Source organism: Notamacropus eugenii, chromosome X, assembly GCF_028372415.1.
Source record: "Notamacropus eugenii isolate mMacEug1 chromosome X, mMacEug1.pri_v2, whole genome shotgun sequence".
NCBI classification, from domain to species: Eukaryota; Metazoa; Chordata; class Mammalia; order Diprotodontia; family Macropodidae; genus Notamacropus; species Notamacropus eugenii.
This window is the reverse complement of record NC_092879.1, coordinates 20886212-20958300: the sequence shown is the minus strand read 5'-3', so window position 1 is coordinate 20958300 and position 72089 is coordinate 20886212. Positions and strand designations below refer to the sequence as shown.

At 39.3% G+C, this 72089-nt stretch overlaps 1 protein-coding gene across 13 annotated transcripts; it reads right to left on the bottom strand.

Moving 5' to 3' along the window:
- Positions 1 to 21797: 21797 nt before the first annotated feature.
- LOC140515876 (uncharacterized) lies at positions 21798 to 54727 on the bottom strand. 13 transcript variants are annotated; one of them, XM_072626692.1, is made up of 6 exons: positions 54423 to 54584; positions 53336 to 53505; positions 53040 to 53120; positions 50202 to 50301; positions 36819 to 36905; positions 21798 to 24559 (listed from the first exon to the last, which is right to left on the bottom strand). In XM_072626692.1, the coding sequence occupies exons 4-6, from the start codon at positions 50289 to 50291 to the stop codon at positions 24071 to 24073; spliced, it is 666 nt and encodes a 221-aa protein (XP_072482793.1). In that variant the 5' UTR covers positions 50292 to 50301; positions 53040 to 53120; positions 53336 to 53505; positions 54423 to 54584; the 3' UTR covers positions 21798 to 24070. The 13 variants fall into 13 exon arrangements, with proteins under 13 accessions (XP_072482793.1, XP_072482792.1, XP_072482796.1 ...); XM_072626691.1 differs by lacking the exon at positions 53040 to 53120 and adding an exon at positions 51427 to 51545; XM_072626695.1 differs by lacking the exon at positions 53040 to 53120 and adding an exon at positions 51427 to 51545 and having other exon boundaries at positions 54436 to 54518.
- Positions 54728 to 72089: the final 17362 nt, after the last annotated feature.

The following is a 72089-nucleotide window of genomic DNA, read 5'->3' as shown; positions in this document are numbered from 1 at the left end:
CATGCACAAAAAATGAACTGCTTCAGAATCCTCTTTGGGGAAAAATATAATCATAAAACCCACGGGAGAAGGTCATATACATATGCAATTATCTTATTATGTGAGGGTAAAACACCTTTAGTTTTCCAATTTCAATTAATCCTCATAGTTACCTTGTGGAATAGCCAATAATGGAGCAGAAGTGCATCTTATTCCAAAGGTAAAGTCCAGAACCAACTAGGTGGAAAATATTCTGGGTCACAAACGCAGGAATGGGGAAAGTAAGTCAGGAGGCTCCTGCCATTACCTTCCTAAAGTTGTCTTTGCAAACTGCCCAGTCTTTGAAATTCACTGCCTTCAGTTTGGAACGGGGGTCAGTAGTGGTTTTCCCTCTTGCAATAACAATGGATTTACAAAAAACAAGAGAAGATCACAAAAGATCTATACAACATCTTTATCACTTCTCATATCCAATTTCCAAATTTCTGTCATTTTGGTTTTCTACTTTAAATACATCCTAATGTAAAAATCAATTAAGAAGAAATAAGGAAAATATTCACATCATAGAGACTTATACATATAGTGAACACATAATAGCTTTACTGAAAACCCAGAAAAAGGAAATAAACAATCGTCATTATTGTTCTTGATGTCTTAAAGTATTGTACAATAACCTCTAGAATCAAAACGAAAACCCATTGAAATTGGAGTCTGTTGATACGAAGGAGGCTATGAGTTTTCCTTTGGAAGTAAGGGCTTTATCCCTATGTGACATCATGGCCCAAATCACTTCGAGTCTCAGGGGAGATTTTACAAAGCACTCAATGTCACATTAAATCAAGGGAATCCTTCTTTCAGAGAGTTGAAAAGGATTTATGGTCCCTACCAAGGTGAAAAATCCAAACAATGAGATTTCTCAAGCCAAACACTTAATTTTGACAATATGGAATATACTCATTTCAGTATTAAAAACAATGTTCAAATCAAAGTTTCTAGTAAGGAACAGTTCGAAGTTATTAAATAAGAGAATTCAATTAAAAAACTGCATCAAACTCAATGTATCATATTTCAAAGTGAGAACCTTTCCAATACGATAGCTTCCCAAACTGGCAATACAAGAAATATTACCATAAATATTACTCCCATAAAAAAGTATCTTGATTTAAAACTGGGACGCCAACCAAAATGTTTTGTCACTGAAATGACTTTAATCCAGAAAAATGTTGGCCTGAATTGCTTTCAAATAAAAAAATTTCATTTACCTATCAATTCAGACATTCTGTGTAAGTCACATTGAGAGACTAGGACAGAATACCAATTATCTACAAACATTTAAGTGCAGTTTTGGTGTTCGGTCTTTTTTTGGTTGCATGTGATTCTGTGTGAGCTCATATGGGGTTTCCTCACAACGATAATGAAGTGGTGTGTTTGTCATTTCCTTCTCCAGCTCACCTTTCAGATGGGGAAACTGAGGCAAACAAGGTTAAGTGACTTGCCAAGAATCAGAAAACTGGCCATATGTCTGTCAATCTCCTTAGACAAGCTTGTTTAGACAATATCAATTAATTGAAAAAACTTCAGCTGGTCTCTAATAACCTGTCTCTGATGAGCTCATAACATCTCTTCTCATAACCATGCTGCAAACTCATGTTTGAACTAGTAACTATTCCCTCAGCTTCCACTACCTTCTGACTAGAAGACAGGAGGACAAAGCCCCAAACTGCTCCTAATGTCTTTCTGTATGGAGTGCAAAAAATGGACTCTCTGCTCAGCACTTTGCATAACCTCAGCACGGGACCTGCTGGTGTTGCCCCCATCCACAATTTATTGTCTAAATTTAAATGCCATCTCTCCCTGTATATTGGATATTCCATGAAGTCTAAGACTATGATTTCATTAACTATGAAAATAAAAGTCTTGTATGAACTAACCTGTGGGCATTCATGACCATTCTCCAGTGCATAAGTAATCCTGACTTTTGAATTTGTCTCTGTTCCAGGACTCCACTCAACTAGGCCTTGGGATGGAAAGACTTGGGTAAAAACTGGAGAATTGGTGTTGTCAATTAGAAAATGGTAACACATATTCTAATGAAATTGGATCACTCTTGGTTTGGGGAAATTTTGAAAGAATTATTAACAAAGATGAAAATAACATGTTGAATATATTTCAGGAGAAACTAAACTGAATGAAATACATAATCTTAGAAATGGGCCTCCAAAACTACATACACAGGTCACAGTAACACATGGGTTTTTGTTGGAAATTGACCACATCAATTTAGAGCACAGAGATCCTGCAAATAAATATAAATACCAACAAATACTTATGAAATTCTTTATAGACAATTAAGTTATTAAAATAGTAAATGGCTCTGATAGCACCAACAAAAAACACAGAATCAAGAAGCAATTTAACTGTAATATCTGACATTATGAGTACTTCAAAGAGTAAATTAAAAGATGATAATTTTTCTTTCAAATGATGATAATGATGATGAGGAAGATGATACAAATAGGACAATTTTGGGAGGCAGAGAAAGTAGGGCTAACAAGGAAAAAACATAATGACAGAAATACATTAACAACATAAAAACAGAGGAATAATGAACTAAACAGTCACTAAAAGTGCTACAAAGTCAACAAATAATGAAGACTAAAATAAACACAAAGACACTAGAAAATTGAGGAGAAATAGAGAAAAAGAAAACAAACAAAAACCTCCACAGAAATGATATCTAAAACTAAAGGCTGATTCTTTGAAAAACTAATGAAATTGACAGACCTTTAGTTTATCTGATTTGAAAAAAGAGGTGAGAAAATCCAATTAATATAATACCAAATGAGCAAAATGAAATATCAACAAAAGGAGAAGGAAATATTGGCATATGATGCCAAGTTCTGTTAACAAAATGGAGGAATCTTGGTCCTGGTATATTCACAGGAGAATTTTATTATTTCTTCAAAAAGGATTCAATATTACACAATTTTTTTTCAAACACACATGCAAAAGGAACTGTACCAGAATCCTCTTTGCTGAAAAATATAATCATAAAGCCATGGGAGAGACAGGTCAGATAAGTATGCAACTATTATATTGTTCGAGGGGAAAAAACTCTTAGTTGTCTAATTTTGGTTAACCCTCAAAGCTACCTTGTGGAACAGCAAATAAAGAAAGAAAATTCCATCTTTTTCAAAAGGTCAAATCCAAAACCAACAAGGTGGAAAATATTCCAGGTCAAAAATGCAGTAATGGGGACACTAAGTCAAGAGGCTCTTGCCATTACTTTCCTAAAGCTATCTTTGCACACTGCCCAGTCTTTGAAATTCAGTGCCTTCAGTATGGAGCAGGGGACAGTAGTGGTTTTCCCTCTTGAAATAATAATTTTTTTTCCCTTAAAAAATAGATGATCACAAAAGGTCTATCCAACATCTGTATCACTTCTCATATCCAATTTCCAAAACTATCATTTTACTTCTCCACTTTAAACATTTTCTAATGTAAAAACCAATTAAGAAGCAAAAAGGAAAGTATTCAGATCATAGAGACTTATACCTAACGTGAATACCTAACATTTTTACTCATAACCCAGAAAAAAGAAATAAACAATCCTCATTATTGCACTGGATGTCTTAAATTATTGAATTGTAACCCTGAGATTCAAAAAAAAACCTATTGAAATTGGAGTCTGTTGATACTAAGGACTCTTTATCCCTATGTGACGTCATGTCCCGAATCACTTCAAGTCTCAGGGGAGATTTTACAAAGCACTCAATGTCATACTAAATCAAGTGGATCCTTCTTTCATAGAGTTGAAAAGGATTTATGGTCCTTACCAAGGTGAAAAATCCAACCACTGAGATTTCTCAAGCAACACAGATAATTTTGACAAAACACAATACATCCATTTCAATATTAAAATCAGATTCTAATAAGGCATAGGTGAAAGTTATGAAATGAGAGAAATTAAATTTAAAAAAATGCTTCACACATGAGGTTTCATATTTCAAAGTGAGAACATTTCCAACATGATGGCTTCCCAAACCAGTAATACAAGAAATTTTAAGCATAAACATTACTCAAATAAAACAGTATCTAGAATTAAAACAGAGATGCCAGTCAAAATGTATTGTCAATGAAATGACATTAATCCAGAAGAATGTTGTTGTGAATTACCTCTGAAATAAAAATATTTCACCTACCAATTCAAACAGTCTATTCTAGTTGGATAGAGAGACTAGTACAGGGTAACAATGATCTATTAACACTTAAGAGCAATTTAGGTGGACAGTATCTTTTTGGTTGCATGTGATTCTGTGTGAGCCCATATGGGGTTTCCTCACAATGATAATGAAGTGGTTTGTTTGTGATTTCCTTCCCCAGTTCAACTTACAGGTGGGGAAACTGAGTCAAACAAGGTTAAGTGACTTGCAAAGAATCAGAAATCTGGCTATTTGTCTGTCAATCTCCTTAGAATAAGTTTGGTTAGACAATACCAATGAACTGAAAACACTTCAGCTGGTCTTTGATGTCCTGTCTGCCATGAGCTCATCACCTCTCTTCTCATAACCATGCTGCAAACTCATGTTTGGACTGGTACTGATTCCCTCAGCCTCCACTACCTTCTGACTAGAGGAGAGGAGGGCAAAGAGGTAAACTGCTCCTAAAGTCTTTCTGTATACAGTGCAAAAAAATGAACTTTCTACTCAGCGCTTCGCATCTAATGTCCTCCCTTTTGCAAGTATCAAGAAAAAGATGACCTCATCGGGTGAACTGCTGGTGTTGCTCCTACCAATAATTTATTGTCTAAATTTAAATATCAGCAATCAGAAGTAAACACTCTTGGGGAGTGACAAGGTCAAAAGAGAGAATAGAAGAAATGGGGGCATGATAGGATGGAGGGAAATATAGTTAGTCTTATACAACATGACTATTATGAAAGTCATTTGCAAAAGTACACATATATAGCCTATATTGAATTGCTTGTCTTTTCAGTGGGGATGGGTGGGGAGGGAGGAAGGAAAGGAAGTTGGAACTCAAACTTTTAGGAACAAATGTTGAGAAAAATTTTTGCATGCAACTGGGAAATAAGAAATACAGGTATTGGGTATAGAAATTTATCTTGCCCTATAAGACAAGAGAAGATGGAGATAAGGGAAGGGAGGGGGGTTAGAAAGGAGGGCAGATTGGTGGAAGGAGTAATCAGAATGCTTGGAATTTTCGGGTGGGGGGAGGGGAGAGATGAGGATAAAATTTTGAACTCAAAATTTTGTGGAAATGAATGTTGAAAACTAAAAATAAACATTTAAAAAAAAACTAAAAATAAATAAATAAATATAAATATCATCTGTCCCTGTATATTGTGAATTCCGTGAGGCATGAGACTATTGTTTCATTAACTATGAAAATATAAGCAGTGAGTGAACTACCTGTGGGCATTCATGACCATTCTCCAGTGCACAAGTGATCCTGACTTTTGAATTCTTCTCTGTTCCAGGACTCCACTCAACTAGGCCTTGGGATGGAAAGACTTGGGAAGAATTTGGAGAATTGGTATTTTCAGTTAGAAAATGGTAACAGATATTCTAATGAAATCTGATCATTTTGGAAGAATTATTAACAAAGAGGGAAATAACTTATGGAACAGATTGCTGGAGAAACTAAACTGAATGAAATACATAATCTTAGAAATGGGCCTCCAAAACTACATATACAGGTCAAAGTAGCATATGAATATTTTTTGGAAACTGATCATATCAATTTAGAGCACAGAGATATTGCAAATAAATACAAATACAAACAAATACTTATGAAATTCTTTACAGACAATTAAGTTATTAAAATAGTAAATGGCTCTGATAACACCAACAAGAAACACAGAATCAAATGGCAATTTAACTGTAATATCTGAAATTATGAGTACTTCAAAGAATAAATTAAAAAAAATAATTTTTCTTTCAAACAATGATGAAGATGATCCAAACAGAAGAATTTCTGGGATGAAGAGAAAGCAGGGCTAAGGATGACAAAAAAGTAAGGACAAAAATACATTAACAACATAAAAAGAGAGGAATAATGAACTAAATAGTCACCAAAAGTACTACAAAGCCAACAATAGAGAAGAAAATAAACACAAAGACATTAGAAAACAGAGGAGAAATAGATAAAGAGAAAAACAAAAACCGCCACAGAAATATCTACAACTAAAGGTTGTTTCTTTGAAAAACTAATGAAACTGATAGACCTTAGGTTATCTGACTTATAAAAAGAGGTGAGAAAATAGAATTAATAGATAACGAGCAAAATGAAATATCAACAAAAATAGAAGGAAATATTAGCATGTGATGCCAAGATCTATGTTAACAAAATGGAGGAAGCCTGGTCCTGGCATATTCACAAGAGAATTTTATCATTTCTTCAAAGAACATTCAATATTACGTAATTTTTTTCAAACACACACACAAAAAAGAACTGTACCAGAATCCTCTTTGGGGAAAAATATAATCATAAACCAAGGAAGAGAAAGGTCAGATACATAGGCAACTATCATATTATGCAAGGGGAAAACACCCTTAGTTGTCTAATTTCAATTACTCCTCATATCTACCTTGTAGAACAGATAATTAAGAAACAGAATTCCATCTTATTCCAAAGGACAACTTCAGAACCAACTAGGTAGAAAATATTCTCTGTCAAAATAACAGTAATGGAGAAACTAAGTCAAGAGGCTCCTGCCATACCTTCCTAAAGCTGTCTTTGCAAACTACCCAGTCTTTAAAATTCACTGCCTTCAGTTTGGAACAGGAGTCAGTAGTGGTTTTCCCTCTTGCCATAACAATGGATTTACAATAAACAAGAGAAGATCACAAAAGGTCTGTACAACATCTTTATCACTTCTCGTATCCAATTCCCAAATTTCTGTCATTTTGGTTTTCTACGTTAAACATATACTAATGTAAAAATCAATTAAGAAGAAATAAGGAAAATATTCACATCATAGAGACTTATACATATAGTGAACACATAATAGCTTTACTGAAAACCCAGAAAAAGGAAATAAACAATCATCATTATTGTCCTGGATGTCTTAAGGTATTGTACAGTAACCTCTTGAATCAAAGCAAAAACCACTGAAACTGGAGTCTGTTGATACGAAGGAGGCTATGAGTTTTCCTTTGGAAGTAAGGGCTTTATCCCTATGTGACATCATGGCCCAAATCACTGAGTCTTTGGGAGATTTTACAAAGCCCTCAACATCATATTAAATCAAGGGGATCCTTCTTTCAGAGAGCTGAAAAGGATTTATGGTCCTTACCAAGGTGAAAAATCCAAACCATGAGATTTCTCAAGCAAGACAGTTAATTTTGACAATACAGAATATACTCATTTCAATATTAAAAACAATGTTCACATCAAACTTTCTAATAAGGAATAGTTCAAAGTTATTAGATAAGAGAATTCAAATAAAAAAAATGCATCTCACACGAGGTACCATATTTCAAAGTGAAAGCCTTTCCAACATGATGGCTTCCCAAACCAGCAAAACAAGAAATATTAGCATAAATAAAAATGATGAGGTTTAGGGATGCTGGAGACCCCAAAATACCAACACACCAGATCCTGCTCTAATGAATTCGCCTCAAGCCTTCTTAAAACCAAAGAAAGACAAAGTTTATTAAAGATTCGCCTTACTGGGTTGACTCTTAAGGAACCTAAGCATTTTTAATGCTTGTCTTCACAAGCGGGCCAGATAGAATTCCAGTTAGAGTCTGAGCTGGATTGAATCTGGGTACCTTCATGGAGGCAAGATGGACCTTAAATACAGAAAAGACTGTAGGAGGGATCTTGGGGTGGTCTGGTACTCTAGGGTGATGGGAGGAGGGTTTAGGGAGGGTCTTGAGGAGAAGTCCAAGGAGGGAGTGACTGGTCAAGTGTTGGAAACAGCTGGAGGCAATCAGGAGATATCAGACAATGGAGGACCTGGGCCAGAAGCAGGTGGTGCCAGGTAGTCTGGGGTCCCAGGGATGCTTTCCATAGATCAAACCCACAGAGGGTCCTGATGGGAGTGGCTGGTAATAGGATCAAAGGGAGGAATATCAAAAGAATGCTAAATAGAAGATGGGGAGTATCTGGCCTGAGAGAAATGGAAGGGGAACCCAAGGATCCCCTCCCCCCACTCCCACCAAGGGCCAGACTTTCTGGGGGCCCTTCAGACTAATGGGTCTAAAGCCCTCCTGATCCAAGGGAAAAGGTCTTGGCTTGGGCCTGTACCCCGTTATTCCCCCCTCAAACAGGTTGGACTCAAATTCTTTTGGCGTAAAGGGCGAAGGTCTCAGCTTCTGAAACTGTTTCCCGCTGGACAGGGGTGTAGAGCTGTCCCTGCCTCGATGGGTCCTATTCAAGGGGTCAGACTTCAGAACCTGGGCAGTGCCAGGTTCAGTGGGCTGGAGACCTCGAATTCAGTTGGAAGTTGGTATATAGCCTGGGCTGTCATCTGGAAGTTGATGGCTTGCACTCTGGAAAAGACAAATCTGACAAGGAATTTAAGAAAGAAATAAGAATAGGGGCAAGCATAGAAAGAAGCCAGGATTCCCATGAAGAAGATGATTTGGGGGCACTTAGTTATTATAGTCTGAGTTTGGGTGCCCCAAGGATCAGAATGGTTGCACATTAAGCTCCCAGTTGAGAGGGGTATCTTTAAGAGATCAATAAGAATACTGTAACTAGAAGGAGCTGTGGCATTGTGCCTTAAACCTACTAGGAGAGTAGGCAGAATGATTGGGTCAAAGGTGCAAGTAGTAGAAAAATTGGTACAGCAGGCCAATGTAAAGTTCTGGATACACTTGTAAGCAAGGTGTTGAGATACAAAGAGTAGCCCACAGAGGGGTGGCTAACATAAAAGGGGTGGCATAGACCTCTGAGGAAGTCATGTTGGAGAAGGGAACTTTCACAAAAGTCGACTTCCCCCCTGCCTAAATTGTTTCCCAGTTTGACCAAGGCGTTATCCTCCCACTTTGGGAGGCAAAGTATTTAAAGTATCAGCGGGGAGGAGAAAAAGGGTTAACACTAGCATTGCCACTTCAAAAAGAAACATTTTCACAAGAGAGAGAGAAGTAAAAAGAAAAAAAATATTTTCCTTGGAGGGAACTAAAGAAAACTATGGCAAGGCCAAAACATAGAAGGGCATGTTTGATAGGGGAGTTTTTTTCTGTCAGAAATCCTCTTTCTTTCCAGATTGCTCCAGATTGTAGAACAAGGAAAACATATTTTGAGTAAATAAAAACATCAACTGGCCTGGGGTCAGGTCCTAAGGAATGGGTTAAGACTCCCAAAGCCTGTCCTCTCCTTTCATAAACGTACAGAGGGTAAGGTTTTCCCAGATTGGGCAGGGCTAGTGCTGGGGTGGTGGTCAAATTAGTGTTCAGAGTCTCAAAAGCTTTAGCCTGGTCTGAGTCAGTGACCTGAGTAGGGTCATAAAGGGGTTTAGCAATAGAACCAAAAGTAGGAATCCAGAGTCTACAAAATCCACCCATGCCTAAAAACACTCCAACTTGTTTCTTGGTGGTTGGAACAGGGATGGACAGGATTGTCCTTTGTCTCTCAGAGGTTAAGGAGTGAGAGGTGGGCATGAGTTCATGGCCCAGACACTTTATGGACTGGCATGCTATCTGGACTTTATTCAGAGACCCTATAGTCCCGAGTGCCTAAGAAATTAAAGGCTTCTGTAGCAGTAGCAAAGAACCCGCCTGAGTGGGATTACAAATAAGAATATCGTGCACGTACTGAATCAAGCTACTACCTGCTAGTTTCAGGTCCTTTAAATCCCTTCCCAAAGCCTGGCTAAATAAATGAGGGTTATCTCGAAACCCTTGGGGCAAGACTGTCCATGTTAGCTGACATGGACTTGATTCCCCAGGAAGAGTACATTCAAAAGCAAAAATTGTGAGTATTCCCCAACAGCCATTTTTGCAGGAAGGCTTGCAGTGTTGCATGGAGATGAACAAGGGACAAGGATTTTATACTTAAGGAATTTTTCAGTTAAAAGTTGTAGTCCTTCCCAGGCCTCAGGCTTAATCAGATGCTGGCCCAGATGGGGAAACATTTTAGGGTCTGGGAGGCTAACAACGGCTGGGGTGGCAGAAGTAGCTTGCCCTGGAATTCCTGGATCCCAAGCAAATGGCTCGACTGTTTCCCCACACTCTCAAGTGAACGTTGGGAGATTTAGTGAAGAGAGGGAAAAGGGAGATGGGAGGATTAACTAGAGAAAATTGTCTCCCCAAATTCACCACCAGGTCCCTTTCCAGCAAGGGGGCAGGGCTAGGGGAGGGCATAAGGAAGGAGTGTTTAAACAACAGATCCTCAAGTAGGCTGGGGAGGGAGTATGTCTGGAGACATTTCTTAGTTTCCCCTTCAATGCCTATGACTGGAAGCATCAAGGGGTGGGTAGGGCTAGAGTAACTGGTTAAAGCAGAGAACTTAATTATGTTAAAATGGGTAATCTTACCTTCAGCCTTCGTTTTTGCCCAGGGCTTGGCGAAAAAGGTGGAGAAAGTGGGAGCACTGCCAGCACCCAGACTTCCCTGTTGTTCCAAGTCTTGAGAAGACTGGAGGACAGGGTACTGGGGGATGGCTCCACCACTTTTCCAACCTGAGGGACAATCTTTCCTCCTTCCTGGTCATATGGGCACAGTTCCACAGGAGTTGGTTCCTGGAGCTCCCTCTGGGGGGTGCGGGGGGGGGGGTGCCCTGGAGTGGCACTTCTTGGACCAGTGACTCTCCTTGTGGTACTGGATGCAGGTTTCCCCACTGTCCAAGTAGCCAGCTTTCCTCCAAGGGGACTCCCTGGAAGGGTGTTCTCTGGGTCTTTTCCTGGCCATGGCAACAGCCAAGAATTGAGCATGTTCTCTGTCTCTGGCCCTGTTTCTGAGCTCCTTTTCCTCTGCTTTGACTTGGTCTCTGCTGTTAAAGACTCCAAAGGCCATCTCCAGTAATTGGGCCTGAGGTGTTTGGGGTCCCATTGCCAATTTCTGCAGTTTCCTCCTAATATCTGGGGCAGACTGATTAATAAAATACACGCTAAGGATTGCTGCCCCTTCTAGGGAGTCAGGATCCAAATTTGTATGCTTTTTAATAGCTTCTACTAGCTGGTCTTGAAAAAGGGCAGGGTTTTTCTCTTCTCCCTGAGTAATTTCCCTAACTTTTTGAAAATTTACTTGTTTTTGAAATGCAATGTTAGGCCTTGTAACAGGCAAATTACCATATGGTCTCTCTTTCCTCTGTCCTCACTCTTTGATAATCCCATCCTGGGTCAAGAGTGGGAACAGCCGCTGTTTCTGGGGGGTATTTTATGGGATCATTGCGAGCCATAAGATCCCCAAACTTTTCGGCATGTTCCCAAATTCTCCCCTTCTCCTCAATGGTACAACAGGCAGAGAAAAGAATATGCAGATACTTCCAAGAAAGTTCAGATTGTAGGGATATGTCCCTAAAACCCTCAGTAAACTTAGTGAGGTCTTTCGAGTATCTCCCCAGTTTCTCTTTAACCTGAATAAGATAGGGAGCATGCACTTCCTTCAAGGGAAAAAGTCTTGAAGGCGCTGTGAGGGCAGGGGCTTGGTTAGAGAGATAGGAAGTCCCACTTTTCATGAGGGAGGGACTGGGGAATGCTGACTCAACTGGTTTGGGCTGCAAGACCAGGGCATCTGGCTGGCAAGAGGAAAGATCAGCTGGCACCTGAGGAAGGGAAGGGGTCAGAGAGGAAGATACCCCAGAAAGTGCGGTGGGAGCAGGGACTGAGGGCAGAGTGGATGTTGTCCCAGGGAGAGGGGCTGCAGAGAGAGGCACCTCAGCAAGACCCATTGCTGGGACCTGAGCAGGGGTCGCCCAGGGTGGAGGGGCCATGGGAGGAGATACAGGATAGGAGACATGGAAGGTAAATGAGACAGGAATCAAGGGGGGTTGGGGTAGAGGTAAAGGGAAGGGAAACCAATGCGGGATGGCCACGATTGGGGGAGATAAGAGAGCAACGGGAGGGGCTGGGGGAGATTGGGGTGGGGATAGGAATTGGGATGGTGGGAATGACGATATCAGACAATGGAAGGCCTGGGCCAGAAGCAGGTGTTGCCAGGTAGTCTGGGGTCCCAGGGAAGGTCTCCATAGAGCAAACCCACAGAGGGTCCTGATGGGAGTGGCTGGAAATAGGATCAAAGGGAGGAATATCAAAAGAATGCTAAATAGAAGATGGGGAGTATCTGGCCTGGGAGAAATGGAAGGGGAATCCAAGGAGTTCCCACCCCCAAAGGCCAGATTTTCTGAGGGCCCTTCAGACTAATGGGACAAAAACCCTCCCTATCCAAGGGGAATGGTCTTGGCTTGGGCTTGTACCCCATCACAAAAGTATCTTGATTTGAAACTGGGACCCCAAACGAAATGTATTGTCACTGAAATGACTTCAATCCAGAAAAATGTGATTCTACGTTACTTTCAAATAAAAAAATTTCATATACCTATCAGTTCAGACATTCTGTGCAACTCGCATTGAGACACTAGAACAGAATGACATACAAACATTTAAGTGTAGTTTTGGTGTTCAGTCTTTTCTTGGTTGCATGTGATTCTGTGTGAGTCAATATGGGGTTTCCTCACAGCACTAATGAAGTGGTTTGTTTGTCATTTTCTTCTCCAGCTCACCTTTCAGATGGGGAAACTGAGGCAAACAAGGTTAAGTGACTTGCCAAGAATCAGAAAACTGGCCATATGTCTGTCAATCTCCTTAGACAAGTTTGCTTAGACAATACCAAGTAACTGAAAAAACTTCAGCTGGTCTCTATGTCGGCTAAGAGCTCATCACGTCTCTTCTCATAACCATGCCGCAGACTCATGTTAGGACTGGTACCTATTCCCTCAGCCTCCACTAACTTCTGACTAGAGGACAGGAAGGGCAAAGCCCCAAACTGCTCCTAATGTCTTTCTGTATAGAATGCAAAAAATGGACTCTCTGCTCAGCATTTTGCATCTCATGTCCTACCAGTTGCAACTATGAAGAACATGATAACCTCACCAAGGTATCTGTTGGTGTTGACACCAAACACAATTTATTGTCTAAATTTAAATGTCATCTGTCCCCATACATCGTAAATTCCCTGAGAAGTGAGACTATCCTTTCATTAACTGTGAAAATTACAGCAGTGTGTGAACTACCTGGGGGCATTCATGACCATTCTCCAGTGCATAAGTGATCCTGACACTTGAATTTGTCTCCATTCCAAATATCATTTTGCTTTTCCATTTAAACATATTCTAATGTGTAAATCAATTCAGATAAAATCAGGACAATATTCACATCACAGAGACTTATACATAAAGTAAATACATAATAGTTTTAGTCATAATCCAGAAAAAGGAAATAAACAATCATCATTATTATCATAGATATCTTAAAATATTATATAGTAATCAGTTAATTCAAAAGAAAAACCCATCGAAACTGGAGTCTATTGATACTAAGTAGTCTATGAGTGTTCCTCTGGAAGGAAGGACTTTATCCATCTGTGAGATCACATCCCAAAGCACTTCGAGTCTCAGGAGAGATTTTACAAAGCACTCAAGGTCATATCAATTCCTGCGATTCCCTCTTTTAAAGAGTTGAAAAAGATTTATAGTCCTTAACAGGCTGGAAAATCCAAACAATGAGATTTCTCAAGCAAACCAGGTAATTTGGACAGAACAAACATGCAAATTTCAATATTCAGAATCATTTTCAACCCAAAGTATGTAATAAGGAACAGTTGAAAGTTATGAAATAAGAGCATTCAAATAAAAAAAAATGTATCACACTCTAGGTATATTTCAAACTGACAGCATTTCTCATGACAGTAATACAAGGAATTATAATGATAATAACATAAAACAATATCTCACTTTAAAATAGAGACACAAAACAAAATGTATTGTCAGTTATAGGACATTAATCCAGTAGAATGTTGTTCTGAATTACTTTCAAAGAAAATAATTTCATTCATCTATCAATTTAGACATTCTATGCCTGTTGCATTCAGAGACTGGTATCCGTACTAGTAACAGCGATCTAATAATGTTTAAGAGTTTTTCAGTTGTTCAGTCATTTTCTGGTTGCATCTGATTCTTTGTGATTCCATTTGGGGTTTTCCTCACAAAGATACTGAAGTGTTTTGTTTGTTATTTCCATCTGCAGCTCAGCTTACGGATGGGGAAACTGAGGCAAACAAGGTTAAGTGACTTGCCAAGAATCACACACTATTGTGTGTCCATCTGTCTCCTTAGAACATACTTGCTTAGACAATACCAATTAAGTGAAAAACGTCAGCTGGTCTCTGATGCTCTGTCTTGCATCAGTTCATCACCCTTAATCTCACAACCATGCTGCAAACTCAAGTTTTAACTGGTACCTACTCCCTCAGCCTCCACTACTTTCTGACTAGATATGTGTTCAACCTTCATTGCTGAAGAAGACCATGCCATCAGAGAAATAATGACATGACTTGCACTTGACTTTGTTTTGAGTGAGGGAGGGCTGTGCAGGTCACCAGCCTCATTTCTCCTCCAGTGCCATCTGAATCCAGTGACCAGATATTCATCAGGATGATTGGAGATGGCCCAGGATGAGGCAATTGAGGTTAAGTGACTTGCCCAATGTCACACAGCTAGTGAGTGTCAGGGGCAGCTAGGTGGTGCAGTAGAGCACCAGCGCAGGAGTCAGGAGGACCTGAGTTCTGACTAGAGGAGAGGAGGGCAAAGTCCCAAACTCCTCCTAATATGTTCCTTTACAGAGTGCAGAAAATGGACGCTGCTCACCACTTTGTATCGAATGCCCTCCCTGTTGCAACTATGAAAAACAAGATAACCTCTCTTGGGTACCTGCTGTTGCTGCCTCGCACCCACTTTTCCCGGTCAAATTTTGTGGGTCATCTCTTCTATATTTTAAGCTTCTTGGGGGGGGGGGTATAGTATCATTTCATTAATTGTATCCTTTGGCTTTGGTGGGTGGAGGGGGAAGCAGATAGGGTGACAAGCCAGGATGGAACAGGGATGGAAATTGAGCTTAATGGAGGCAAAAACAAGCAGAGAAAATTGCTAGAATGGAAATGAAAATTCTGAGAATTCTAATAGAAAGACTTTGGGGGAGAGAGAAGAGGAAATTGAGGGTACTGAGCATCCACTGAATACAAAAGCCAATACGGTCTCAAGGATGAGATTTCTGGTAATGAATGTATACTGGATGATGAATAATGTAACTAGAGGCCATCCAACAGAATTCCAATCAGACGGACAAGCAAATGAGTGGACTTAGGTGGTGTTCAGCAAGAAAACTATTGAAATCAACATTACGAGAAGTGTGGTGATGAGTGTCTACTGGAGGAGGAAGGATGTTTCTGGAGTCTATAGAAAGAAGAATAGCTGGTGGGTAACGAAGAGCTGGAAATTCTGTCTTCTATAAGGAGTTTATTTATCTACCCTGTAACCCTTCTACAGCTGGTAGAAAAAGAATGAAATGTTTGCCTTTTTGAGTCCTCAAAGAAGAGAGACTAAGAGAGGAATTTCTGCTGCACTCTCCACCCACAAATCAGACTGTGAAATGGACAATATAACACTTTTGCTGAAGCCATACGAATGAATCCAAACATTCAGGAGAACAATTGGGAACTATGACCCCACAGCTATAAAACTGTGCCACCTCTTTGATCCAGCAATAGCAGAACTGTATCTATACACCCCAGAGATCAAATAAAAAAAGAACCTGCGTGTACCAAATCAGAAATAGCAGTTCTTTCTGTGGTGAGAAAGAATTGGAAACTGAAGAATTGCCCATAAATTGAATGGCTCACTAAGCTATCTATAAGAATGTGAGGTAGTACTCCTTTGCCATAAGAAAAGATGAAAGAAAGCCTTTTCAAAAAAACCTGGGAAGAATTACATGAAAATATAAAACAGCAAATGAGCAAAATGAAACATCAACAAAAGTAGAATAAAAAATCAGTATATTATACAAAGTTATATGGTAGCAAAACTGAGAAATCCTTGTCCTGGCAAACTCACAGAATAATTTTATCACTTCTTCAAAGAACAACCAATATTTCACAAATTTTTCTCAACAATAAAGGAAAAAAAAACACTAAACCACAGTCATCATACCTAAACAAGAGAAAGATCAGATACACATATAAATATCATATGTATGTGAGGAGAAAACTCCCTTAGCTGCCTAATTTCAATTAAACCTCATAGCTACCTTTTGGAACAGCCAATAAATCAACAGAATTTCATCTTATTCCAAAGGGGTCTGAGCCAAGTCTAGAACCAACTAGGTGGAAAATATTCCTGTTCAAAAAGGCAGCAATGAGGAATCCTGCTCAAGAGGCTTCTGCCATTACCTTCCTAAAGTTGTCTTTGCAATCCACCCAGTCATTGACATTCACTGCTTACAGTTTTGAAAAGGGTACAGCTGTTGTTTTCCCTCTTGCAATAATCACTGATTTACAATAAATAACATAAACAATCAACTTCATTACATAACAAGAACATGACTTTATCATTTACAATACCTAAATCTTTATCATTTTGCTCTTCTATTTTAAACATATTCTAATGTAAAAATCAATTAAGATAAAATAAGGAGAATATTCACATCATACAGACTTATATAAAAAGTGAACACATAAGAGTTATACTTATAACCCAGAAAAAGGAAATAAACAATCGTCCTTATTATCCTGGATGCCTGAAAATATTACATAGTAACCTGTAGAAAGAAACTCATTGAAACTGGAGTCTGTTGATAGTAAGTAGGCTGTAAGTCTTCCTGTAGAATGAAGGGCTTTATCCCTATGTGAGATCATGTACCAGATCACTTCTTTTCTCAGAGGAGATTTTACAAAGCACTCCATGCCATAATAATTCTTCTGGTTCCTGTTGAAAAGTATTTATGATCCTTACCAAGGTGGACAATCCAAACAATGAGATTTCTCAAGCAAACCAAATAACATTGACAAAACAGAACATACCCATTTCAATATTAAAAAGTCTTCAACCCAAAGACTCTAATAAGGAAGAGTTCAAAATTATGAAATAAAAACATTTAATTTAAAAAAATGCATCATACTCTAGGTATCCTATTTCAAATTGACAGCATTTCTAATATGATTGTTTCCCAACAACAATTATACAAGAAATTATAAGCATACTACTCACATAAAACAATACTTCTATTTAAAACAGAGACCCAAAACAAAATGCATTGTCAAATGACATTAATCCAGGAGAATGCTGTTCTGAATTACCTTACAAATAAAATAATTTCATTCATCTCTCAATTCAGACATTCTGTGGTACTTGCATTGAGAGACCGTAACAATGATCTCATAACACTTAAGAGCTATGCGGTTGTTCAGTCATTTTTTGGTCATGTCTGACTCTTTGTGAGCCCATCTGGGGTTTTCCTGGCGAAGATACTGAAGTGGTTTGTTTGTCATTTCCTTCTTCGGGTGGATGAGGAAACTGAGGCAAACAAGGATAAGTGACTTGCCAAGAATCACATAGTTAGTATGTGTCCAAGGTTGGATTTGAACTCAGGTCTTCCTGACTACAGGCCCAGAATTCTATGTACTGTACCACCTATGTACCTCTGTTAGGGAGAGGACAAAAGATTATAATTCAAGGTACTGGTCGACCATACTACTAATATTAATTTTTCTAATTCACTAATCAAAAACCTGTTGAAAAATTTTTTTAAAAAATGTTTACATTTCAGGTATTCAGTATGTCAGTAATCTCCAGTGATCTCAATATGACTTAATTTTGATGGAAAGCTTTCATTTACATTTTTTGTTTGCAATCATTTTTTCCATAATGAGATATTTTCAGTATGTTTTGCACCAAGATCTGTTTTCCACATAGAGGGTATAATATCATTATTGCCCAAAGAGAACAAAACACAACTGACTTTAAAAAAGACTATTATAATTCTGTTCAGGGCTAATACAATTAAATTCAAACTCAATTTATTCTTAGAAATGGAATCTTATAGAACTCTCAATTTTCACAAGGGTCATTCATTTGCAGAACTTCAAGTTATAGATCCCACTGCCTTCAGTAAGTCTATTGTCAAAGACTGGTTTGGCAGTTCTGCTTTTTCAACTGTCTTTTGGAGTAGATTCTAAGCTCTTCTGAAACATACAATTTGCAAATATGACTGCCACTACATAGTAATGAAGTCACAAATATGTATTACCCACAGAAACATTAGAATATATGCTTCTATTGGTCATTCAAGGACAATAGTTTAGTATGTTATTGTCAAATGTTTGCATGATGCCAAATGTTTCTATATTCTCCATATTGGTAAATGTAATTTAATACAATAGTCAATTTTGAATTGAGCTACATGACTCTAGACCTTTTTCTCTATCAAGTATATCTAAATTGCAAGAATAAAATATCATGAGAAATCACAAAAGTATTCCTAACAAACACTTCTCTAAATAGTGTTCATAAATTTCCAGGTGTAGTAAATGTTTCCATTCTCCTCTTATGGGCATTAGATCCATTATTTCCTGAGTTTCTCTTTTCTTTTTTGGAGGGACTGCTTCAAGTTGGGCACAATACAAAATTGCAGCTCCTTCTGTACTAAACACTTTATTTACCTTCACTACTTTTTCCATCTTTGTGTTTCTTAACCATATCCAAAGATCTTTCTCAGAAGTTTTCTTCATTCTCCTGTCTATCTCCTTAGAACAAGTTTGCTCATACAATGCCAATTAATTGCAAAACTTCAACTGATCTCTGATGCCCTGTCTACATGAATTCATCACCTCTATTCTCATAACCATGCTGCAAACTCATGTTTTGACTGGTACCTACTCCCTCAGCCTCCACTACTTTCTGACTAGAGGACAAGAGGTCAAAGTCCCAAAGTCCTCCTAATGTGTTCCTTTACAGAGTGCTGAAAATGGACTCTCTGCTCACCATTTTGCATCTAATGCCCTCCCTGTTGCAACTATAAAGAACGATGGGCAGCTAGGTGGTGCAATGGATGGAGCACCAGTGCAGGAATCAGGAGGATCTGAGTTCAAATTTCACCTCAGACACTTGACACTCACTAGCTGTGTGACCTTGGGCAAGTCACTTAACCCCAATTGCCTCATCCTGGATCATCTCCAGTCATTCTGATGAATATCTGGTCACTGGATTCATATGGCTCTGGAGGAGAAGTGAGGCTGGTGACCTGCGCAGCCCACCTTCACTCAAAACAAAGTCAAGTGCAAGTCATGTCATTACTTCTTTGATTGGCATGGTCTTCTTCGGCAACGAAGGGCAAACACACACACATAAAGAACAAACTCCCCTGGGTACCTCCCGTTGTTGCCCCCTCCCACATTTCCCTGTCCCATTTTGTGTGTCATCTCTCCTTGTAAGCCCCTTGAGGGGTGACACTGTCATTTCATTACTCGTATCCTTAATCTTTGGGGTAGGGAGAGGGAAGAGGAAATTGAGGGTACTGAGCATATAGTAAATATAAAGCTGATATAATCTCAATGATGAGCTTTCTGATAAGGAATGTATACTGGAGGATAAATAATGTTACTAGAGGCCACCTGACAGAATTAGAATTAGATGGACAAGCAAATGAGGGGACTTAGGTGGTGTTCAGTAAGGAAACCATTGAAATCAACATAACGAGACATGTGGTGATGAGTGTCTACTGGTGGAGGAAGGATGTTCCTGGAGTCCATACCAACGAGAATAACTGTTGGGTAATGAAGAGTTGGAAATTCTGTCTTCCATGAGTTTATTTATTTACCCTGCACCCCTCCAAGCAGAAGGGAAAGACAGCAAGTCAAGGGAGTGGGGTGAATACTAAAGCTGAAGCAATCTCCATCATGATGAGATTTCTGATGGGCTGATCATGGGGGAAGTTTAATGTGCCTGGATTCTTAACCTGGTAAAAAAGGAAATGCTGGAAATTCCTATCCCTCTAAAAAAGATAGACTTAGGGAGGAATTTTTTGACCCAATTTGAAGCACTCCAATCAGAGGAGAGAGACAACTGAGGAGGGGGGGAATGTCAAAGCTGAATACAGTCTCCATCAAGATGAAACTTTTGGTGAGCTGGTTGTAGGAGATATTTGATGTTCCTGGAGTCCAAACCAATGAGAACAGCTGGTAGAAAAAGAATGAAGTGTTTGTGACTCTAAGTCCTCAAAGAAGGAAGACCAAGAGAGGAATTTCTACTGCACTCCCCACCCAGAAATCAGATTTGTAAAATGGACGGTAAAACACTTTTGGTGAAGCTATACGTATATGAATGAGTCCAAACATTTTGGAGAACAATTGGGAACTATGACCCAAAGGCTATAAAACTTTGAGCCAGCAATAGCAGAACTAAATCTATACACCAGAGATCAAAGAAAAAGGGACCTGTGTGTAGCGAAAAAGTAATAGCAGTTCTTTCTGTGGTGGCAAAGAATTGGAAACTCAGTAGTTGCCCATAAATTGGAAAATGGCTGACCAGGCGATTGATATAGGAGTGTTAGGTAGTACTCCTTTTGTATAATGAAAGATGAAAGCAATACTGCCACTAAATCTATACCCCAGAGACAATAACAAAAGAGGAAAAGGACCCATGCGTAGACACTCTCATCCAGGCTCTTACGGTAATTCTGCGATTTTCCAGTCTTCACCTACAGGAATCCATCTTCTATTCATCCACTAAAGTGATTTTCCTAGTGCAGAGGTCTATCATGTCCATCCCTAAGCTCTAACTCCCCCAATAAATCCCGGTGACTTTCCATCACCTCCAGGAGAATATACAAATTCCTGTTTGGCACTCAAAGCCATTCATAACCTCTCCACCTCCTACCTTTAGAATCTTATTATATCTCACTTGACACCATGTACTCTCCAGTGACATTGGTCTCCTAAATCTTCCACAAGATTCCACACTCCATCATTGGGCATTTTCTCCAGTTGCACCCCATGCCTGGGACTTGTTTGGACTTCAGCTCTACCTGTTGACTTTCCCTGACTGGCATGTGGTCTCAACTAAAATGCCATCTTCTACAGGAAGATTTTTCCAACCCCTCTTAAATGTAGGGCTTTCATATTTGCTTTGCATGTTGTCTTCCTCATTTGATTATTCACTCCTGGAGGGCAGGGATTTTCTTTTGCCTCTTATTGTATCCTCACTGCTTAACACAGTGCTTGACGTATAGTGGGTACATAATGTTGATTGACTGAGAGGAGACTGCCTATGTGTATACACTCTGAAATGATAACTATTTGTTCTTCTCAAAAACTTTATTTTATTTCAAGAATTGTCTTTATATATAAAGTTCTTTCCACCCTGAAAATCTGGCTGACTGGGCAGGATTCTCAGGTGTTGAAGGAATGGTGAGTGAACTACCAGTGGGGATTCATGACCACTTTCTAGCAGATAGGAGACCCTAATAAGTTTCTGTTCCAGGACTCCACTAACCTATGCTTTGGGAAGTGAAGAGCTGGGAAGTATTTGAAGACCAGGTATTGTAAATGAGAAAATGGTAGCGCATGCTTTTAAAAAGATCCTGTCACTCTTAGCTGTGGGAAATTTTGACAGATATATTAGTAGAGAGGAAAATAATATACTCAACTAATGACAGGAGAAACTAAACTGAATGACTTTTGGCATCTTATAAGTGGGACTGTAAAAGGATATATGATGTCAAAGTACCACATGGACATTTTAGAAAATTGACCATATCAATTTAGGGCACAGAGATATTGGAAATAAATACAAAAACACAGAAATACTTATGAAATTCTTTAGAGATAAATGAAGTAATCAAACAGTAATTGGTTCAGATAGCACAAACAAAAGACACAGAATCAAATAGCAATTTAACAGTAAAATCCTAAATTATGAGTAGTTCAAAGAAAAAATTAAAAAGTAATAATTATTCTTTAAAATGATGATGATACAATATAGAAAAGTATCTGGGATGCAGATAAAGCAGTCCTAATGATGAAAAAACACTATTACAGAAAAAAACATCAATAACATAAAAAAGAGAAGAATGATGAACTAAATACTCATTGAAAAAATTGGAAAAGCAACAAATAATCTTAAAATAAGCACAAAAACATTAAAAATAGAGGAGAAACAGACAAGTAGAAAACAAAGAAACAGAAAAAAAAAACTCCCCAGAAATGATATGTAGCACTAAAGGCTGGTTCTCTGAAAGAAACTAATGAAATTGATAGACCTTTAGTTAATCTTATAAAAAAAAAAGAAGTGAGAAAATCAAATTAATAAAATAGCAAAAGAGGAAAATAAAATACCAACAAAAATAGAATAAAAATTAGCATATTATGCAAAGTTATATGTTAACAAAACTGAGAACTATAGATTACAGCAAATTCACAGCAGAATTTTATCATTTCTTCAAAGAACATCCAATATTTCACAAATTTTTCTCAACAATAAATAAAAAAGCACTATACCAGAATCCTCTTATGAGACAAATATAATCATAATACCTAAACTAGAGAAAGGTAAGATACACATACAACTATCATAGGTATACCAGGAGAAAACTCCCTTAGCTGTCTTACTTCAAATAAACCTCACAGCTACCTTTTGGAACAGCCAACAAAGAAACAGGATGCCATATTAATCCAAAGGTGTGACAGCCAAGTTGAGAACCAACTAGGTGGAAAATATTCCTGTTCCAAAAGGCAGTAATGGAGAAACTTAGTCAAGAGGCTCCTGCCATTACCTTCATAAAGCTGTCTTTTTAAACTACCCAGTCTTTGACATTCACTGCTTACAGTTTAGAACAGGATACAGTTGTTGTTTTTTCTATTGGAATAACAATTGATTTACAACAAATAACAAACATTTATCTTCATCACTTAATAAGAACATACAAGGTCTATCCAATATATTTAGTATTTATCCTATCCAATATCCAAATCTTTATCGTTTTTCTTTTCTAGTTTAAACATATTCTTACGTAAAAATCAATTAAGATGAAATACAGAAAATATTCACATCATAGAGACTTATACATAAGGTGAATACATAATAGTTTTACTCATACCCACAAAAAGGAAATAAACAATTGTCATTCTTATCCTGGATGTCTTAAAGTACTATATAGTAACCCGTAGATTCAAAAGAAACACTCATTGAAACTGGAGTCTGTTGATACTAAGTAGGCTATCAGTGTTCCTGTGGAAGGCAGGGCTTCATCTCTATGTGAGATCATGTCCCAAATCACTTCTAGTCCCAGGGGACATTTCACAAAGTACTCAATGTCATACTAATTCTGTGGTTCCTTCTTTCATAGAGTTGAAAAGGATTTATGATCCTTATCGGGGTGAAAAATCCAAACAATGAGATTTCTCAAGCAAACCAGATAATGTTGACGAAACAGAACATATCCATTGCCATATCAAAAACAATCTTCAACCCAAAGTTTTTTTTTTTTTAATTTTCAACAAGAACTTTACTTAAACAAGATGTTTGACTTGAAGGGAAAACTATCTATGATCAACGATCTATGACAGGCAGAGATTGCTATACATGTAACAACTACGTACAAAAAAGTTATAAAATAATCCTTGGTTTTACAATGATAAAAGAAAAATGCTGAAATTATCCAACAAAACAAGGTAAGCAAGGATTTTTTGTGGGTTTTTTTTTTTGTTTTTTTTGTTGTTGTTAAACAGCGAAAGCCAAATAACTTGCTGGAATATAAAGATAAAAGTTCAATGAGTATGCCACTAATGGAGAAAAGGGATGTTTTCACAGAACTAGTTTGATTCTTCCTCTCCTCATCTCCATTTGATGTTAATTAAAACATACCATCGGCCATTTAGTTAAAAAAATTAAAAAAAAAATATGCATTACACCTGTGCACATACACCAGTTACTTTATGTACAATAAAAGAATGGGGAAAGGGAATCCAAGAAGAGAGAAAACTATACTGCAGTAGTCAGGATGTGGATGAACCAAATCTTGGTTTTCTGACTGTGAGCTTGGGAGTACAGTTCTGGAGTAGAGTTGTAGATTCTCTTTTTAGTAAGCGCCTCCTGTCTGCTGCTGGAATACATCAATTGTATCTTTATCCTCCATTTCCAACTGTGCAGGTGTGTCTGTTTCATTGATCGGTTGCCCATCAAATCGGAATCTGATCTGCTTCATTGAGAAACCCTGTCGTTTGCAATAGGCTTTCATTAATTTACTAAGCGGTGTGTGCCTCTTAATCTTAAACTGCACCACTGAACCATCTTGCCCTGCCGCCTTCAAATTGATGTGGTCGTTGTTGTCATGCTTGACTCCTTCCTTCTGCTTTTCCTCAGCCATGGCATGTCTGGGGGAGGTCTCCTCAGCCGCCGCTTCGCAGAAGAGGCACCAGGATGGTCCGCTCCATGGAAATGGGGGGAGAAGCAGCAGCGGCAGGAGCAGGAGCAGGACGAGGAGAAGGAGGAAGACGATGGTGGTGATGGTGAGGAAGAGGAGGAGAACAAGGAGGAGGAGGAGAAGGAGGAGGAAGAGCCAAAGGTTCTAATAAGGAACAGTTCAAAATTATGAAATAAAAACATGTATCACACTCTAGGAATCATCTTTCAAATTAACAACATTTCTAATTTCCCAGAAAGTAATACCAGAAATTATAAGCTAATACTAATATAAAACAATATCTTGATTTAAAAGAGAGACCCAAAACAAAATGTATTGTCAAATGACATTAGCCCGGGAGAATGCTGTTCTGAATTACCTTACAAACAAAATAATTTCATTCATCTATCAATTCAGACATTCTATGGTACTTGCATTGAGAGACCAGTAGAGAGTAACAATGATCTTAATCATTGATCTTAAGTAACACTTAAGAGCTATGCGGTTGTTCAGTCATTTTTTGGTCATGTCTCTTTGTGAGCCCATCTGAGGCTTTCCTGGCAAAGATACTGAAGTGCTTTGTCATTTCCTTCTCCAGCCCACTTACTGATGAGAAAACTGAGGCAAACAAGGTTAAGTGACTTGCCAAGAATCACATGGTTAGTCTGTGTCTGAGGCTGTAATGAACTCAGGTCTTCCTGACTCCAGGCTCAGCACTCTATCTACTGTACTGCCTACCTGTCCCCTTTAGAGGTACAAGGGAGGACACAAGCATTATCATTCAAGGCACAGGTCAAACACACTATGAATGATAATTTTTCTAATTCACTAATCAAAAACCTGTTGGAGTATTTTTTTTAAAAAAAGTTTACCTTTCAAATATTCAGTATGTCAGCAATCCCCAGTGATCTCAATATGACCTAATTTTGATGGAAAGCTTTCATTTACACTTTTTATTTTTGTAGTCTACAATTTTCCATAATGACAAATTTTCAGTATGCTGTTGCCCAAAGAGAACAAAACACATCTGATTTTAAAGAAGACTATTATAATTCTGTTCAGGGCTAATACAATGAAATCCAAGCTCAATTTCTTCTTACAAGTGGAATCTTAGAGAACTCTCAATTTTCACAAGGACCATTGATTGCCAGAACTTCAAGTTATAGATCCCACTACCTTCAGTAAGTCTATTGTCAAGACTGATTTGGCAGTCCGGCTTTTTCCACTGTGTCTTTTGGAAGAGATTCTAAGCTGCTCTGAAACATGAAACTTGCAAATGTGCTATATTACATAGTAATCAAATCATAAATATGTATTACCCACATAAAGATTAGAATATATGCTTCTACTGGTCTTGCAAGGACAGAAGTTTAGTATGTTCTTGTCAAATGTTTCCATGATGCCAATCTGTTTCTATATTCTCCATATTGGTAAATGTTGTAATCGAATATAATAGTCAATTTTAAATTGAGTTACATGACTCTTGCCCTTTCTCTCTATGAAGGCTATCTAAATTGCTAAAATGAAATATCATGAGAAATCACAGAACTATCCCTAACAAACATTTCTGCAAATAGTGTTCATAAATTTCCAGATGTAGTAAACGTTTCCATTCTCGTCCTATGGGCATAACATTCATTATCTTCCCAAAGTTTCTCATTTCTTCATTCTGGGGACTGATTAAAGTTGGGCACAATGCAAAATTGTAGCTCTTTCTGAATTATTACTAAACACTTTATTTACCTTCACTACTTTCTCCATCTTTATATTTCATAACCATATCCAAAGACCTTTCTCAGAAGTTTTCTTCATTCTCCTGTCTATCTCCTTAGAACAAGTTTGCTCATACAGTGCCAATTAATTGCAAAACTTCAACTGATATCTGATGCCCTGTCTACATGAGCTCATCACCTCTATTCTCATAACCATGCTGCAAACTCATGGTTTGACTGGTACCTACTCCCTCAGCCTCCACTACTTTCTGACTAGAGGACAGGAGAGCAAAGTCCCGAACTCATCCTAATGTGTTCCTTCACACCAGGCAGAAAATGGACTCTTTGCTCACAGTACTTTGCATCTAATCACCTACCTGTATACAAGTACAGAGAGACAGGTAACTTCTGCTAGGTACCTGCTGGTGTTGTCTCCCCAACCATGTTTTCCTATCCAATTTTGTGACTTGCCTCTCCCTTTATATTGTAAGCTCCTTCAGATGGTGAGGTTATTGTTTTAATTAATTGTATCCCCAGTGAGTTTTTTTGAGGGGGGAGGATGACAAGCTAGTGTGTACCTGGGCTGGAAAATAACATTTCTGGAAGCAAAAGCAAGCATGGAAATTTTGAGGAATGGAAAAAGTTGTAAATTCTGAGACCTCAATAGAGACTTTGGACATAGAAGGAAGAGTAAACTTAGTGTATTGAGCAAATAATGAGTACAAAAGCTGATACAATCTCAAGGATGAGATATCTGGTAATGAAGGTATACTAGAGGAGGAATAACATTCTTAAAGGTCACCCTACAGAATTCCAGTCAGAGAGACAAGCGGATGAAAGGACTTCAGTGGTGTTTAGTTTAAAAAAAAAACTATCAAAGTCAACATTATGAGTAGATGTGTGATGATGAGTGCTTACTGGAGGAGGAATGATGTTCCTGGAGTCTATACCAAGGAGAATAGCTGGTGGGTAATGTAGAGTTGGAAATTCTGAGTCTTCTCTGAAAGGAGGATTGAGGAAGAGTTTATTTCTTCACCCTGTGACCCTCCAACCAGAGATTGTTGAAGTGGGGGGAGGAGGCTAAATACCAAGTCCATCAGGATGAGATTTCTGATGACTTGATCGGGGGAAGCTTGATATGCCTGGAGTCCAAATCTGATAGAAAATGAAGTGCTGGAAATTCCAACTCCACTAAAAAGAGAGGTTTAGGGAAGAGTTGGTTTATTTTTTTGACCCAACCTATACCCTCCAGTCAGAATAGAGACACAACTGAGGAGGCTTGATTGTCAAAGATGAAACAATTTCCATCACGATGAGATTTCTGATGAGCTGATCCTAGGAGAAGCTTGATGTTCTCCTAGGTAGAATGGATGTAGAGTCCAAATCAATGTGAACTGATGGAAAATGAAGTGTTTGCAATTCTGTGTCCTCAGAGAAGGGAGGTTAAGGGAAGAATTTTTGCTCTACTCTGACCCTCAAAATCAGATTGGCACTTTATTCAGAACCAAAGAAGAAACAAGTTACATGATGATGAAATCTCTTGTGATAATACAATCCTGAGGGAAGCCTCTGGGAGTTCTTGCCAAGCAAAGTCATTGGCAGGAAATAAAAATTTGGAAATTCTGAGCCTTCTCTGAAGAGAGAATTGGGAAGGAGTTTGTTTTTTGTTTTATTTTGTTTTGTTTTTACTCCACCCTGAAGCCTTCCTACCATAGAGCAGAGGCAACTGAAAAGGAGCTGACCACCAAAGGTGAAATTAGTCTCCATCATGATAAGGTTTATGATGAGGTGATCCTGGGGGAAGATTGTTTTCCTAAGAGTCCAAGACAATGAAAAAAGCTGGTAGAAAATGAAAGAAGATCTTGAAATTCAGATTCCTCTAATAAAGGAGGTTTAGGGAAAAGATTTTGCTCCAGCCTCAGTCCACCAATCAGAGTAGAGAGGCAGATGTCAAGGGTTGAGTACCAGAGCTGAAGTAATCTCCATGATGATGAAATTTCTGGTGATATGGTGATCGTAGGGCAAGCATGATGCTTCTGGAGTACATACACAGCACAACAGGTGGTGGGAAATAAGGTGGAAAAAACTGAGTTTTCTATGAAGCAAGGAACTCAAAGGAGTTTTTTGACCCACTGTGCAGGCTTCCAATCAGAGGGGAGATGTAACAGAGTCAGAAGAAACAGTGGAGGAAGGTTGACTATGAAATCTAAATAAAATTCAAGATGATGAAATCTTTAATGGCTTAAATGAACCTGGAGAATTCATGATGGAGATCCATGGAGATGAAACCAAGCAGTACCAAGAAAAAGAAAAGAAAAATAGGAAAAGAGCATATGGGAACTGAGTCCTCCAAAGAGAAAGACTTTGTGATGATTTTTTTTCCTCCACCTCACACCATTCCAATTCTAATTAGCAACAAGGAAAGAAAGGGGCAAACTAGGAACTGTCAAAAATCAAACATCCATGATGATGAGATTTCTGATGATGAAGGTATCTCCAAAGAAGATGATATTCCTAATGTGGAACCCAAGCACAGAAGCTGGTGGGATAGTAAGAGTGGGAAATTCTGAAACCACTGAAAGAAAACTATAGAAAACAAGGAAAATTATAGATAAGTTACCTAATGAATCCTTATGCAAAAATTACAAATCAAAAACTAGCAAAAAAAGAGTACAACAATATATTACACAAATATTATCTAGTAGGACCAGGTTCTATATAACTCATCAATGTATATGAGGAATTGATACCATGTGGGAGTCATGCAAGAGTTGGTTTAATATTTGGAAAAATTTAATCAGAATTTACCATATCAACAACCACAAAAAACAAAAATTATATAATTATGTCAAGATATGCAGAGAAAAATTTGGGCAACACCCATTCCTATTAAAAATAGAAAGCTCAGGAAGAAATGAAGCTTTATGGGAAGCAGAACCAAGATGGCAGAGAGAAGCCAGGGAGCTGCCTGAGCTCTCCCCAGTTTTCCTCAGAAATAATGTTAAATAAAGCATCTATACAGATTCTGGAGTGACATAACCTACAAAAAATCTGAGTGAAAAAAATTTTTTCAGCTTAAGATAACTTAGAAAGAATTCAAGATAGTTCTGTCTCACTTGGGCAAAAGGGGAGCACATCTCAGTGTAGACAGTGTCCAAGCAAGCCAGGAGGACACTCTCAGCCACAGCACAGATGAGAAACCAAGACCCCTTGGGTCCTGAATCATCAGGCTAGTGGCATAGCAGGCTAGCTGCGAGAACTCCAGCCCCAGTGCACAAGGCAAATTGCAAGCCCCAGAAACCAGGCAACAACAGGTGTGACTAGGCTGGGCCATCCCAGTGCAGTGAACAAGTCACCAGCACCAGAGATTCCAACACACAAAGCCAGCGACCGGGCTGCTGATTCAAAATACAAAAAAAAACTTGGGAAAGTGCTCCCTATGCCCCAGGAGCAGAGATCAACTTTAAAAGCCACGAAATGGGCAAAAGAAATAAACAAAAAGCAAAAAAAAAAAGACCCTTGACCATAGAAAGTCACCATCATGACAGGGAAAATCAAAACACAAACTCAGAAGAGAACATTATTGGAATGCCTATATGTGAAACTTCAAAGAGGAATATTAATTGGTCTCAAGCCCAAAAAGCCTTCTTGGAAGAGCTCAAGAAGATTTTAAAAATCAAATAAGAGAGGTAGAAGAAAAATTGGGAAAAGAAATGAGAGTTATGCAAAAGAGAGTCAACATCTTGGCAAAGGAAGAACAAAAATTTACTGAAGAAAACAATTCCTTAAAAAATACAATTGGCCAAATGGGAAAAAAAATTCCACTGAAGAAAACAACTCCTTAAAAACTAGAGTTGGGAAGGTGATGGGGTAGAAGGATGACCTGTAAGAGCTCTCCCCTCACAGCCCATAAAATTCCTGTAAAAAATGACTCTAAACAAATTCTAGAACAGAAACCACAAAATGACAAAGTGAAAGAGATTTCCACACCAAGGCAGCCTGGAAGGCCGAGAGGAAAGGTCTATTGCACCAGGCATGGAGTGGGACATGGAGCAGAGCACAGCCCAGCCTTGGCCGTGCAGTGTGGCAGGGACGGGACCAGAGCAGGCTTCAGGGCGCCACCTGCAGCAGCTGCGGTTCCCAGATCCCTCAACCCACAAATACCAAAGACAGCTTCAAAGGTCAGTGAGAAAGCTCTTTCACCTGGATGAGAAGGGAGCAGGGTCCCCCTGCCCTAGCCCTGACCTCAGGTGGAGGCAGCAGCATCCATTTTTGGAGCCCTCTGCCTAAAGACCCTGGGGGAATCGAGCTGCTGATCTGAGTCTCAGCCCTGAGTGGTGGCCTGGGGGTGAGGAGAAGCACTGGCCTTGTGGAGCTGGTGGAAGCTCTGGAAAGGGAATTCTACTTGCACATCCTGGGCAGAAAAGCTTTGGTAGCTCCCAGACCAGAGTGAAGGTCAGGAGAGGAGTAAACTCCTCTCCCTTGATTGTGCCACCTTGGAGGAACTGAGAACTCACAGGTCCCCAGAGTATACCCTCCTCTTGACAAAGGACTCAAAAGACAAATAACTAGATGGGAAAATGCCTAAAAAAGGGAAAAAAAATAAGACTATAGAAGGTTATTTTCTTGGTGAAGAGGTATTTTCTTCCATCCTTTCAGATGAGGAAGAACAATGCATACCATCAGAGGAAGACATAAAAGTCAAGGCTTCTGCATCCAAAACCTCCAAAATAAATATTCAATGGTCTCAGGTCATGGAAGAGCCCAAAAAGGATTTTGAAAATCAAGTAAGAGAAGTGGAGGAAAAATTGGGAAGAGAAATGAGAGAGATTCAAGAAAATCATGAAAAGTGAGTCAACAGCTTGCTAAAGGAGACCCAAAAAATGCTGAAGAAAATAACACCCTTAAAAATAGACTAAACTCAAATGGCAAGAAGCCAGAGAGAAACAATTCAAATATCAAGAAGCCACAGTCAGGATAACACAAGATTTAGCAGCTTCTACATGAAGGAATCAAAGGGCTTAGAATATGATATTCCAGAAGGCAAAGGAACTGGGATTACAACCAAGAATCAACTACCCAGCAAAACTGAGCATAATCTTTCAGGGGAAAAGATAGACAATCAATGAAATAGGGGACTTTCAAACTTTCCTGATGAAAAAAAAACAGCTGAACAGAAAATTCAATTTTCAAATATAATATTCAAGAGAAGCATAAAAATGTATACAGGAAAGAAAACATGTTATTCAATAAGGTTAAATTGTTTATATCCCTACATGGGAATATGATACTTATAACTCTTGAGAACTGAATCCGTATTAGGGCAGTTAGAAGGGGGATACTTAAATGGTGTGGGTATAAGTTGACTTTGATGTGAATGATACAAAAAAAATAAGGGGTTACAAAAGGACTGTACTGGGAAAAGAGGAAAGGGACAGGGCAGAACAGGGTATATTACATCACATGAAGAGAGAGAAAGAAGGGAGATGGGTGAGCACTGTTTGAATCTTACTCTCACTGGATCTGACTCAAGGAGGAAATAAATACACACATGGGTGTAGAAATTTATCTTACCTTATAGAGAAAGTAAGATGGGAAAGAAAAAGGGAAAAAGGCTGATAGAAGGGAGTGCATTTTGAGGCAGGTAATGGTCAGAAGCAAAACACTGATGAGGAAGGAAAGTGTGAAAGGAGAGAGGAAAGTATAAACAGGGAAAGTAGGATGGAGAGAAATACACCGTAATCATAACTGTGAATGGGACGAACTCTCCCGTAATATGGAAGCAGATGGCAGAGTGAATTAAAAAACAGACTCCTACTGTATGTTGTTTACAAGAAATCTATCTGAAGCAGAGATATACACACAGAGTAAAGGTAAAAGGCTGGAGCACAATATATTATGCTCTGGCTGAAGTAAAAAAAAAGAAAGAAAAAGAAAAGCAGGGATAGCAATGCTGATCTCAGACAAAGCAAAAGCAAAAAGCAGACCCAATTAAAAGAGATAAGGAAGGAAACTCCGTCTTGCTAAAGGTGTCATAGACAATGAAGTAATATCCATACTAAACATATATGCACCAAATGCTAATAGCATCCAAATTCTCAAAGGAGAAGGTATGATATCTCATTAGTGTTATTCTCTTTGATGAAATTATTGTTTCTATGATTTGTTGTTTTATCCAATCATTCTTTAGGATTAGATCATTTTGTTTCTAAAATTCTATTCACCTCCTTAACTTCTTTCTTGTTTATTTTGAGGTTAGATTTATCAAGTTTAGAGTGGGGGAGATTGAGGTCCCCTACTAGTATAGCTTTTCTGTCTATTTCTTTCATTTAATTCCCTTAACTTCTCCTCTAAGAATTTGCAATAAAAATCATGATGCAATAAAATTACGTGTAATAAAGGGCTCTGGAAAGAGACTAAAAATTAATTGGAAATTATAAAATATTTGGGAGTCCACTGTCAAGAGAAATCCAGTAACTATATGAACACAAAAAATACACTTTACACAAATAAAGTCAGCTCTAAACAGTTGGAAAAAATATCAATTGGTTATGGGTAGGCTGAGTTAATATAATAAAAATGACAATTCTACCTAAATTAATTTACTTATTCAGTACAATACCAATCAAACTACCGAAAAGTTAGATGAGTAACAAATGTTGGAGGGGATGTGAGAAAAATGAGATTTTAATGCACTGTTATATAGTGGAGATATAAACTGATTCAACCATTCTGTAGAGCAATTTGGAACTATGCCCAAAGGGCTATAAAACCCTTTGACCTAGCAATACCACTACTGGGTCTGTATCCCAAAAGATATAAAAAACAAAACTGAAAAGGACCTATGTACAAAAATATTAATAGCAGCTCTCTTCTAGGGGCAAAGAATTAGAAACTGAGGGGATGCCTATCAATTATGGAATGGCTGAACAAGGTGTGGTGTGTGATTATGATGGAATACTATTGTACTGTAAGAAATGATAAGCAGGACACTCTCAGAAAAACCTGGAAAGACTTGCACGGGGTGATGCAGAGTGAAATGTACCATGTACAAAGTGACAGCAATATTTTGAGATGATCAGCTGTGAATGACTTAGCCATTCTCAGCAATACAATGATCCAAGATAACTCATAAGGAATTATGATGAAAAAATGGTATACATCCCCAGAGAAAGAACTGATGGTATCTAAAAACAGATTGAAACACTTTTTTTTTACTTTATTTTTCTTGAAGTTTTTTTTTGTTCTATGTTTTCTTTCACAACATGACTACCATGGATGTGTTTTGCCTGACTACACATGTGTAACATACATAAAATTGCTTACCTTCTCAACAGGGGAGAGAATTTGGAACTCAAAGTTTTAAAAACAAATGTTAAAATTTGTTTTTACATGTAATTGGGGGAAAATAAAATACTAAAAGAATTTTAAAAAAACCAAATTATCAACATTTCTTTATATTACCAACAAAACACCATATGAAGACATACAAAGAGAAAGGATATTCAAAATAACTGCACATCATATAAGAGATTGGGAGTCTACCTGCCAAGAAACACACAGCAACTAGATAAACACGATTACAAAACCCTTTTCACAGAAATACAAATCTAAGCATTTGGGTTAATTTTGATTGTTCCTGGGTAGGCCAAATAAATATATAAAAATGACAAAACTACCTAAAATAAATTATTTACTCTCTGCCATAACAATGAAATTACCAAAGAATTGCCTTCTAGATAGCTAGAAAAAAAGTTAACAAGTAACTTCACCTGAAGGTATGAAAGCTCAAGAAGATCAAGAGGATCAATTTTAAAAAAGTGAAGAAAGGAGGCCAGCAGTACCAGATCTCAAACTATATCACAAAGCTATATTCATTAAAACAATTTGGTACTAGCTTCAAAGTATGAGTGGCTGATCAATGGAACAGGTGAAGTACACAAAATATACAAAATACACAGAAGGAAATGAGTACAATAACCTAGCCTTTAATCAACACAAAGATCCTAGTTGTTGGGGGGGGAACTCATCATTTGATGAAAACTGCTGAGAAAACTGGCACAAAGCCTGACAGAAACTAGGCACAGAGTTATGTAAAACTATTTAACTCTCACACCATCCACCCAAGATATGCCAACCTGTTTGTTGCTTGTATGACAACATGTCTCTCTCCTATCAAGAGTAGAGTTACCATTAAATCACTTACAGCTTCCCAAATAGGAGCATAACTTTTTAATTATGTCTTGAAAGTGATCTATCAATGTTCTAGAGTCCTTACGAAATCTACAAATGTCACTTCTCCAAGTGGATAGGTCTAAGGGACTAAAAGGCTGGTGTTGCCTAAGAGGAGCTATGCCACTAGGTCAAATGGTAAATGAGGCACAAAAATTCACTGAAAAGAAGAATTCTTTAAAAGCAAAACTGGCAAAATAGAAAAAAAGTCTTACAAAAATTCACCAAAGAAAACAACCCTCTTAAAGTAGTATTGGCCAGATGGGAAAAAAAAAAAAGTACAATAGATCAATAAAGAAAATTCCTTAAAAATTAGAATTGGGCAAATTGGAGCTAATGACTCCATGAAACATCAAGGAACAATAAAGTAACATCAAAAGAATGAAAATATAGAGTAGAATGTGAAATATCTCACTAGAAAAACAATTTACCTGGAAAACAGATGCAGGAGAGGTAATTTAAGAATGATTCGATTACCTAAAATCCATGATCAAAAAGAGGATACTAGACATCATCTTTCCATAAATTAAAGAAAACTGTTCTGATATATTAGATCCAGATAGAAATTGAAACAGTAAGAGTAATATTTAATATTGTGCAGTCATCAACTGTGAATGACTTAGCTATTCCTAGCAATAGACAAATCCAAGACAATTCTGAAGGACCTATGGACCTAGGATCTATGAAAAATGGTATCCTTCTCCAGAGAAAGAACTGATGGAATCTGTGGCAGTGGAGAGAAGATAGAAGAAAATTTGGAACTCAAAATTGTAAAAATATAAAGGTTCAAATTGTTTTTACATGCAATTGGGAAAAAATAAAATTAAAATTCAAAAAAGGCTAAATTGTCCCTTCAATTATGATTAATGACTTCTTGAAGCGGAAAATGCAATCAGATGACTTAAATTCATTGAAAGGATCAGTTAATCCATTTCATAAATACCAATAGTCTGTTTTGGCTTTTTATCTACTATTTTAAAATCTTTCCGCTTATTGTGACCAAAAGTTTCAAGATATGGCCAGAATAATTCACTCGCTAAATTTTTACCTGGTTCTATAACAGATATTTCTAAACCTAACTTTTTTTGTCATTCCTGTCTTAGGAGTTCTCCCTTAACCCTTGCTTAACGGAGCTTCCTCTTGGTAATATATGTATGTAAATGTATATATGTGTGTATGTGTGTGTGTGTGTGTGTATAATTCTTAAATGTGATCAAGGAAAATCCATGACATACACATACACAGATACAGAATATGAGGTCTTCCCAATAGCTGTTACATTGAGACTTCAGCAGGTGCTTCTGGATTTTACTTATCCAGTAAGTAAGAGGGAAATTTACCTCTTATGGTTGGAGAAGTTAAAAAGATTTTTTTACTAGTCCAATTGGGAATCTAGGGGGGGATATTTGTGGAGAAAGTCTCCAAGAAGACCCTGGCTCAGGTTTTCATCACTTCAGGAAACCCTGCTGAGTGACCACACAGCTTGGCTGAAAGTCTTGCCACAGGTCTACTGCTCAGTTTATAAATCTAATCAGGATTCAGGAATCCCTAACAAGAATCCCTTTCTGAGTGTTCAAGATGTCAAAAAACTGGATGCCAGTTTTTAGCACTAGACCTGGGGTCATGGCTTAGGAAAATCCTGTGGGTTTTGTCAGTTTTTTTAGTACAAAATGAAACACCCTGGTAGGACAGAGATTTGCCCCACTGAGCCTTGCTTTCTACACTTGGGTTCACAATGCCAAACTCGCCCTGCATTGGTGTAGTTGCCAATAGGTTCAGTCCTTTGTTTGGGGACCTAGTTATATAAGCAAATAAAGGGCAGTTTCAGGGCAGAAACTTGGAAACTGTGTCTCTCTACCTCTTCCTAAACTAATTCAAGAGGCCTTGTCCCTGAGTGCCACTGATGAGAACAAAAATAAACATACTGCTAGGACCACAGTCCCCAGACTGATCAGACCAGGAGTGGGAAAAAAAGCTTGACTTACACTCACTCACACACATAAATACAAAAGAATCCCCTTTATTCCAATAGTGGGATAGAAATCAAATTACTCTCCTTTTAATTATTTCCCAAACCAGCTGGGGGTGGGGGTGGGGTGGATAATAATATTTCAATAGATCCCTACATTTCTCCAAGCTTTGGAGGACACTCATGGTGAAACACCATGATGTACTCTTGCTAGAAAGATAGGACTTTTCTCAATCATTCAGGCTTGGAAGAATGACAAAAATGGTGGACACCCTCTGGTTACCACTGATTTGGGGGTGGTTTCCTTGAAGAAAAAACCCCAAATTACAAAATCCCTTCAAGGGGATAGCAGATTATTTCCAGTCTTATTTGGGAAGATGTGTCTTGAAAGGAACAAAATTCCCTTCAAAGGATTGGAAACAGAGAGTATGCCTGTGTTTTTATTACCAATTATTTCCAAATACACACCCAAAGTTGCAACTTTTAATATTATTCCCAACAGGGTTCTTACCTCCTTGCTTGAAAAAGATCTTGAGTTTTCAGGTGAAGAGAATTTCTTAGTAGAAAACACTCCCTTTGTGGAAGATTCCACAAAGGCCTAAAGAAGGGAGGGTTCTTGTAAGGGTTCTGGGAGATCAGGCCTTCAGACCCAAATCCCAGATAAGCACTTGAAACTATGGCGAATAAAATTGCAACAAAGGGATGCTGAAACACAGTTTTATCCAGAGCAAGATAACATTAAAAGCAAGTAATAAACTGTTACCCACATTGGCCATCTCATCCAAAAGGCCAAGGACATGATCAATTTATTAGTTAGGCTAGCAATAGCCAATAAATTGGGTCAAGGGACTCTCTCAATAACCAAAGATCACAAATGAGGACCTATAGGGTCTTTTAAACCTAGGTGTGTCTTCCTTCTGATTGGCCTGACAATACATCATTTGGACTTCCCCTGGTCAAGGTTAAGACAATCCAGACTGATGAACATTTTAATAAGGAAGTGGGTTAAGAGTCACCTCACCCCCTATCTATTACTTCTTCAGTGGGAGACTGGAGTAATGCTGAGCTGTTAGGATTAGTCTGCAGCTGAGGAAAGTGGCTCAGCCTTCAGGTATAACTGATCTTGCTCCTCTCTGGCATTTAAGGAATGATAATTCCTTGATGGGAAATCAAATGCCTCTAGTAATCTTGACTGGAAAATCAGAACCACACAAACTGTGATCCACAATTCCCAGATTTGTTCTCTCCCTCCAGGAGGCTCCCAGTCCAAGCTGGTTCTTGTTTAGCAGAAAATAAAAGGAAGGGTCCCAGGTTAGCAAACAAGTGCCCCAGGAGCTAGGAGTGATTATTCAACCACACCTGAAGTTCAAACTGAGAAAGAGTTTCTTTAGAGCTAAAGCTTTCAACAAAATGGCAACTAGGATGGACTATGTAGTAATCTTGGTTATTAAATAATACAGCATAATATTAATTTTCACCAATCTAGAGGAAGCAGGATCTTCCTTGAGTCTAAACCAAGCAGAATTAATGGTAGGAAATGAAAGAGTTGGAAATTCTGTGCCCTCTAAGAATGGAGGTATTTTTGGAAAAAACCTTCTGTTTTGTTTTTGCTCCAAGTCCGATTAGCATCTGAGAAAGGGAGGCTACTCAAGGCACTCAGGATGCTGACATTTCTGGTCATGATTTTATCCTGGAAGAAGCATGATATGACTGGAAGGGATAGTTGGGTAGATAAAGCACAACCCCCTTTTGGTATTTTTAATAATATTTTATTTCCCCCAATTATATGTAAAAATAATTATTAATATTCTTTTCTTTAATTTTGACTTCCAAATTCTTTCCTTTCCTTCCCCATGAGTTTATCCTGAGGGCAGTAGGGATGTCTTGGATTCCAAATGAAACAGAGAAACTGGCAGGAAAGGAAGAACCAGAAATTCAGAGCCTTCTATAAAGCAAAGCCAAAAGAGTTGAAGAGGTGTTATAGTATGTTTACAGTGAAAGTGGAAGGAAATCAGAATTTAAGAATGATAGATTTGATAGGAAAACAAAACTCCCTAATCTGTGACTAATTAGAAATAACATTTAAAAAACAAAGACATACAAAGAATAAAAATGAGGTCATGGAATACTACTGTATTATGCTTCAAATCCAAAAAATGCAAGAGTATCAACCATGCTGTCAGACAATACAAAAGCAAGCATTTGAAAAATAAAAAAGGGATGAACACGCAAAGTATATTTTGCTGAAAGGAACCATAGGCAACAAACCAAAAAAAAAAATTACAAATATAAGTATAACACAATAAATGTAAAATAAAAAATCAATAATACGTGTTTAAATGCCTTAGCATCTAAATTCATAAGGGAAAGATTAACTGACTAACTAGAAAACAGACAGTGACACAAAAGAGATGGGATACTTGAATGTCCCTCTCCTAGTTTTCTATAACAAAGGATATAATAAGGAACTGAATAAATTGCTGGGGAAGCCAGAGCTGAAAGACTTACAAATGAAGAGGTTTGGGGTAGAGGTGTTAGGGGTGCTGGGACCCCAACAATGCCAAGGCAGTGTTGCCTGAAAAGAATTCACACACTTAAGCTGTCTTTCAGTCAAGAGGCAGCTAATTGTAATGCCAATAGAGGCAGACGAAGTTCCTTTCGAGAACTTGCAACTTAATGGGGATGAATCTAGAGCTCATATAGAAAAGGGCATGGGAAAGGAATGTCAGAGATGCTAATTAGGTAATCAAGGGGTCCAGGTGTCTTTGGGAGCTGTGGATGGGAAAGTGTAGGGAGTATACCAGACATTGAGGGAGTTGTCAGAGGCACGGACCTTGGGGATCTGGCACCAAGAGAGTCCTTGGACCAGCCAGAGACAAAAATCCTTGGACCAGACACCCCTGTGTCTGTCCTTTATCTAAGGAATTACAGGGTCAACTCTGTCTGTGTCTGTAACAAGGAGAGAATTTTCTCACGGGGAGGAGGGGGGGGCTGGGTTACTTTCAGAGACATGGTCTTAGGGGTGTGGGAGTCCAGTTCCCATCACCCAATCAACAAGTATGTTCTAAATGTGACTGCAAAAGAACTGAGACATTTTCTCAGGGCCATATGGAATTTTTATAAAAACTGACCACATGTTAGGGAAGAGAGATATTGCAAATAAATGTAAAAATGAAAAAAAAAGTTAATATATTCTTCTTTACAGACCATGCATGATAAAATAGTCACTGTTTTAGAAAGCAGAAACAAAAGCAGAGAGCCAAGTGGAAACTTAATCATGAAATCCTAAATAATGAGAGAGTTAATGAAGAAATAGAAATAAATCATGAAAGAAATAGATTAAAAGAAAGATTAAAACAACATATGAAAAATTTTAGTATGCATCAAAAGCTGTTCTGGTACGAAAAAACATACCCTTATAAATAAATTAATAAAATAGAAAAACATAAGATTAATGAACTAAATATGCATTAAAAATTAAAAAGCCAACAAATAAAGCAAAAATGAGCAAAAAATGAAGACAGATTTAAAAACTACAGGAGCAACAGACAAGCTAGAAACAAAAAATTACTTTAGAAATGATGAATGAAAACAAAAACTGGATCTTTGAAAAGGCTAATGAAATTAATAAACTTTTACATTTATCAAATAACTTTCAGGCATCAAATCAAGTTAACAAATTAGGAAAATCATCTTTCTCCATCCTGTCTCTCTCCCCATTCTTCTCTACCTCCCCTCGCCCTTCTGCTGTACTCCATCTCATCTCTGTATCTGTGTCACCATCTTTTTCCATCTGTCTCTTTTTGCCCCCTCTCCCTCTCTCTCACTGTAACTACTCCATCTTTCATTCTTTCTGTATCTTTCAACCTCTCCCCTACTCCCTACTTGTCTCTATCTGTGTCTCTCACTTCCCCCACCATCCTCAGTCTCTTTATCCATTTCCCTCTCTTCTCCATTCTCCCTTTCCTTTCTCTCTCCCTCCCATTTCCCCCTCTTCCTTTCACTCCCTTCCTCACTCTAATTCTCAGTCTCTCCATCAGTCTCTGTCTCACCCTATCTCCACCTCTCTCCCTCCCTCTCTTCTTCCTGTTTCTCACTCCCTCTAATTCTCTCTGTATCTCCCTTTTTGTCTCAATCACTCTTTCCCCATCCATTTTTCTCAATTTCTGTATCTCTCATTCTGCATCTCTCTCTTCTTTTGTCTCTCTGGCTAACCCCACCTATCTCTTTCTGTCTCTCTTCCTCTCCCTCCTTCTCTTTCTACTTTTTTCTCTCTCCTTCCATCTCCATTCTTGTATCTCTCCTAATTATGTCTCCCTCTCTCCATATTTTCCCTTCCTTCCCTTTCTTGCCCTAAGCACATCTTATTCTTTATCTCTATATCTGTTTCTCAGTCTCTCTCTTTCTCACTCTATCTCTGTCCTCAATTCCCTTTTCTTTTTCCTTCCTTATTCCCCATTTCTCTATTCCTCCCTTCCTTTCTCATTCTGTCTGCATCTCCATTTCACTCTTTTCCAACTCCATCTTTCATTCTCTCTTTTCTCTTGTCCTCTTCCCTCCTTCCCTTTTTTGCACCCCATCTTCATTCTCTCTCCTTCCCTTGCTCCACCTCTAACTTCTCTCTTCCCTCCCTCTTTATTTCCTTCTCTCTACTTCCCTTTCACCCCCATCCCTCTTTCCCTCCCTCCATCTTATTCTCTGTCTGTGTCTCTTTGTGTCTCCATCCTTCTCTGTTCTCCTTTCCTCATTCTCCCTCCTGCCTTCATTCTTTCTTTCTTTATCTCTCTCTGTGTATTTTCTCTCCCCACCATCCATCCTCCCTTCCCCCTCTCTCATTTTTTTCTATCCTCTATCCTTCATCTTGGTCTGTCTCTCCATCTATCCATCCCCCTCCATTTTCTATCTCCCTTTTGCCTTGCCCTCTCCCTCTCTCGAGTCTTCTCTGTTTTCCCTTTCCTTCTTTCTCCATCCTTATATCTCTTTCACTTTTTACCATTTTCCTCTTCCCCATCCCAGTCTCCCTTGTTCCTTGCTTCTTGCCTCATTCTTTCTGTATCTCTATGTCTCTGTCCCTGACTTTGTCTCTCTTTATCTCCCTCATTTCTGTATCGCTCCCTTTTCATTTACTTTGCTCTCTCCCTCACCTTCTTCCCCAGTCTTTCTTCTTCCTTCCCTATATCATTTTCTCTTTCTCCCTGTCCTTCTGTCACTGTGTCACTCTCCTCCTCTCTCTGACTTTCCCTCTGTGTCTCTCTCTCCCTCTTCATTTTCTCTTCTCTCTCCCTCCCTTTCTCCCCTCATCTCTCTTTTCCTACGTTTCATTCTCTCTCTGTCTCTCCCTCACTTCTGTCTTTCTCCCTCCCTATTTTCTTTTCTCTTCTCCTCCCTGTCTCTATCTTCCTCAGTCTCATTCTCTCTGTCTCTGTGTCTCTTATCTCTGTTTTTCTCTATTTCTCTGCCTCTATCTCTCCCTCCCTATTTCCTTTTCTCCCCCCCCTCCCCTAGTCTCTCTCCTCTTCCCTCCCTGCTCTGTCTCTCTCCATTCATTGCTACCTCTCCATCCTCTATCTCTCCCTATGTAATGTTAATGGAATAGGAAGATCTCTGTCCATTAATAGGCCTATGTGACCTGATTTGAGCTCTGGCTCAGCTCACAGCTGTGATACAGCCTAAGTTACAGAGAGCTCATTGTGGAAGGAACTTGCCCAATGGAATGTTAACTGAAATAGAAGGCTGGGGAGAGAGAAGCGAGCGTGTGCAGGTGGAGGGAGGAAACTTTTCTGTGGTGAGGCATAACAGAAGGAACATTTAAGACGTTGATGCTCTCTGGATTGGTGATGAGTACCTTGCTAAATTTTACCTCTTGGTATCCTTATAGTGATATTCTAAATAAGTATTTTGATTTTGCTTTTGAAGAAGAGAGTTTATTATATTTTGAGAATCTACCCTGGAAATCCTATGCATATTCATAGCAGCTGCTATGGGCACTGCATTGGCATTATACCCTATCACTTGCCCATGGCCTTTGTCTCCATTCTTTCAGTATCTCTCTCCTTCCTAATTCCATCTTTATCTCTGTCTCTCTCTGCCTCCCCTCCTCTTTCCCTTCCTCCATCTACCTCTGTCTCAATCTCTCTCTCCCCTCTCCCCTTCCTTCATCCTATCCATCTCTCCTGTCTCCCTCTCCATTCTTATCTCTCTCTCCCTAACTTCAGTCTCTATCTCATTCTCTATTTCCTTTTATTTCTCCTTCCTCTTCTAACCCTTTCTTTTTCCCTGACTCTCTCATTCTCTCTCCATAGTCTCTGTGTATATTCCTTTCTCCTTCCTGTTCCATCCTTCTCTCTCCTCCTCAATCCTTAAACATTTTTCCCTTTTTCTCTCCATCCTCCTTCCCATCTGTCTCTCTCATTCCCTACCTCCAAGTCTCATTCACTCTTTCTGTATCTCTATCCTTCATTGTCTGAGTCAGTCTGTCTCTCATGTGTGCACTCTTTGTTTCTGTCTATCCCTCGCTACCTTTCCCTATGTCTATGTCTCTCCATTCATCCACCATTTCCTCTACATTTTCTATCTCTCCCTGTCTTGTTCTATCACACTCTTCATTCTTCTGTTTGTCTCCCTCATTCCTTCTCTTACCTTTTCCATCATTAAATGTTTCCCATTTTCTCTGTCTTTTGCCCCCTATCTCCCTCTCTTACTCTATCTCATTCTTTCTGTATCTCTATCTCTCCCTTCCCATCCTTCACTCTCTGTGTCCCTATCTCTCTGTCTCTTTCTCCCCCTTCCCACTCTCTCTCCCTCCCTTCTCTCCATGTCTCTTGCTGCTTATCTTTCTCCACTGATGACTACCCCTCCATCCTCTCCCTTTCCTTCCTGTCTCTTCTCCCACCCTCTCTATTCTTAGCTTTCTGTCTTTTTATATTTCTGTTTCTCTCTTCACCCCTTTCCCTTTCTAGCTCCTCCGTATCTGTCCTTATCCATTCTTATCACTGTTTTCCACTCTCTTTCTCTGTTTCTTCCTCTCTCTCTTTCACCCTATCCCTCTCACTCTTCCCAATCTTTCCTGTCTCTCTCTCCATACTTATCTCTTTCTGTTCTCCCTCATTTCGTTCTGTTTCTCCTTCCCTAATTCCTTTTCTTTCTCAGTCCCCTTTTCCTCTTTCCTTTCATCCATCTCTAATTCTCTGTGTCTCTCACTCTATATCTCTTTTTCTCTGCCACTGTTTCAGTGTCAATCTCTTTGGCTCTCTCCACACTATCTCTGTATCTCCATTTCTCCTCCCCCTTCCATTCTTCTCTCTGTCTCTGTCTACCTTATTTCTGTTTTTGTCTCTTTCTCCCTCTCTTTACTTTTCTCTCTGCCTCCCTGTCTCATTCTGCCTTTCTCTATCTCTATGTATCTATTTCTCTGTCTCTCTATGCCTCCTTCCCTTTCTATCCTTCTCTTTCTTTTCTTAGTATCTGACTATCTCCTTTATGATAGTCTGTTTTTTCCTCCCCTTCTCCATCTCTTTTCTCTTCGATATTCTCCTCTCTTTCTTCCTCTCCCTTTCCCACCCCACCATCCTTACTCTCTCTCCCATCTTTGTCTATCCCTCTCCATCCATCCATCATTCTCTCTCCCTGATTCTTCTCTGTCAACCCTTTCCTTCTCTCTACTTCACCATCCTTGTATCTTTTCCCCTTTTCTCTTCATTTTCCTTGCCCCTCTCACTCCCTGGCTCTCTCCTTCCGCTCATTCTCTCTTTTTGTATCATGATGTTTCTCTCTTTCACTGTTTCTCTGTCCCTGACTCTATCTCCTTCACTTCTGTGTCTCTCTCCCTCATCATTTCCTTTGCTCTCTCCTTCCCCTTCTCCCCAGTATCTCTTTTCCTCCCCCTCCTTGTGTCATTCTCTTTTTATCTGTGTCTTTACCTCATTGTCTCTGTGTCTCTCTCACATCTTCTCTGACTCTCTCCATTGTCCTTCTGTATGTCCCTTTTTCCTTCCCATTCCATCTTTCTCTCCATCTCTCCTCTCTGTCTTGTCTCTCTCCCGCAATTTACATATCTGCATGTGTCTTCTGCCACTATCCTTGCTTTCATTCTATCTTTGTCCATCCCTCTCCATCTTTCAATCTCTATCCGTCTCCAACCATCCATCGTTTCCTCTCCATTTTCAATCTCTTGTTTTACCGTGCCCTCTCCCCCTCTTGATTCTTCTCTATTTTCCCTTTCCTTCTCTAATATTATATCTCTTTCCCTTTTTCTCTCCATTTTCCTCCCCACATCTCACTTGCTCCCTTCTGTCTTATTCTCTTTCTGTATCTCTATGTCCCTTTCACTCTCTGATCCCTGACTCTCTCTATCCCTATCTCCCTCACTTCTATTTTCTACTCTCTCCTTTATTTCTCCCTCCCCTTCTCTACCAATCTTTCTCTTCCTCCCTTTCTTAGTCTCTCTCTCTCCTTCCCTCACTGTCTCATTCTGCTTCTGTCCTTCTGTCTCTATTTGTTTTTTCTCCTTTCCATCCTCACCTTCTCTCTCCCTTTCTGTCTCATTCTGTCTCTGTATCTCTGTCTCCATCTCCCTCTCTCTCTCTCTCTCTCTCGAATGGCTGAACAAGTTGTGATATATGAATGTAATGGAATACTATTGTATTATAAGAAATGATGAACAGGAAGACTTCAGAGAGCACTGAAAGGGTTTATATGAATTGATGCTGAGTGAAAGAAGCAGAACCAGGAGAACTTTGTACACAGCAACAACCAGTGTGTGAGGAATTTTTCTGGTAGACTTAGACCTTCACAGCAATTCAAGGACCTAAATAATTCCCAATGGACTCTTGAGGCAAAACACCTTCCATATCCAGAGAAAGAACTATGGAATTGGATCACAGATTGACGCAGACCATTTTCTTTTGTTTTATGGTTTCTCCCATTCATTTTAATTCTTCTATGCAACATGACTAAGGTGAAAATGTATTTAATAGGAATGTGTTGTAGAACCAATATAAGATTGTATGTTGTTTCGGGGGGGGGGGGGGAGGGGGAAGGGAGGAGGAAGGAAGGGGAAAAAATCTAAAATATATGGAACTGATTGTAGAACACTGAAAACAAATAAAATAATTTAGTAAAAAAAAAATATATATCTCTCCCTCATCCTCTATATCTTTCTCCCTCACCCTGTATCTATTTACATTTCTCTCTTACCTCCCATTCTGCCTAAGCCTCTGTCTTATTTTCTCTCTCTCTCTGATTTTCTCTCCATTCCCTTCCTCTGTTCCTCTCTCTCTTTCTCATTCTTGCTTGGTTTCTCTTTCTATTTTTGTATATCTCTCCTGTATCTGTTGTCTGTTTTTCTCTCTCTCTGTCTCTCCCTCTCTCTCCTTTACTTCTCTCTCTTTGTCCCTATTTCCCTCCCTCTTTCCTTAACCTTCTCCCCCAGGCTCTCTCTTCCTCCCTCCCTGTCTCTTGCTCTCTTTCCTTTTTCCTCTCCTTTCCTTCTTCCCTGGCTCATTCTATCTCTGTCTCATTCTCTCTCCCTGTCTCTCTCACTTTAGTCTCTCTCCCCCGCCTCTTTATTTCCTTTTCCTACCTCCTTCCTGTTTTCCCTTAGTGTCTGTCTTCTTCCCTCACTGTCTCATTCTGCTTCTGTCCTTCTATCTCTGCCTATCTCTATTTCTTTTTTCTCTCCTTTCCTTCCTCACCTCCTTTCTTCCTGTCTCATTCTGTCTCCGTATCTGTCTGAATCACTGTCTCTCTGTGTCTGTCTCCATCCATCTCTCTCTCTCATCTTCTATCCTCACTCCTTGTCTTTTTGCCTCACAGTCTCATGCTCTCTCCCCGTCCTTTTCTCTCTCCTTTCCTTCCCCCCTTCCTCTCTTCCAACCTCTCTGACTCATTCTTTCTCTATCTCTATTTCTATTCCTACCTATCTCTCTCCCTCACTTCTGTCTCTATCTCTACCTTACTATTTCCTTTTCCAATCCCTACACATCTCTGTCTCTCTATCTCTCTCTTCCTCCTTTCCTCTGTTTATTTCCACCTCTGTCTCTGTTTCTCTCAGTCTGTTTTTTTTCTTTTCTTCTTTTTTTCTCTCTTAGTCTCTCCATTCTTCCCTCTCTGACTCTTTCGCTCTCTGCCTCCATCCCTGTATCTGCATGGCTCTCCTTTTACCTTCTATCGCTATCTCTACCTTCCTGTTTCCTTTTCTGTCTTTCCCCCAATCTTTCTCTTCCTCCTTTTTATCTCACCCCCTCTCTCTCCATGTTATTTTCTGTCCACTTCCTGTGTTCTTCTCTTTCCCACTCTCGGTCTCATTCTCTCTTGCTTTCTCTATTTGTCTTAATCTCTCTATGTCTGTATATCTCTCTTTCTCTCTCACTCCTTTATTTCTTTCTCTTCTTCCTTATTTCCTTTTTTCTTTCCTTCCCCTTCTCCCCCAGGCTCTCTCCCACCCTCCTTGTCTCTCTCTCTCTTTCTCCCTCTCACCCTGTCTCCCAGTTTCTGCCTCTCTCTCCCTCTCTTCTCAATCTTTCCTTCCTTCCCTCCCTCTCTGGCTCATTCTGTCTTTCTCTTTCTCTGTGTCTCACTCTGGTCTCTCTCTCCTCCTTTCTATACCCTTTCCTCTTCTCCTCCTTCTCCCTTAGTCTCTGTCTTCTTCCCTCACTGTCTCATTCTACCTCTGTCCTCTATTTCATTTTTTTCTATCCTCTCCTTCCTCCCCTCCTCTCTCTTCCTCCTCATTTCCCTTCCTCTTTCCTTAACCTTTTCTGCCAGGCTCTCTCTTCTTCCCTCATGGTGTGTCTCTTTCTCCTCTTCCCTTCCTGTCTTACAGGTGCCTAGGAGCATCTCTGAAAAGAGCTGCACAAAATCCCTAAAGGTTGCAACGGTGTGCCCTCCACCCTGGAAGCAGAGGTGGGAAAATGATCAAGAAACAGAAAAAAATCCTCTGACTACTGAAAGTTACTATGGTGATAAGGAAGTTCAAAACACATACTCAGAAGAAGATAATAAAGTCAAAGCTCCTACATCCAAAGTCTCCAAGAAAAATATGAATTGGCCTCCAGCCACGAAAGAGCTCAAAAAGGATTAAAGGATTTTGAAAATCAAGTAACAGAGGTAGAGGAAAAATTGGGAAGAGAAAATGAGATGCAAGAAAATGATCGAAAACAAGTCAACAGCTTGGTAAAGGAGGTACAAAAAATACTGAAGAAAATAACACCTTAAAAACAGACTAGGCCAAATGGTAAAGAAGTCCAAAAAGCCAACAATAAGAAGGTTTTAAAAAGCAGAATTAGCTGAATGGAAAAGGAGGTACAAAAGCTCACTGAGGAAAATAATTCTTTAAAAATTAGAATGAAGCAAATGGAAGCTAATGACTTTCTGAGAAATCAAGAAATTGTAAAACAAAACCAAAAGAATAAAAAAAGGAAGACAACATAAAATATCTCACTGGAAAAATAATTGACCTGGAAAATAGATCCAGTAGAGATAATTTAAAAATTATTAGACCACCTAAAATCCAGGATCAAAAAAAGAGCCTAGATATCATCTTTCAAGAAATTATCAAGGAAAACTGCCCTGATATTCTAAAACCAGAGGGTAAAATGGAAATTGAAAGAAGCCACCAATCACCTCCTGAAAGAGATTCCAAACTGAAAACTGCCAGGAATAGTTTCACCAAATTCCAGAATTCCAAGGTAAAGGAGAAAATATTACAGGCAGCCAGAAAGAAACAATTCAAGTATTGTGGAGTCACAGTCAGGATAACACCAGATTTAGCAGCTTCTACATTAAATGACTGGAAAGCTTGGAATACGATATTCCAGAGGAAGTAGGATTACAACCAAGAATCATCTACCCAGGAAAACTGAGTATAATCCTTCAGTGGAAAAGATGGATATTCAATGAGATAGAAGATTTTCAAGCATTTTTGATGAAAAGATCAGAGTCAAATAAAGAATTTGACTTCCAAATACAAGACCCAAGAAAAGCATGAAAAGGTAAAATAGAAAAGGGAAATCATAAGGGACTGAATAAGTTTAAATTGTTTACATTCCTATATGGAAAGATGATATTTGTAACTCAAAACACCTTTTATCATTATTAGGGTAGTTAGAAGGAGTATACATAAGCAGAGGGCACAGGTGTGAATGGAATATGAAAGGATGATAAATTAAAATAAAATTAAGAGGTGAGAGAAATGTACTGGAGAAAGAGAAAAGGAGAAGGGTAAATTATCTCACATAAAAGAGGAAAGAAAAAGTTTTTACAGTGGAGGGGAAGAACCTGGGAAATGTGAGGGTGAGTGAGTCCCTCAGACAAAGAAGTGATGGTGTCTGAATACAGGTTGAAGCATACTTTTTTATTTTATTTTTATTGAGTTTTCTTTTTGTCTATGTTTTCTTTCACAACATGACTATCCTGGAAATGTTTTCCCAGACTACACATGTATAACCTATATCAAATTGCTTGCCTTCTCAATGGGTGTTTGGGGGAAGCATGGAAGGGACAGAATTTGGAACTCAATTTTAAAAATGAATGTTATAAATTGTTTTTACATGTAACTGGGGAAAAATAAAATACTAAATATTGGAAAAATGAAGAAAAAAATTGGTAAAGATAACAAAAGAGGTTAACATGTTAGAGAGATTGGGCAAAGAGGGCACACCGACACCTTTGGTGGTGCTGTGAATGGCTATATCCATTGTGGACAGCAGTTTAGAATTGTACAAAAAGTGACTAAAATGTCCAGATCCTTTGACTCAGAGATTCTATTATTAGGCTTATATCTCAAGGAGGCCATTTTCTTATCAAGAAGAAAAGTTGCTACATACACCAAAATACTTATAGCATCAGTTTTAGGGATAGCAAAGAATTAGAAACAAAGTAGATGGCCATCATTTGGGGAATGACTAAACAAATCATGCTACTCAGTGTAATCAAATGCTGTATGGATGAGTGTGAATTGAGAAAAATATGGTAAGGGCTGCATGAACTAAAAGACACTCACACAAAGTTAAAATAAGGGGCTGGAGCAAAATCTATTATGTTTCACCTGAAGTAATAAAAAGAGGTGGCAATCTTGATTTCATAAAAAGCAAAAATAAAAAAAGTAGACCTAATTAAGACAGATAATCAGGGAAATTACATCTCGATAAAAGGACACAGAGACAATGCACGAGAGGCATAGCATCCAAATTCTTAAAATAAAAGTTAAATGAATTACATAAGGAAAGAGATAGTGAAACTATACTAGTGGGGGACCTGAATTTACACTTCTTAGAATGAGAGAAATCTAACCATAAAATAAAGAAGACAGAAGTTAAAGAGATGAATAGAATTTTAGAAAAGATAGATATATGGACCTCTGGATAAAACTGAATGGGAATAGAAAGGAGAATCCATTTTTCTAAGCTGTACATGGCATCTTAGCAAAAACTGACCATGTATTAGGGCATAAAAATCTAATAAATGCAGGAAAGCAGAAATATTAAATGCACCCTTTCCAGATTAAAATACAGTCCAAATTGTATTCAATAAAGGACCTTGGGAGCATAGACTAAAAATTAACTGGAAACTAAATAATCTAATCCTAAAGAATGAGTAGGTCAAAAAACAAATCATAGTTAACAATCAATAATTTTATTAAAAATGACAAAACCTTTCCTAGGCTCACTGTAACTATGGCTCATGGGTTCAAGAAGTACCTGAAGCATGTGGTCACCTTCAAGCACTAGATGCTAGATAAGCAAATTGACATGTTTTATGTGAGCTGAGGGAATATCTCCCACTCCTGGTCTTCTGCAAATGATAAGAGTATACCCTGATGGGGGATGAGGTTAATAAGATCTGCATGTAGTGGTTTATCAAGATTTTTGGCAACATCCACAGAGATATGACTTACCCTGCTAGCTTCAACGAAATCGTCAGCACTGAGAAAACTGGCAAGCCTTTCCATCTGATCTATGACACCAAGGGCCACTTCACCATTCATTGTATCACAGCTGAGGAGGCAAAGTACAAATTATGCAAAGTGAAAAAGATCTTTTTGGTCACCAAAGCCATTCCCCATCTGGTAAACCATCATGGTAAACCACACCATTCACTATCCAGATTCTCTCATTAAAAGGAATAATACCATTCATGTTGATCTGGTGCCTGGCAAAATCACAAATTTCATCAAGATTGATACTGGTCATCTGTGTATGATGACTAGTGTAGTTAAATTGAGTCAAATTGGCATGATCACCAAAAGGGAGAGACATCTAGGCTCTTCTCTGATTACTAAATAATCAATTGCTTACCTTCTTAATGAGTGGGGGTTGGGGGATGGGGGGAATTTGAAACTCAAAATTAAAAAAAAGAAATGTTAAAAATTTTTGATTTAAGCAATAAAAAAGGAATTTCCCCAAACATTTAAACAATTAATTTCAATACTACATAAAGAGTATTTTTTTTAAAAGAGGTAAAAATAGGATCCTATGAAATCTAAGACAAAATATGGTCTTGGCAAATAAACACAGGGAGTCAAAGAGAAAGAAAATTATGACCAGTTTCAAGAATGATTATTGATAAGAGAGCTTTAAATAAAATATTAGCAGGTAGGCTATGGTATACTAGGATCAAGCTTCACTTATAGCAGGAATGAAGGTCTACTTCAATATTAGGAAAAGTATAAACAAAATTAACCATATTGCTAGCAAAACTCACAAAATTATATGATTATTTCAATAGATGCAGAAAACAGTTTTGATAAAATACCAATTCGTGTTTAAAAAAAAACCAAAAAGTATTGGAATAATTGGAAAGCTCATTAAAATGATAAGAGATAGCTATTTAAAATTAAGAGAAGTAATATCTTTAGGAAGGATTAGGTAGAAGCTCTTCCAATATAATAAGGGATGAAACAAGGCACTGCTATTCGATATGTTGCTACAAATTCAAGGCAGAGAAAACAATTAAAACATTTTGAAGAAATAAGCATTGGAAAGAAACACAACTATCACTTTATATGCATAACAGAACGTTTTTCTTAAGAAATCAACTAAAAAACTCATCAAAACAATGAACAACTTCAGTAGAGTAGCATATTATAAAATAAACCCAGACAAATTATTCAGCATTTGTACATATTGCCAATAAATCCATCAGGCAGGCTGGCTCTTTGACGGAGATACAACTCTCTTTTCCCATTCTTTTCAACTGTTCTATCCACCAGGCTCAGGGTATTCTTAGGGATTTTATCATCCTTAAAACAAAAAGAGACACAGGGTACAATAGAGTTATTCACTTCATCTAATTTCTACCAGGGTGCTGTATTCACCCTGTCCACTAGGTACAAATCTGACGCTATAATGAGCATAGCATCAAAGGATGAATTCATGGTGTGGGACCCCCTAGGGATTCTGAGGTCGGTAAATGTCCTCCTCTGTCATTAGAGAAATCTGGAGATTGTTAATCCTGAAAATGAACAGGCAGTACCTTTTTTTTTTTTTTTTTGCTATCAATAATTATATGCATTTTTTCCATTAAGATACAGTTCTGTCCATGTGGCAACACTGTTCACATTGTGTGGCATTTTAAAAAGAGAGTCTGACGTGTCCTCCACTACGGCCAAGAGCACACATTGTAGGCTATGGAGAAATTAGAGGAGCAAGGGAAAAAATTACCTTTTACATATACAGATAAGTGAAGAGATCATGAGCAAGTAAGTTACACAGATGATTACAGAAAATAAAATGAACAATTTTGATTTTCTAAAACTGAAAAAGCTTTCACACAAATCTAATGCAATTAAAATTAGAAGGGAAACTGGCTAATGGGGGAAAATCTGCAACAAATTTGTCTATTAAAGGTTTTATATCATATATATGTATGTGTGTGTATATACGAAATTAATCCAAATTTATCAGACTAATATTCATTTACCAATAGATAAACGTCCAAAGGCCATAGCCTTCAAAAAAAGAAATCTCAGCAATCAAAAACCATATGATAAAATGCTCCAAGTTACTAATAATTATAGAAATGAATATTAAAGCTACTTTTGAGTTTTTACTTCCCTCCCAAACTTACTGGTAAGGATGAAAAATCAAACACATACACACACCAGCTGTGTGTGTGTGTGTGTGTGTGTGTATGTGTGTGTGTGTGTTATTTTATTTCATTAAATTGTAAATTCCTTTACACAGGGACTGTCTTTTTTTTTTAGGGGGGGAGGGTATTTATATCCCAGTGCTTAGCATAGTGTCTGCCACATAGCAGGCCCTTAATAAATGTTTAGTGACAGCTAATGAGCCAAACAACAAATACTGGAGAGGTTGCAGGAAAATAGGCACGCAGAAATCATTGCTGGTAGAGATGGAAATTGGTCCAGATGTATTGGGAAGCAAGTCATAATTGTGTCCCAAAATTGTACCACATGAGGAGCAAAGAGAAAAGGAAAAGGATCCATACAAACAAAAACATGTATAGAAACATTTTTTGAAGAAGCCAAAACCTGGAAACAAAGGGGGTTTGCACATTTGGTGAAATAACTAAATTCTGATCTCTGACTGTAAAGATAGCATAATATTTTCCTGTGCTATAAGAAATGGATAGTTCCAGAGGAACCTGGGAAGATTCTTAAGATCTGATATAGACTGAAGTAACAACATTATGGAGAGGAAAAAAATTTTTTTTAAAGCTCTTAGAACCCTAAGTAATGCAGTTCACAGGACTACAGGTGAATCATGCTACCCACCTTCTGCCAGAGAGGTGACGGACTGAAAATCCAGAACAACACCTGCCTATTTGGACATGGTCAAGATGGGAATCGGTTTTGCTAGAAAATACATATTTATTGTGAGGGTTTTGTCCTTGTTGTTGAGGGGAAGGGGGTGCCACTGGGAGGAAGTAATAAAGGCTTATAAAAATAAGTTAAAAAAACTCAAAATAAAAGAATTACTTTTCCCAGTCCAAATAAATTGGTTTGATATCCTATAAAGGACCCATCTTTTTGTGCATTTTTAAGTAGGTAAGATGGGGAGTTGTCCATACCTGGCTGACCTCACAAAGCTATATTAGCTCTGCATTCAGTTCAGTGAGCCTAAAAGAGGAGGGGTTTGCCCTTGGAAAGACGTCAGAACTCTGATCAATGCAATGACCAATCGAGATCCTAGAAGACCGATGATGAATCACTGGACCCACATCTTGACAGCTGAGGAAATCTAGATGCAGAATAAGACACATTTTGAGACACAGCCAAAATGGGGATTTGTTTTGCTTGACGATAACATATTTGTTACAAAGGCTTTTTTTTTTCTTTTTCTTTCTTTTTATTTTCATGAAAGGTGGTATGGGAGGTAAAGAAAATAGAGTTGGGGGAAAAGGGAAAAAATAAAAATAAAAAAAAAAAGACCGTCATTAAGGCATCTAAAAAAAAAAAAACGTACCGACGAGAACAGAAAGAAAGCCGAACAGGAGTACTGGAAGCTTTGAAAAATACAGACTGAATCTACTACATATATATGTGTATTTTTTAATATAATATATATATATTTTTAAATATAATATATATGTATGCATTTCTTAAAAGCCTAAGCTATAGATAACATATCAACAGGTACATGAGCAATCCCTCTTTTCTGTGGTATTACGTGCAAGGCAATGTTTATTTGATCCGCATTTGTTCCGTCTCGGAATAATAATAAATGAATGAATAAATAAATAAATAAATAAACGAATGAATGAACATGAAAACGTGCAAAAATAAGAGGTATTTCGTAGCTTGGCTTTTCTTTGCCCACCACCACCCACCAGTCCCACCTTGAGGGACGCGCTCCACCGAGGGGCTGGGGAGGGGGAAGGGAAGATGGCGTGCCGTTGGGGCACAGCCTGGCGGGGGAGGGGGAATTACCGCAGACGCTCCAGAAGGATTTTCATCCCTTCCACCCGACCCCCAACTGACAGACTGAGGCCCTGGCACATCCACCTGCGGATCCATCCACGGGTGAAATCCAAAAGACTCTGTAGGAAGGACTGGGGGGGGGGGGGGGGGGGGGGGCAGGGGGGGGGCGCCGAGCACATGTACAGGGCTCTAGGCGTTCCGAAGAGGTAGTAAAAGGGATGCCCCGCAGGGCCTTACCTCCCACACACACCTCCCACCGGGGATCAAGCAGGCCGGGGATCTGGAAGCAGGAGACGGACAGAGCTGGTGCTGCCCGCAGTCCCTTTTCCGCAGAATGCGCAACACCAGCCCAGGTGAAAACCGCAGTAAGGAGGAGACCGGTGACGTCACGGGGGAGGCGAGACTGATCAGCCAATGGAACGCAAATCATGCCACTGGAGGCTCGGGGGAAGTGCCGCCTCCGCAGAACAAATCAGGCAGACAGGCAATAAATCAACCTTTCTTGAGCCCCTACTATGTGTGAGGCATTAATTAGGCAAGAGCTGGAAATCAGAGAAAGAAGCGATCATCTCACCGAACAATCTGATAAAATTACAAAATATACTGAAATTTTCAGGATTCAGGCAAGGCAATCCTGATGTACAATTTATCTTTCCAAATAAATTCATGAATAAAAGAAAAAACCAAAAGACCAAAAGAAAAAGAAAACTGGAAAAGAAATAAATAGGGAGGAAAAAAAACAACTGTATACAAAGGAAAGCCTTGAAAATAAAAGAAGAAATGAATAAAATTTGGGCAAAAACAAATCAAATAGACCAATAGCTGATTTATTATTTTTAAAGGACAACCAAATTTCCAGTATTTTTTAAATAAAAAAAAGAATAAAGATCAGTCAATCAATTAACGTTTAAGAAGTGCCTATTATATACCAGGTACTGTGTGCTAAGCCCCAGTGATAGAAAAAAAAAAGGGAAAAGACAGTCCCTGCTTTCAAAGAGTTCTTTCCTCTAAAGGCAGGAAGACAGTAAGCAAACAAATATGTACAAAGATGCTACATACAGGATAAACAGGAAATAATCAACAAAAATGGAGCTCTTTGTTGGTGGAACAGCCAGGAGGCCAGTGTCACCAGGTTGAATACCGTAGGGAAGGGAGTAAGGTGTAAGAAAACTGGGAAAGTAGGATGGGGCTAGTATAGCAGGGGCACTGAATGCCAAACAGAGTATTTTGTTTTTGATTCTGGAGGCAATGGAGAGCCATTGTGGGGAGGGGAGAGAGAGACAGAGGAAGAAGCAGAGAGGGAAAAGCAGAGAGAGAATGAATAAGAGAGACAGAGAGCTCGCTGGCACGTGGGGGGGGGGCGGGGGAGACAAGGGTGGTATAGTTAAACCTATGCTTTAGGATAATCACTTTGATGGCTGAATGGAGGATGGATTGGTACGGGGAGAGACCTGAGGCAGATGAAGTAAAGGAAAGTATTAGCAGAAATTCTTTTGCCCAATAGAATGCAAACAAAACTGATAAACTGATGAATATTTACAAAAACTATAAAGTACTGAGATGAAGAGAACAGAAAGAAATTGAACATATAAATGAATTGGTAAAGGTCGGGGGAGGAAGAGAAGGAGCCCAAGGAGCAAATGGATTTACAAGGGAATCTTAGCAAATATTTAAAGAAAACTAACTGCAGTTTTACATAAATTGTCTTTTAAAATAGGGAAGCTCTTGAGAGAAAAATATGATTTTAAAAGCCAAGGCAAGAAAAGTCAAAGAAAAAATTTGATAGACCATTCTCTCTGATAAGTATGAATTTTTAAAATATTGAATGAAATATTGGTAAAGGGACTACCAAAACATACACAAATATTTTACTGTAATCGGATTGTATTTATACTAGGAATACTGGTCCGGTTCAATATTAAGAAAAATTACAAATATAATAATCCAAATTAATAACAGAAACAAGGAAATTACATAATTATTTCAATAGATGCCGTATTTATCTTGATTTTAGGTAAATACCATTTACCCTATTAATGAAACAGATTCCAGCTTTATTCGTAGCTTTCTATTCTTTTTCTTTTTCTTTTTTTTAACAGAAAGGATGGTATATTTTCTCAAAAGCTTCCTCTATCCCAGGGAAGCACAGGAGACCTTTCTAATGAGACCAAGGGTAAAGCAAGAATATTTATTCATAACACTATTATTTAATACAGTAATAGAAAGGCTGAGTATAGCAATTAGACAAGAGGAAGAAGTGAGGGAATAGGTAAACAAGAAACAAAATTATCACTTTATACAGTTGGTGAAGTTGATGTGAAATTTTAGGGAACCCCAGAGTCAACTAAAATAGTGAAAGAAAAAGATAAAATCTTTAGTAACATAGTAGGATGCAAAACCAAACACACAAAAATAGTCAACCCTTCTGTATATTATTAACAAAATCCAGCAGAGATTGGACAAGCAATTCCACTCAAAATAACTACACAATTTATAAAAAATGTGGGAGTCTGGCCTACGAAACAACATTCAGGAATTATATGAATACAAGCACAAAACATACCCTACAAAAATAAACGATGGCTCAAATAATTTTAGACAAATCAATTAATTGTTCAAGGATGTGCCATGCTAGAGATAGCCTAAAGACGGGACCTGTGATTTCATTGTTATACAGAAATCTCCAGGGAAGAAGCTCCTCCTAGGTCTGGCACCTTCTCTGCAATTTAGACTGTTAGTGAGTTGCCTAGGGCACTGAGATTTTCAGTGACTTGCTCAGGGTCACACGACCAAAGTGTGGCAGAGAAAAGACTTGAACTTAGCTAGGGGTTCAGAGTTGTAAAGCTAGCTCTTTATTCACTTAGTCATTTGGCTTCTCATGAGGCAAGTTCATACATAAAGAATGAAATCATTACATTAAATAAATTGCATATTTAGCAACATACCAATCAAACTATCAAAGATCTACTAAAATTCATCTGGAGGAACAAATGATAAAAAATCTCTAGGGAAATCATGAAAAAAATGGAAAGGAAGTGTGGTAGCCATGTCAGCTCTCAAATTATGCTACTAAGCAATAATTATCAAAAGAATTTGGTACTAGTTAAAAAAATAGAAAAGTTGACTCACTTTAACAGATTACTTATATGAGGTCCAAAAGTCAACGAATATAATAGCTCTGTATTTGGAAACCCCAAAACACCAAGTACTGGGATGAGGGCAAGATATGTAACAACGTATCACGGTGCTTGAAAAATTGGTAAACAGCATGGAAGAAATTAAGCTTGAACTAATAGCTCACACCATATAAAGCAATAACCTTTAAATGGTCCCAGATAGAAAGGTCACATCATTAAGAAATTAGAGAAGAAAGGAGTCGCCTTTGCTGCTGTGGCCAGGGGAAGAATTTTTTTTTTTAACCAAACAGGTGGTAGGCTTAGAGGGGATAGAAAGCTTTGATTACATAAAATTGAAAAACTTTTGTACAAATGAGATCAAAGAGGTCAGAATTAAAAATAAAATAGTAAACTGAAGGTGGGGGATCTCTGCAGTAAATTTCTTTAGTAAAGGTCTAGTACTCAACATATGCCGAAAATTACCACAAATTTTTAAGAATAGGAGCCCTTCCCAATAAATAAATGGTCAAAAGAAATGAACAGGCAGTTCTCAAAAGAAAAAAAAAAGATGCAAGTTACCAGTAACCTATGAAAACATGCTACAAATCACTAATAATGAAAAAATGCAACTTAAAACATCTCTGACTTTTGATCTCATAACAAAAAGGTGGAAAAGTGGTCCGAAATAAAGAAAAATATTGATTAAGTGGTTATGGGAAGGACAGGAACCCTTGCTGGAAATGAGATGATCCAGTCTTTCTGAAAAGCAATTTGAAACTACATCCCCAAAGTCCCTAAACTGTGCATACCCTTTGACCTAGCAATACAACTAGTAGGTGAATACTCCAAAGAGAACAAAAACAAAGGAAAAATACCCAGCTTTATCTTTCGTTATAGTAAAGTCCTGGAAACAGAGTAGGTATCCATCATTTGGGGAATGCCTAAATAAATTTTGGTATAGGAATGTAATGGAATGTTATGGTAATATAAGAAATGACTGATTCAAAGACCAAAATGAACTGATTCAGAGAAAAGTGAGCAGGAACAGGAGAACCAATTGTATAGTACAGTATTTGAAAGAAAAATAACTTGGACTTTAAAAAAAAAAACACAATATAAAGACTAACCAGAATTCCAGGGACCACTGTGACCTGAGAGTAGCCAGGCTGCCTGAAAGTCAGACCAAGACCATCTAGCTTTCATAGGTGGCATTTCATAGATGCCATACCCCACACCCCAAGGTGACGGGTCATCAGGGCCCTCTGGAGAAAAAAGATTGAGAACACTGAAACTCTGCATATCTGGAGTTGTGAATTGCCTTTGTCCCATGTGTTCCCTGCACATATGCCTCACTAAGAATGTACTTTAAATTTGTGTTCCTATTTCCTCTTCCAAAATTCTGTGTGTTCGTGGAAGATTTTTCCCCATTATGTTAGGAGAAATTCTTTCAAACTACTCTTTTCTTGCTGTGCCATTCAAAGAAATAGCTCTTCAGTAGAATTGTGTCTACTGACAGATTGTAAAAGTGAAGTGTAGTGATTGGGGCCTATGAGATAGTGTTAGGATAGCTACTCCTCAACATTTATAGCAGCCACCCTGGAAACCCAAACTGCCAGTACCATGGTGAGTTAGGTGAATGAGATCCAACAAGTGTCCTGGCATTACTAGTTCTATGCTAGAATGTGATCGCTACAACTTTAACTCTGTTTCACAACAGATAAAACATGTACAAACCGTATTAAAAAAAGAAAATATAAAAGCAAAAATCATGGCTCCATGACAAATTACTGCTATTTAATCTGTTTCATGGCAAAACATTTTTTCCCTCTTTGATTTATTCTCCATCCCATTTCCTTGAGTTTATGTTCCAACTCTTGGGCATCTAATTTTGTCCTTTCTCCCTAAACTCATTTCTCCTATAGCACATCACTCTACAACCCCTCAACTGAGGACTTCACCTCATACTTAATAAAGTAAATTGAGGTCATTTACCATGAGTTCCATGTTCTCCCACCTCAACCTTCAACTGAAATTCTCCTCTCCAAATTCCCCAATTGATAAATGGTCAAAGAGGATAGATCACTGAACCAAAAAAATTCAGATTAAATATTTATTCCAGACCCTATTAACTTTCCAAACCGCCAACAAAGAGGGATTATGTAGCAGATGTAGACGAATTATACTCAAATCCACAGTACAAAGTGAGAATCCCAACAAGGCAAAATTTGGTTGAATTAACACTGGAAAAGCTCAGGAATCCTTAAAGCACTCCCTCAGCAGATCTCCTTTACTAATCTTTTCCTTTTCAGCAGGGAGTCACCTATTGATGGTTCCATCTGTGCTTGGTATTCCCTTGGGATTCCCTTCCTGCTTCAGAGACTTTGCAACACATTTTTTGCCAATGCATTGCCCCCACTTCAGTCTCCTACGCCTCCTCAACAGGCAACAAACACTGATTTCTACTCTAACGTAACAGAAGGGAGAGGGGAACTGAAAATATGCTATTTTCTCCCTAGGGCTGGCCCTGGGTTAGGGATGCTCAAGGTTGTAGAAACTGCCTGGGAAATCCTCCTCCCACGCTGTAGTAGATGCTGATTCAGCTCAGAATCAGAAGGAAAGGAGAGCCACGGAAGGAAGAGGTAGGGGAATACTCGCTGACTCCAAGTCCAAAAAGAAATGCTTTTCTACAGCATCACAGTGAATGGGTCGAATTTACAGAGCGGTGAGGATAGGAGAGAGGGTACTTTCTGTGTCTCTGAAATGCCACTTCATCGACACATGCCCTATAAATAAGCTTTCCTGGTTCCTGTCAGGATCCTTCTAATGACAAAGCTCTTAATTTCTCAAGAAATTCTTAGCTCAGCAGTTCATTGTGCCCCCAGGCTACAGGAAGGAACATATTGAACCAGGGCATACACGGGGATCTTTCAGTGCCAGAGGAGGCTGTGGGCTCTCCCTTGTGTTCTTACACCTGTAGGCACAGGCTGTCCTGAGCCATTCCCACTTGGCATCCCAGTCCCTGCTTCAGATCAATGATCTTCCTCCTGAGATGGCTTATCAGAGATAGAGGTAGACTACCAACTCTGACAGTTACTTGAGAAATATTTCGTGGCTCTAATGAGTAGGGGTTGTTGGGTTTTTTTGTATTTGTAGACCAGTGCCTAGAACATACTAGGCACTTAATAAATGTTTATTGATGGGATTGGAAAACATTCTCTGCTGGTTAGCACCCTTTATCCTAAGAATGAGTAGCCTTCTGGTCACAAGATGGCAGTGTAGACTAGATCAACAGAAGGCAGCCCAAATTCTCTGATGACTGTAAACCGGAAGTTGGCTTTCCATCAATGAACCAAAAACTGCAAAGAACGATCATCCTAAAAGAGAGGCCTAAGGAGAATCACAGAATTAATAGCAGCTTTCATCTCCCTAGACTTTCAGGTTTACAAAGCTCTTCTTCCCTACAATTTTGTGGGGCGGTTCATTCAATGGGTTATTGTGGGTTGAATGGGAGGGATGAGTACCATCTGTCTAGAGACAGAAATCCCTGGGAAGGTGGGGTCCACCAGAGGGAATGAGATGGACTCTATTTACCCCAAGTGCTTTCTCCTTGGTGAGGGAGAATCTCAACCCTTGGGAAAATAGAGACTCTGGAAAGGGAAGAAGAGCTGTCTTGACAATTTATGGCCCAATCAATCAAACAGGCATTTATTAAGTGCTCCCTCTGTGCTAGGCACCACGTTCAAGCACCAATCCTTTAGACTCTACATTTTCCTTCAGGTGAAATAAAGTCTGTCCTATATTTGCTGTCCTATATCTGCAAAACTGACTGAAAACTAGAAGTCTTTTATCCATTTTTGTGGAGACCCAGACAGATGTCAACTTCTGATATTCCTTGGGGAAACCAAGGGAATGAGGCAAAAGGCTCCCTGGGAGGTGGAATTAAACAGTAGGAAGAATAAATCATGAGTCTGATGCCTGATACCTGTGTGACCTTGGATAAATCACTTACCCTTCCTGGCACTTATTTATCTCACTTGTAAAAGAAGGGGGTTGGACTCCATCATGCTGAAGTCCTTCCTAGCTCTGGCTCTAAGGTCCTCTGCTAAATCTTGTGAAGTGCAGGCTGAAGGCTGCCCATTGCAGGATGAATTTCTTTCACTATATCCTCCCATAAAATGGTGGATTCTTGAATTGTACCAATATTTAATATTTCTTTAAGAGTCCAGATGGTCCCCCTTCCTCTTTGTACAGAGAGGGGAGACTAAAGGCCTGGGCATTGCAGATGACTCTCCGGACTTCTTTCTCCACCATTGCCAAGCAACCTTCTCACCTGGACCATGCCTCCACTCTGCAGTCCCTTCCTCTGATTGGTCACTTCCTGCCTGAGCTTCCATTTTAAGAAAGGGCCCAAGCCAGCCATTTTTCACTCCTTCATTCTCCTCAGGCCTCTGCTCCTGTCTCTCAGGCCTTCCTTTTCCACCACACACCTTCTCCTGACCCACCCCCTCCCCATGCCCTCCTTTATAGCTTCTGGGTGCTGAGTTTCCCCGTTAGAATGTAAACTCCTGGAGGGTAGGGGCTGTTTTTCTTTGGCATCTATTTGTATTCTCAGAGCTTAGCGCTGAGCCTACCACATAGAAGCATCTGTTAAATCCTTCTTTGTGACTTGACTTCATCTGGAAAATAATACTCAAATTCTTTACTTCCCAAGGGTCTTGTTAGGATTAAATGAGACAGGTGAAAAATGTAATCATTTAAGCACTTGTGATTTGCATAGCATGTCATTAACAGTTCCAACACTATCTAGAGAAAGGTAAGAGTTCAGTCATGGATTTAAGCTGCCTTCCTGGCACCTGGCTACAAGATGACCCGTGGATTTTTGAGTAGAATCATGACTGGCATGTTTGTTACTTCTCCTTCCTCAAGTCTAGCCACAGCTGGTTTGTGTGCGTTCTTAGACATAGGCTTCTGAAGTTAGCTTCTGTATTCATCTATCTCTGCCTCTAGCACCAGCATTGCCTGTTTCTCTCAGTATGTGTAGATGCGTTTATGAAGTATCTACGTGTGTACACATATATCTCCTGTTGTTTTTGTAGCACCAAGTAATTAGTGTCTTGCCGTCCTGGCTGTCCAGAGCAAAGTGGGAAAGAAGCCCATCTCTACTCTTGGCCTAGTGATCATAACACAAGCCTTGTAAAGAATTTGCAGGAAGGTCAGCAGCTCAGGACTGAGTATCCTTGGAGACAGACCAGTCACCATGGAAACCAGTGAATGGCTCAGGCTCTAGTGAGGTTATATTGAAAGGGTTGGTCAACAAAGGTGGGCCAGCTATCTTGATCTGGATCTTCCACACTCCAAAGGGTGTGAGACCCATGTCTCACTCCACATTGGTTGAACAAGCGTACATTTTACTGCAGGGACAACGATCCTGGCACCCAGTGGTGGCTCTCTGTTCAATGTGCCTGGTAGCCTTTCCTTTCTGCATCTATTGCATGATTCAAATCTTTAGTCTGTTATAGGGTCTTACTGAGACAAACTGTCTAGCAGAAGTCAGTTATACTATGGGGGGGGGGGGAGAGCTAATTTTTCCTATATTCATTTATTACTAAAAATCACTGGGAGAGCTTCATTCCAGGATTAGACATATCATATTTTTGCCAAACACACTCCTTCTCTGCTACAAGCTAGATTTTGTGGGGAAGAGGGTAGCCTTCATTACTCTGAAGAATCATAGATCATCAGGAACGTACACCTTTATCCTTGGTATGAGTTCTATTCCCTGGAGGCTCATGCACTCCACAAAGAGAAACTGCTATCCCCATCACAAGCTCTGCAAGCTTGGCCAAGTTTCTTCCCAGCTCTGTCACTGAGTGTTCTGAGGACCCTTAGAGCTCTGTCCCTTCACATGCTGTGGACCCTTTGAGTGATGCCAATCTGTGGTTGAAGGTCCCTCCCAGGCCTGACCTTCTATGTCCCGAGCACATTTCTAAAGCATTGGCATCAAAATAATTCTATAATTCTTGCGTGCAAATACCATTTTCCTATATTCAAATATGAGTAAAGTGGGCCCCTGAGAAGGGAAGTGATTTGCCCAAGGACATGTTCAAGGTGAAGGAGACAAAGAAGGCAATGAATTCATGGGGCAACAAGCATTAAAACAAAGTGAAAAGACTTTAAAAGCCAGAAGAAAATGTAAGGTACACATTATCAAAAAGAACTGACCTGGAACTGGAAAAAGAAGGAAACAAATGGTTACTGGAAAATGAGGCACACTCTTGGTTCCAAGAAAGATACACTATGAGGTCACCTGTTAGAGGATGAGTGTGAGGTTTTGGCCCTGGATGGCTTGAAGGGTTAGGCCAGAGGAGGGAAATCTGTGGCCTTCTAGGTCCCTTGACTGAGTCCAAATTTTACAGAACAAATCCTTTAATCAAGGGGATTTGTTTGGTGAAGTTTGGAATCAAAGGGCAGCCCAAGAGAACCTAGAGGTCCACATGTGGCCTTGAGACCATAGGTTCCCCACCTCTGGGATATGCTATCACTGACAATAATAGGTAAGTTCTGAAGAGGGGCATGTTGATAATAAAAGATAATGACTTTTCTTGTGAACATGTAGAACTTGAGATGCCTATAGGACACCCTTTTCAAAATGTCAGGCATCCATTTCTCCCTTCCTTTTTTAAGGATGTGGTGGGATAGGTCTCCACTTATAGCTTGCCTGTGTAAACAAATATTGGAGTGCTCCCTTCTATGTGCTATGAGAAGAAGGCTCATTTTCAGAGAGTAGAACCACCTCAAGGGTGGCTGGGCTTGTCTAAGCTCACTTTGCATTTGTGCTGAAGGGCTTGTTTTAAATATGTGTAGGGGCATGTGAAGGAGGTGAAGGAAGAAGAAGGAGGAGGAGAAAAAGAAGGAGGAGAAGAAAAAGAAGCAGCATTTAGAGTGTTTCAAGGTTTGCTAAATAAAAGCTCATTGGGTCACCAGGGCAGCTACTGAAGAAGGCTTGAACCACTTTTTACCAGGACCTAAGAAAAGGAGATTGCCAAAGAGGATATTGTCAGCCCCACTGCTGGGGCATCTGTTCCTGAGGCAGAAGAGCAGAAACTATGAGAGGAGGCCCACACCCTCCTAGTCAGCTTACCTCTATTTCTCCTGATAGCAAGCATCAACAGAAACTAGTTCCATCACTTTGACTCCAGAAATGCTGATGGCTATCAGAACCACCATGGAAACCTGGTGTCATCATCTTAAAGGAAGGGGGAGATAGTGTCCCCAAAACTCCCACCCCTATTTCCACTTCATTTCTTCATTCTGAGCAGGTTTCCCTCCTGGGAGGCTTGGGTCTTACTGAGTCAGAATGGCTCATCGAGGGCAAAAGAAACATCTACTTCTACTTGGCTAAAAGTTGATTGGTCCCCTGGGATCTTTTGGAATCCACAGAATCCCCCCAAATACAGTCCTCTTAATGACTAAAATCAATACATTTTCAACATTAATTGACTGAACGACAAACATTTATGAAATGCCAGTGTGACAGGCACTGTGCTAAGTGTGGAAGATACACAAAGAGGCCAAGGACAGTCACTGCCCTCAAGCAGCTCATAATCTAATGGAGGAGAGAAAGGGGAGAGAGAGGCAGGGAGAGAGAGAGATTGAGATTGGAAGAGAAAGAAGCTGAGACAAAGATTCCTATAGAAGCTAGCTGCAGAACAATATGTATGAGAAGATATGTAAACCCAGCTGTGGCTACAAGAACTGAGTCAGGAGGAAGAAGAATCATGCCATCCACATGCTACTCAAGGACTCAGTGATCACCTGCTAACCAGGTGCCTACAAGTCTGTCCATGGTGCTGAAATCTTGAATTTTTCAAGACAATGCCTGAAATTTAAGGAATGTGTTTTGGATCACAAGTGCCTTCAGGATTACAATTCTCCTTTCACATGCCACATTAAATCTTCACAAGCCTCCTGGAGTGTTCTCACCCTAATTCCCAGGTAGAGAGTATAAGTATTATGATGTTCATTGCCCAGATGAAGGAAGAGACGCCCAGAGAAGGGAAATGTCCTGCCTAGAAAGAATGTTGGTTTCAGGATAACCATGGGACTAAGGTTAGGTCACAAAGCTAGTAGATGCTTCATTCCGTACCTGCTTCAGCCCTTACCCTCCTGCTCTCCAGAAACCATGCTGTTGGGGACTTAATCCTTGCAGTTTTGGAATCTTTCCTCCCACCCATCACCTCTAGCTGTCCTCCTTGGTGACTAAGCACAAATTCACTTAGGCCACTCTATTTATCCAGTCTCCTACCAAGCCATGCTTGTCCTCCTCTCTACCTTCACATTCTACTCATTCATTGTAACATACAGGAAAGGCCTCTGGTTTTAGACATCAATAAGTATCTATTAAACACCTACTATGTTCCCGATACTGTCCTAAGCATTGAAATTGGGAGGCAGCAAGTGTGGCCTCCTGCCTAATTCTTCCCTCAGTCCTGCTTTCCTTCTGTGTCTTTTAGCACCTACCATATTTTATGGGCGTTGTCAGCCCAGAGGAGTGAGGATCTAGAGTGTAACCTGAGTGGTCTCTGCCATCCTGGGGCTCCATCATCTAGGGCTGATTCCAGACAAAAAGTAGCATGTTTTTTATGCCCACCTCCCACTCTTTTCCTTCTGAAGTGATTGTGCAGAAACTCTCTCTGCTGCTAATTGAAGGGTGATGTGACAAGGTCTCTACAGCAGGGGGAAAGGCAACATAGGCCTCAGCCAGGAAGCCGCAGGTCAGATGGTACATCCCTCTCTCCTGGGAATGTGGAGGCTGTGGGGGAAGAATGCTAAGGGAATGATTTAGGGATTAATGTGTTTCTCCTGTGTCAAATCATGTGAATTTTACCATATTCTAGTTCTTTTTTCTTTGTCCTGGGGGATTGGGGACGAGGACAATGCTGACAAAATCTTTGGAGCAGTATTGGATCCCAATATGGGCTCTGGGCTGCAGCCCCACCCTTCAAGAGCGAGGCACTGCAGAGGAAGAATTGTGTTATTGAAAGCTGTATCAGTGGGGCCCTATCTCTGGTTGTCATGGTGACTTGTCTGTTGCCAAGGAAATCTTATCCTGAGTTGCTGACGCTGGTGCTAGCTCATTATTAGGCTGGTACAATGATGGTCTATCAGCCGGGGTGGGGGGTGGGGGGGGGGCGCTTCCTTCCCTCTTTACTCTGAACAGTCAGCTGGTTACAGACCTAAATCCCTAGGTACTACAGTCTAATGGGAGATAACAAAAATATCCCAAGTCTCATGCATGCATACATGTATATGTATGGGAGGGAGATAGAGAGGGAGAGATGGAGAGAGGGAAAAAGGGAGAGAGAGAGAGAGAGAGAGAGAGAGAGAGAGAGAGAGAGAGAGAGAGAGAGAGAGAGAAAGGAGGAGGACAGGGAGAGAGGGAGAGAAAGAGAAGGAGGCAGGGAGAGAGAGGGAAGGAGAGGGGAAAGGGGGAGAGAGGGAGAGAGGGAGAGAGGGAAAGAGAGAGGGAGAGAGGGAAAGAGAGAGGGAGAGAGAAAACTGCAGAACAGTATATAAAAGAAGATATACAAATTAGCTGTGGCTAAAAGAACTGAGTCAGGAGAAGGAACATGGAATCCATCATTTCATTGAAGGATTCAATGATCCCCTCCTAGCCAGGTACCCAGAAGTCCATCCCTAGGCCAAATATAAGCCTGAAATCTTGAATGTCCCAAGAGAATCTATAAATGTTAAGGAATGCTCTGCAGATCATATGTGTTTTAAGGATTAAAAAGAACCTTTCACAGGCCCCCTTTGACCTTCACAAGACCCCTGTAAGAGCTGTCACCCTAATTCCACAGGGGAAAGTGCAAGTCTTATGATGCCCATTGCTCAGATGGAGGAAAAGAATCCCAGAGAAGGGAAATGACCTGCCTGGAAAGGTAGTGGGTTTGGGGATGGCTGTGGGGGTAGAGTTGTCACACAACTAGCAAATGCTTCCCTTCACCCATCTCAGCACTCACTCCCCTAACCTCCAGACCAAATTCTTTTGGGGACTTCATCCTTACCCCACTGGAATCCTCCCCACCCGGTCTCCTTGGTGAGTAAGCAAGCACAAAATCGTCTAGCCCAATACATTTAACCAGCTCCATGCCAAGCTGTGCTTCCCTTCCTCTCCAGGCAGACAACTAGGCCATGGCCTTGCCATCTTCCCTGGGAAGAAATCAGACAACGTTTAGGACCTTTTCCCTGAGATCCTTACATACTTCTCTTCCCCTAACTACTCAAAGAAAATGTTTAAACTCTGGGTTATCTTTATTGTTTCATTGATTGTCTAGACTTAAGAAAGTTGTGCAGAAACCTTAAGGAAGCAAATTAAACTTAAGGGTGTTTCACAGGTTTTCTGTCTCCCCCTCCAGAAAGCCAGTTGATAAACATTTACCAGCTCACCTCAAAAGTCACTTCATCTCTCCACTTTCTGAACTGTAAAATGGGCTAAGTGCCCTACCTCCCTTTAAAAGCTATCTGGGCTAAATGGTTCTGGATCCTTATAGCTTTGGGATAACAGCTAATATCACCCAGTACTTTAAGGCCAGTAAAGCATCCTCTATGTGTAACATTGAGTGTGGATTAAGTCAATCAATCTCCCCACCCTCTATAGCTCAGTCTTACCTCCATCAAGTAAGAATCCACAGAAATTGAATGAGAAATCCAGAAGTGTCAGTTAGATGTGAACCAGACCTGAGCATCATCTCTGGCATTTTTACTAAGTGTGACAGATTTGTGGAAGGAATGTGGTCAGGTCCCTGACAAGTTAGAGAAAATCAGAGCTGGTTTGGGATCAGGACATCTCAGTTTCTAGCAGTTTGTTGGTAGAAGCCTCCAGTAAAGTCCTTCAGCAGGAATCACATGGGGAGGTGGTGAGGAGGTGCTTCCTTCTCATCTCCTCTCCCTCCTCCTCTCAAGCAAAGCAGGACCTTGTGCACGCTATAGAACCAGAGAATTTGGACTTCTCATCAGTATCCTAGCAGTGTTTCAGCAGGCAAGCAGTGAGAATCTGTAACAGGAGGAGAGGGCAGATTTCACACCATGAGGACAAGCAGAGCTAAGGCTTTACAAGGAGCCCAGTAGAAAAGCTACAGTCCTCCCTCACTCAAATCAAAGTCAACTGTAAGTCATGTCATCATTTCCCTGAATTCATGGTCCTCTTCGAAAAAGAAAGAAAAACACAACCTGTGAGTAGACTGAGTTGCCTGAATGGGGACCCAGCTGGGTGGGTAACTCAGCTCTCCCTCATCCTCTCCCTCTCCTCCTTCTCCTCTACAAAGAGAGGTACATTTCCAGCTAACTTGGGGTTCACTCTCTAGATACCTTCCTTCCTTCCCCCTAGTTCACTCTGAAGCTCATACATCCAACCACAATGGGTCCCTGGCCACTTAATGGCTGTATTTTGGACCCTCCTGGCTTTGAGTGAATTTAGAGTGAATGTCTATGGTAACTGTTTCCCTTTGGAACAGCAACCCTGAGGATCTTCCCCTTCCAGTTTGTTTTGTTTTGTTTTTAATTAAAAGGACCAACCCTTAACTCACTTCTTAAAGAGGTGATGCATATTCCCTGAAGGGGCATTACCTCACTTTAAGTGAGGTGAAAGGCCTGAAAAGGCTTTAGCCTAAAAGGGCAAGGGTCTCCCATTGCATCCTGGGCCATCTCCAGTCATCCTGATGAATATCTGGTCACTGGACCCAGATGGCTGAGGAGGAGAAAGTGAGGTTGGTGACCTGCACAGCCCTCCCTCACTCAAATCAAAATCAACTGCAAGTCATGTCATCATTTCCCTGTTGTCATGGTCCTCTTCAAAAAAGAAGGGCAAACACAACAACACTCTAAGTAAGGAGAATAAATTGAGGATTCAGCAGAAGGACTTCAAGGAACTGGCTGTTAGCACTTTGCCACCTGGGTTCTCTACTCTTGAGCCCACTTTCTCCTGGACTCTGGGGGGTTGGAGTTAGTTTTATGTCAAATCTACCGCTGTATTAACTACAGTATTATGAACATTAAGAAGGTCATGTAGGCTAAATGATATCAATTGATGTTCAAGTGGGAAATGCACTAGTTGAAGTTCATGAGTCATAACAGTGCTCCAAGTCCTTAGGGGGTATGTCTGATACACTGAAAGGGAAATATAAGCAGATGCCCCCTGGGACCTACCCTTCCCCAGTGTGACTGAGGGTTGGGCCAACAGCTTCAGGTCTGAGCTACTCATGTATAATTCACCTGACTCTCACAAACTCCTTGGGATGTATTATTTTCTCTACTTTAAAGCTGGGGAGTCAGAGGCTCAGAAAAATCCAGTGACATACCCCTGATTCCCAAGCTGATAAAGTGTTGGAAATTGGATTTGAACCCATGTTTCCTCAGACCTCATGTACACATCCATCACTGTTTTCAACAACAGCGTACAATTTCTTTCCTTTTCCTTCAAAAAAAGTTATTTTTTATATCAGTTGTTTCATAATATTCCCCTACTCAATTCAACTGTCATTTACAATAACTTTATAAAGTTGTCCAGGTATGGTGGTCCACTACTCTTGTAATCCTTGCTGCTGGGGAGGTTGAGGCAGGTAGGTCACTTGGCTTCAAGAGTTCTGAACTGCAGTGAGCTACACCACTGAACAGTGCCCGAACATTTGTTAAAATAGAATTCTATGGATATCTTTTTTTAAATGACCCAAATTTCTCCCAATATCTGTTCTTCTTCCCCTTCCACAGAAGATATCCAATATAACAATATTTTTAATATAAATAAGAAAATTTCACAATATTCATCAAGCTTCCAAAATTCTAATAGTAACACAATAGCAGACCTGCCACATCTGTAAAAGAGGAGGGGGAGAGTGTCTTCTGGTATATCTTCATTGGAACAAAGCCAGGACTATATAATTTTACAACATTCACTTTTGATTGTTTTGTGCTTGTTATTTTCATTTACTTTATTGGATTCGCTTTCTTTATGTTGTTTTCTTGTGTTTACTTTAGGCTTCATGTGATACTGTAAATTTTTTCTGTGTTTCTCGGTATTCATTTACTTCATTGCTTATGTCCACATAGTATATTCCATGACATACACATCCCACAATCCCTCTAGCCATTCTGAAACTGGTGGGGAAGACTTGATTTTACTACAAATATTTTGATGTGTATGGGGAATTCTCATCAGTAACCTCCTTAGATTTTTACATACATTATATGTATATATGTATGTGTTAGTGGGGAAAGTGAGGCTAGTGACCTGCATAGCCCTTCCTCACTCAAAACAAAGTTAAGTGCAAGTCATGGCATCATTTCTCTGATGTCATGGTCTTCTTCGAAAATGAAGAACAAATACAAACAGCTGCATATCTTCAAAATCAGACACTTATCTGAGAAATATGATGTAAGGGATTTCCCCCCATTTGATCACTTCCCTTATCTGAGATTCATTTATTTTTTTTTTTTGCACAGAAGCATTTCAGTTTCATGTAATCAAAGTAATCTGTGTTATCATTTATAATTGTCTCTGTATCTTGTAAGCCTACTTCTCCTACCCATAGCTGTGAAAGGTATATGATCTTTCCTTCTTATAATATCTCATTGTTTGATCTTCATTATTAAGGTCATATGTCTATTTATAATTTTTTGTTGAAGATGGTAGAAATTGTTGGTCTAAGCCTAGTTTCTCTCAGACTCCTTTCTAGTTTTTCTAGCAGTTTTTATGAAATAGGGCATTTTTTTCCCTAACAAATTGACATGTTGGTATTTATCAAACACATTTTTTTATTTTTCAAGGAAATTGTGGAAGTGACTTGCCCAAAGTCACACAGCCAGTAAATGTCGGAGGCCAGATTTGAACTCAAATACTCCAGACTCCAGGACTGAGATTCTATCCACTGTGCCAGTGGATTCCCTTGTTTTTGATTCCTCCTTCATCTCTGTCTTTTTTCATCATTTCCCTTGATATGCCAAGATGTTTCTCCAAGTTTAATTATCAAGGTTTAAAATTATTAAGTAAAATTCTGTTGGTTTCTCTGGGTTTATTTTGTAGACTCTTATTAGTAATGGTTGCTCCAAAAATCTTGATGCACATTACCTTTATTCATACTAGACAAGTATTGGGTGGGCAATAGATTTTCTTTGTTTACACTTGGAAATAGAATATATGTAACAATTCAGAAGAGAAGGGAAGGATCCTAAATGGAAGGAAAATGACCCATATGAGTACAAACTTCTTTGACTGGATCTGGGGGCTTCAAACCTCTGTCTCTCCTATCTCCTCTTTCTCCTCTAAGAGAGTGCAGGAATATCCCATTAATTCTAAATTCCATGGAGACACCACTCCATCCCACCAGAATCTCAGAAGGCCAGGAGAATCAGTGTGTAGAAATCAGACCTGGCACAATCCTGCCAGTGGTACTTCTTCATGCCTGGTGCCAAGATGGCAAGACAATGCCTCTCTTCTGGATTTCAGTGCCTGGAAGTGTCCAAGGGCAAGTTCAAGCAAATGTTAGCAAACCTGTTGATTCTGGGTTAGAATCTGCTTGAGTAGTCCATAGCAATATTTTAAGGTAAAGGAACCTGGGAACCACTTTCATGATGGCCTCCCTGTCAAAGTTTATATCTTAAAGATAAAGTAAGTTTGAATAGGGTTATTGCTTCAAGTATCTTTCCTGATACCTCTTAGAATAATTCACTCTCTTTAAGACAGATAAATATACACAATTACTATGTGCAAAGAGTTTATAGATCTCACTGA

Coding starts and splice junctions, on each gene's coding strand:
- LOC140515876 (XM_072626690.1), bottom strand. CDS start 50,291: ATGAATGGTGAAGTGGCCCTTGGTGTCATAGATCAGATGGAAAGGCTT. Junction 36,906..50,201: donor ATTTCGTTGAAGCTAGCAGG/GTAAGTCATATC, acceptor TCCCTTCTTTAG/GCCTTTGTGGAATCTTCCAC. Junction 24,560..36,818: donor GATCTTTTTCAAGCAAGGAG/GTAAGAACCCTG, acceptor GTTCCTTATTAG/AACCTTTGGCTCTTCCTCCT.